This window comes from Chelmon rostratus, chromosome 13 (genome assembly GCF_017976325.1).
Source record: "Chelmon rostratus isolate fCheRos1 chromosome 13, fCheRos1.pri, whole genome shotgun sequence".
In the NCBI taxonomy this organism is placed as follows: domain Eukaryota; kingdom Metazoa; phylum Chordata; class Actinopteri; order Chaetodontiformes; family Chaetodontidae; genus Chelmon; species Chelmon rostratus.
In genome coordinates this window covers 22,451,329-22,519,077 of record NC_055670.1, presented here as the reverse complement: position 1 = coordinate 22,519,077, position 67,749 = coordinate 22,451,329, and the positions used below count along the sequence as shown (strand labels likewise).

Genomic DNA, 67,749 nt, shown 5'->3' with positions numbered 1-67,749 from the left:
GGCAGACGCACACGCACACAGAACTGTCAATAATCATAAATCACCTTTAAATTATATTAACTTTCAGTTTGCTCCACGCTTGGTTATCTTCTGTAGATTAAATACAAATTTCACTGGAAGTGAGGAACTTGTAACATCATCCACAGTGTATTCTAACATCTAACAGCAGTTAGCATGTAGAGTGCAGCCACACACAGCCGCTAGCATGGCTGCAGATTCTTACTGTGTGTTTAGACAAAGAGTGAAGTGAAGTTTTGTCTGCCATTAATGCAGTCTGTGATTATTGGCCCTGAACAGCCAATGTACTGGCTGTGCAGACATTAGCGGTGAGCTAATCCTGTTGTTCCCTCATCTCTGTGCATTTAAGCTCCAGGATAAGTATGAATTTCTCACTCAAGTCGAAACATTCTCAACTTGCGTGGACATAGATTTCATCAGTTCATGCTGCTATGGATGAATTCATGTCAGTTAAAGCCCACAGTTGTGCAGATTGTGGTTCAAAGCTGACAACAGTCATTATCAGTTGGTGTAGAAGTGATGTCCTATTAAGTCATGAAGTGATGGGAAATAACAGAGCATGAAAGATAATCAATGCAGAAATACATGCATGGACTCTTGTTACCTGCATTTCCTGTTTTATTTTGTAGTAGCCTCCTTATGAATTTCTGTATTTTTACTTCCTGTCTTTGTTCGGTTTCCTGCCAGTTGTAAGTACCACCTGTTCTCAATCATCCAATCAGTTCCACAGTATTTATAGCCCCAGTGATCCACTACCTGTTTGCCAGCTTATCTTTGTCTTCCAGCAGACTACAGTGCCGGCCTGTGTCGTCCCTGTTGGCTCTTGTTAGTGTTTTTGCCTCTATCTCATGCGTTTGGGGTTTGTCTGCCTCATCCTTTTGTTCTGATTCTTGGAATTTTATGTGCTCATTGAGTCTCTTGACAGTTTGAGTCATTACACATAAAAGTAATTTAAGAGATACTTTTTTGTGTGCACAAATCACACCCTGCTGTAAGACGCATCATAGCTTGTACCATACCACCAATCTTTCCCCATCCGCTCCCAGCAGCCACTGCCACAGCTCCCACGCTGCGCTGAGAATGGCGTTGGCAGGACAGGTACAGAGCTCGCCACTGAGGGGTTACAAAAGGAAGGACAGTATAATAAGTGCTTTTAATATTTCATGTGTAACTTTGCTCCATTAATTGAAACAGAAAAGTTGGGATTATAGGATTTGACTGTCAGTACTAATGAGGACCATAAGGACATGAATGGTGATTACGTAGTCACAGATGATGTAATGATGGACTAACACACAGTCATATGATGAGGCGTGTGTTGCACCTCTTGGAGACCGTGCACTAACAGGAAGCTTCTCGCCCATTACACAAGGAAGACATTTCCTCGTCTTTGACTGACCCCAGGATGCACGCTGGGGTTTCCAGCCTTGTAGTGCAGCTCCAGTGTGATGTCAGTGTAGCGCGCTGCATAGCGCGCTTCAATTTAGCTGGTCTGGGCATGAAGTAATGTCTGCCAGGTCCATCTATCCTCACTTTGCCTTCTGCCACTTGCATAACATTTCTGGACTGGAAAAAACAGAAGCTTGCTAGAGGACCAGAAAGGCTCTGAATGTTAGGTTTCATATTTTTGTGGCGTAAATTACCTACAAACAAGACTAAATTCTAATATTCAGATTTATGTTGAGTTCCTGAAAAATGCAACTAACAGCTATGAATGCATTGCTTAGTTAGTTGCCACTTTTATAAAAGTAAATTATTGGGAGAGAACTTAAGATCTGTTATAATCTTGCTTTGCTTAAAACCACATATATGTATGTAGAATTTGAAGATTTCTCACTTTGGCGCCTCCCAGTGGTAGTGAAACAAATTAGTGGCACACACTTATGCATGACTTTCCATTGTGAAATTTGCGTCTTTGTGGCCCAAACCCCAATTTGGACAAAAATTCCAACCCACTGACATTTTAAAGCACTTACAGTTTCCTTCCCACCCACGTGCTGTATGCAGCTGCATGTCGATGGAAGACACTTGTTCCGCTGAACAACTGGCGTATCGCAGCACACTTCATTCTGTAGTCTCTAAATGCTCGTGAGGCATTCTGTTCATTAGATGCATTTATTGGATCACTGTTTAAATCAGCCAGTGTTACTTTACTGGATTATCCCAGCAAACCATACCTGCATGTGGTGAGATGCATATGAGAGGGTGACAACAGCCAGTCAGTATTGTTGCACACTCTCAATTGAAGTGTTTAATCAACACGCCACAGACTTGTTGAATGTGTACTGAATTAGTTATTGATCAGTTTGAGTTCTATTCATTTCTAATCCACCCTAACCTCTGATGGCAGACGTCCTCCTCTACAGTGTCTCTATTTATAGCTATAGTGCATCATCCAGACATACAACCAGGCAAGCTGTTAATTACACAACTACATACAGTGCAATGCTGGTGGGTTTGGGTGGAAAAAGAGACCAAAAGAAGGATTTAACTTGTACCTTCGAAGGCAAATATCAAATTCACACCACCTGGCCTGTTTGTTCTACCTTTGTTCCTACCTGGGAAAATACTTTCCATTACTTCAGATGAGAGACGCTGTCCAAACAGCATGTGCATGTACCAAACCATGTCTATCTGCTGTGTTCTCTGTTTGCTCTGTCACTTACACTGTTATGCCTTCAATTTAGGGAAGTGGAAATGTTTTCTTATGACCACTCCTCAGTATTTCTCCACTCACAAATGCATTAGGATTGTATTATGTGTACCCGTTGCCTAGCGACTCCAAATGAATGGGCAATAATGTAGGAACGTTTAATTTTACACTTACGCAGAACAACCTGATAGTGCAGTGCTGAGAGATATTTTAACTGGGCTCCTGAAAGATCCATCTTTCAAAGAGTCATTTAGTTGAGACAAATGGAATACCACAGAAAGGTGGTCACATTTTCCACACTCAGTCATTTTCCTCAGTCATGGGTGTAATTCAAAGGAGTGTGGTGAAAAGGAGGCCTGTGGTTGGGAGGATTCTGATATCCAGCACTAAAGAAGACACTGATGAGGTTGTAGGATTGAGAATAAAAAGGTCAGGGGAGGATTTTTAATAAAATAGCAGGATTAGTTTGAGAAATGTTTCCTCTTGCTAGTCTTTTTTTCACAAAAATGTACAATTTGACTTGAGGGTAAATAGTTTTCTGTGTGTGTCAAAGAAAGAATGCAAGAGAGTGACAGAACGCCGTGTTGAGGAAACAGAAGGTATGCTGAATCACAATTAAATACATTTTTTTCCAAGTGAAGGTCTCACTGATAGCAGATGTTTTTTTTTTTTTCATAAAAGAAAATCCTTCCAACTAACTCTTGTAACACAACGACAGCAGTATTTATTAATAGTTTCCCCACAAGGGAACATTTGTCCCTTCTAATATTTGATCACACAAATAGTTTATCCATGTGAGATGAAAACATATCTCCAGTGTTCTCTGGGTGCTCGGGGGATCAGGATCAGTAGCAGATCCGTGGAAGCAGATTATCGTGTAATTACTCCAGAGAACCAAGCAGCCTTGCAGTGAGAGCTGTGTCCAGCTTTGTTTTATCAAACGGTGGCTGTTCGCGCAGAGCTACGGCTGACCAGTGGTCAGTACGTGATAAGACGTTTCACACCACAGTCATGCCTGTGGGAGCCTGGCTCCCTTCCCTGTGGTGCTCCAGTTATGGTCCTACTTTTTACTGTTTTCTTCTGAATCCTCGACTGGAGTTGAAGTTAGAGTAAAAATCAGTTGTGTTGATCCAGTAAAGTGAGATTAAAATTTAGTTTTTTTATGTAAACAATGGATCCAGTGAGAAAACTGCCACCAACAACTAGCTAGTGTATGTAGCACATATTTCTCTCAGGAGGAGACCAAAAGCGAGCTAAGAGAAGATTATAAGGTGATAATATGTAAATGTTGTGTTTCAGCGTGTTCTGCTGCCCCCAAGTGGCCAATTTATAAATAAGTTAATAGTTATAATATATTTACACTTTTTTAAGTTGCGAGGATCTCACCGAGTCTACTGGTTCCAGTAACATCTAGGGCAGGAAAATGCTGTCTGCTGTTCTGACTGACAAAAGTCATGGAATCAAAGTGTTTGTGTTTCTGTGGGGGTGAGTTTCTGCACTCCAGTGGTCCACAGTCTGCCACATTTGGGGATAAATGTTCCCAGTTTGATTTCACTCCAGCTGCATTCAGCATGGTTCGGTGGTTTCTAACTTAATTAGGGTTCAGGATTAGTATCAGCCAATGTTAAGCCAAGCCTCCGGGAGCTAATGTAATGAAATTTAGTTTCCCAAAATGCAATAAAACGACGTTTGTGCGCATGTGTATATGTTCATATCTGCGTGCGTGCATCTCTAGCCAGCAGTGCAGATGGGAACATTGAGGTTTGTGCCCCCCCCCCCCCCCCCCCCGAGCATGAGGCTCAGGTGAACTGGAAATTACTTCTGGTTGTGAATGTTTGACTTTCTGTTTGTGTGTCTGCCAGCTCCACATGAACAACCCGTCTGAGGCATTTCTCCACCTTTGGCTCTGTGGGTTAGCAGAAAGTAGACCACCCCCTTATCGCTAACACCTGCCCCTCTGACCTTGAATTAAAATAAGAATTGCCACAAGACATGAACATTGACATCAAATGTATCTGTGACATACAACCACGCAGGCTCGCGGACATTGAGGCCTCTTAGTTCAGGCGTCTCTGGGGGGCTGTGTGTGGAAAAAGTCTTTGGGTAGCATGGGAACTGCCGGGATCAGTCTGGGAAAGGAAGCAGGCTGTCCATTGCTGTTGCGCAATCCAATTAGCTCTGAGTTGCCCCGATAAGAAACTGGACCAGATCACACAGAGGCTTTTTGTGACCAGTTGTGCATCTGCTGGTTGGCTGGTAAACGATTTGAAGCATCTTCAGCACAGGTTCTAATCGAGGCTTTTCTCCTGGGATCCACAAGGGGAAAGAAAACAAAGATAAAAAGCTGGGGTATGTGCTTATACAACGTTTTCCCTTTCTATTTTAAAGCTTTTTAAGATGGCATTCATTTTATCTATCAGTTAATGAGTATTTTTTTGTTTTATGAAGTAAATTAAAGAGATTAAAATCCATTTATTTTATGTAATATTATCAGTCTTTGATTTCCCTTAGCGACCTGTAACTACAGTAACTTGCCAGTTTGAGAGTTCACAGCATTTACAATATATTTTTTTAATGAAAATAGAGACATTAGAGACATTACATGTGTGCATGTTAAAAAAAAATAAAACCTTCCTCTCGCTGCATTCCCTGATAACATCTGTTTTCAGTGTCTGCCTCCCACGAGATAAATTCATTAATTTGTGGGAATGTCCAGGAAGCAGATGGTCATCACGTCTGCTCCGTGCAGATCTTAGTTTTTTCGGCTCAAAACGTGTAGCTGGATAAAATATGAGGCTAGATGTTAAATTGAAGCAGTAGCGGATCCACTACCACAGAGGAAGCGGTTTCTTCTTCTCTCGCTCTAAATATTTGTGAGATTTTGAATCACCTCTGTGGGAATAAAATGTTTGTACAGACGTCATGCACTGCCTTTTAGATCTGGTTATGCATTTAATCAAAGAACTTTCTTGCACATTATCTCTCAAGTGTGGGGAAGGAAATGCAGAAAATTCATTTTCCAGCTGGAGAAAATGTCCCTGTGCGCGTGGAATTGACAGATATCACAAACTGAGACATCAGACACAAACATTTTGAAAATTAAGCTGTTGTTCTTTGCACAGAAGTTCATTTATCACATCTTTTTTATGTATGGTTGCAAAAAAAATCGATCACTTACCGTGCAGAACACTGTCAGACATCCTGCGGCTTGATTACATCATTATGATAATTAATTCATTTGAATAACATGGTTGTTTTTTTCAAATAGATGGTGTTGAGTGCATACTTGCTGGTACTTACCTTCGTCTGGACAGGTGAGCCAGAATTTAAATATAACCAGGTTGCTACACTCCAAATAGACAGACGCTGCCCTTGGGTTTTAATGTGAAAACTGACAACAAAAGTATGCTTTTGGCAAACGACAGCAGGTGCAGACTCAGACGCGTGCTGACTTTGTCAGACAACTTCAGAGTCATGAGGTAACGATTTGATCAAATTGCTGTTTTATGTTCATTCAACAGCCTTAATGCAGGAATGGAAGAAATATAAACTGATAGTTAGGATGTATAAACACAGTGTAGGTGGTCACAGAGATTCTGTGATGCAGAGTGTTGTTGCTTACTGACTTTTTCCAGGTATTTTAGTTATTTTATTGTGGACAAGATCTCTACTAAAACATGCATGTTCAGTAAGGGTGAGTCCAAATGGGCTGTAGTGTGCAGCACATACCTATACGGTATGCAGTATGTATGTATGTGCTTTTCTATGGTGTTATTACCATAAAAGATGTTAGTAGTACTTGGTTTTTTTTTTAGGATTGATTTGTTTACTGTCCACATATCCAACAGAGATTAAGCTTCAATGTCTGCGTCTATGATGTTAGCTGGTTGGCTTGAGCTCTGTGGAGAGTCTGGTCTGCTGCTCTCTCTTATTTTAAGTGTCTGCTTTCTCCAGGACAGGCTGCAAAATTTGTTGTTCCACCATGTGACTGGCACATGTTCGAGAGCAACGTCGACAACTGCCTGTCGGACTTCAACAAGAGCTTGGAGGCAAGTGGCTATCAGGACGGGTGCCCGTGGCCGGCTGTGAAAGGGTAGAGTTTCTGTTTGTCATCATTTAGGAAATGTAGTGTTCTTTCCCCGAACGCTTCATATGAATAACCTTCTGATATTGTAGGAGAAGAAGGTGAAAAACAACACAGAATATAAGATGGAAACATCCATATCCAATCACACAGATCTGATGCTATTCTTCATCTCTTCAGGCCTCAGCGCATGTTTAAGTCACATGCTTCGTATGCGTCATTGTTTATGACACGCAGGTCTGTTTCCGTTGCACTTTGCTTTTATCGATAGACCAACTTTTCCACCTCAGCCAAGCGGAAAATGCACAAATTGAAAAAGGAGTGGATGGAAGCCCAACTACAGACACAAATCAATCGTATTAATCCACAATGCTTATTTTTATTGAACTTTGCTGCGTTGTGATGGAGGAGGCTGCGGTTGTTAGGTCAGTGTGTCTGATGCGTATTTGAACAACATTTAGGTGGATCAGACTCAGAATGGGAGATATCAAAGGAGTCCCTACTTAATTGATAACTTGTGTTGGATAGCAAATGTGTGCTATTACAAATGCAAACGCCCGCTGCCATCTATGAGTCTGTGTTAACGCTGTTGCTGTTTGAGCCCTGGCGTGCATGTGTTGCAGGGAGTCGTCCCTGAGCTCAACATTGCCGAGTCCAGAGAGTGAAAACACAGGACGGCTGTATAAAGTGGCACATTACGCACTTTTTTGCGGCCTTTTGAGTAAAGATATATGACCTTTAGTCATGGGAAAGTCGGATACTTTCCTGTTTCCTGACTGCATTTGGTGCCGGTCAAAGTTTCAGCTAATTATTCAACTGCTGATGAAAAAGTGCGAGACGTTTGCGCCTGGGCTCATATTTCCAGACGGCAGTTGTTTGTGGAGACTTTCACTCTTGCCATGCTACTTCAGTACACTTTAATTATGGCTGTAGTAATCCATATTTTACAGCTAACATGGTTTGGAGCTGAGGTTCCATAGTCTTCAGATGGTGTTAGGGTGGGGTGTCCATCATCACAAGGAGCCCAGTTTGGTCATCGAGCTTCCAGCCGTCAGTCTCGATTCGATGTCAGTGGATGTTTTCCACACTAAAGTCCTGCAGTGACAACTGTTGGCATGATTTACGCCGCCTATGTGAGGCTTTGGTCACTTCTCCACCCAGAGGACGTGTCATATCAAACTTAACAGTGAAACGTAAGCTGCCTCCTAAACATCAGTGGGTGATTTCTCCACTTATATAAAGCTTGGGGCTCGATGTTTTTGGCTCACTTTGCATTATCTCAAACTGCTGAGTTTACATATTAAAATTGCAGCTTTAAAGGACCATGCCAGCCTCTTTTTTTTTTTAGCCAGTTAACTTTAAATCATATTGGTACATTAGTCACCACTTTCCAAACCGTGCTTTATTTAACTCTGTGGTTCCCAAAGATGTTTTTTCCTAAATTCCATAATTTTTGCTTTGACAGATGCTTTTTAATGCTGCCAGGCAACTGAAAAACTCGTGCAGGAACACGTGTCGCGTTTCTGTGACATCTGTTGACCTTGACCTGTCATGTGACCCAGCTTAGCCGTGGTGTATTTAGCATGCCGATGTTGATGTGTGTTTTCACTTTGATGCTTCATGTTTGTTTTCATGTCACGATGTTGGGACCTCATCCTCAAAAAGAGGCCGACATGTCAAACTGAAAGCATGAACGATAACCAGGTCATATGACCTTGTCTGAGTATAAGATTCGGTTTGAATCCTGCTTTTCCATTGGACGAGACCCACAGGAACTCATGGGAGTTCCTGGGACACGCCCCACTCCACATTGCCTTTCCACTGCGACATCAAATTACTGCAGGAGGTGTCTCGTCCCTAATCAAATGTTTGGACTCACCTCCAGGAGGATAACTTCAACAGCCTGCCCTCTTTCAATATTGCCAAATTTCGCTGTCTCCTCTGCTGCCATGCGAGGACCAGCTGTTAGATTAGTTGTACAACCCAATGAACAAGATTTTCATTCCCACCAAAAAAAATGTACTGTCGCCTGGTAATGCTGTAGCTGTAAGTGCCTATTAATATGAACTGTTTGCATTGTTTCACCATGCAGCTGTTATGTAATAAGAGAAAATTACATGCACCAAAATACACTTTACACTTAACTAAATGTACTTTTTCCAACAAACTGTCTGTGAAGAATCATCCAGGTCATGGTTTTCCAAGGAGGACTGGATCTCGGGCAGCTGGTCTTTGTTGTACAAACTTGTTATCAAGGCCATTGATACCACTGGGGTCATTAGCGCTCGTGGCTGTGTAACAGCAGTCATCAGAGTGGTTGGAGAAAGGATGAAAGAACAGCATCCCTAGCGGGGGCTAAGTGTTGTCGTAGACCTCCCCCTTTGTTCAGGGGTGGAGACATCTGATCCTCAGCTTACAATTAATGTCAAATCTCAAACTTCACAGTGTTAGCGGTGCAGTCCTCAGGTCTTCTCCAACCATCTTCATCCACATTAACGTTGTTGCTTTCGCTCTCTTCTTCTGCAGCAACTACAACAAGCTGAAGCACTGTGTGGACGACTGGGCCAATGAGTCTTGGTGTCGGGGTCACAGATCTCTGGTAGACAAGGTCTTCATGGCGGTCCATGACACGCACTTCTCGGCCTGTGGGCAGGTCCAGGACCCCCCACTCACCACTCTCATTATGCTAATAGCACCTGTTATCATAACCACACTACTCCTGCCGCTTCTGTGTGCTAAACTCACCACCTACAACATAGAGATGCCCAGCTCTTTGGGGCTCTGATGAGCTGAACAATCTTCCTATCCTATCTATCCTATGCATATACATATATAAAAAATGACACATGCATTCACAGATATACAAACAATGATCAACATATACCATTTATAGGCACTGTCTTTTTCTAATATTCATTATTCTCATTATATATGTGAAAACACTAGATTGCATGATATCAAAGGTGAACCCTATGACTGATATTTCTTCAAAAGCATCTTTAAAGCCATTCATCATTGTCATTTTCCCCCCTCACATGTTCTATACTACCTCTCAATGGCTGGGTGTGTCATGAGGTTCTGCAACTCAGCATGAATCAAGCATATCACACGTTCTCTAGACAGAAATTTATACTTGACTGTCTGAATTCTTTGCTGTGAATGTCTCAACTTTCTGGAACTCATTATTTTGTCATATATGGTGAACCCCACCCATCTGGCACCTATAGTGAGCAGAGGAAAAAAAAAGATTTACTGCACCGTTTCTCAGCTTCATTCCAGAGGTCTATGTGATACTTGAATAATCTGTATTGTACTGTAATTAGTTAAGATGACAAAAAAGAACGATTCTGTTTGTATTTGAAACACATAATAAATATTTATTTCAGACAAAAAAATAATGTTTTACAGTTGTTTGAAAACCTCTTTACAGCAATAGCAATGGACCTACTATTCAAGTATCCGCTCAGTCAGTAACAGTCAGTCTGTGTTACGAATGCAAACACACTGCATTTTCATCATTTGCCATCAGATCGTTGTGTTAGACCAGCTGTGTGTCAACGTAAAGCTCCATTTAGCAACGCTGTCTCAACTTCAGATCTAATGATGCTGCAACTGCTAATCTCACCGAGAATCAACACCCAGATCTGCAGCTCTGCGCTGTGCCGAGCATGGCAGAGAGGAGAAGTAAACAAGAGGGCAACCGAAGAGAGTCGAGCATGCGGCGATGCAATGAGGAGAACACCGCCATGTTGCTCGGTTTCATTACCAACACTTTAACCGTCACACCTCCACTTGGCTCGTTACTGCGAGTTGCTCTGAACTTGCTTCCTGTGCTCTAGAGGTTTAAAGAAAAGCAGCTCTGACAGTGCTTTGAGATAAATACTGAAGTTTTGTGGAAATCATGGCGTCAAATGAGCGCTCGGGTGGTGGCGTGGCTGCAGGAATCAGAGGTGCTCCTGAATGGACGTTCCTGTCACAACACTGAAGCAAAACCTTTAATGTGAAAGAGAGCATTTCACATTTCACCGTTTGATTTTTTTAATTTTAAATAATTGATTTAATTAACAACATAGGTGGCAAGAAAGACCCTTTGGTATGCAGCGCAGTCAGAGAACACAGCAGCATCCAAGAGACATTATCCAATATAACTCTGTAGCTCTTGAGGGAATATCAGCGTGAACAACCTTCCTTATTATAGTCAATCTAGTTTCACACACATCTGATTTATAGTTATGTGATGGTCGAACCTAATACACTATTCCATATGCTAGAACCCCGACACTGCCAGACGTCTCTACTCAAACCAGTGATGTTGAATTAAAAGAGGTTCAAAAATAACAGAGCCAAGTCTTAGATTTGGGTGGGTGGTCTGTCCTGCTACCACGGCGGTATAAGGCGACAAATTGTGGTGAACTCAGAACATTGACGCAGCAGAACTTTCTGCGGGTCAAAAAAAATTATTTTTCTTTTCATCTTGCGTGTTTCAACATTTAGCGCCCTGACAGCACCGAGTGGCAGCGCCACGCCTTTTATTATCTTAAATAATACCCTCGATTCCACTTTTTCTCTTGTGTAAACACTGAAAGGATGTTTTGCTAAGTATTCGCTTGCCGGCCCTCTTGGCTATGGCCTCGGCGCACACTCAGACACACCGAGAGCACGTGGATGTGTTGAACACACTTGTATTCTGCAAATACGTACGTCCACTGGAGTCAGAGGGCAAATGCCAACAACTCGGGCCAAAACGTTATTGGTCAAAAATCTGATGTTGACAAGCTAATTAGGTATTAATTGAGAAAAAATTATTCTAATGCTTATGTTTTGCTCTCAGCTTTGTCTTCATCTTTGTTTCTCACAGCATTGCACTGTTCTACCTATAACTAACTGAATATTAGCCTGTGCTAGTTATGTATGGAAGCTAACGAGGGACAAAACTATTCATCAAGCGCAAAACAAACTCAAAGCTTTAATGACGCCGACCGTCGGGAAGTTTGAGGTCTTGAGATTGTCAAACAGCTCGCCAGCAATTTTTGGCTGACGAGCTTCAGCAAGGCAGTCACAATTAAAATCTTGTAATCAGATGATACTGGCGGACAGCTGAACACACTGCTCTGCTTTCAGCTGGAGTTTACATGAACGGAATATAAACTGCCAAAACACAGAGCATGTGACTTTGAAGACAGAGAGCAGAGGAAGCCTCACTGCTCGCTCGCAGGGCCTCCGCCACTGCTCAAAGAGGTCGTGTCCTCCGTGTTATCCTTCCAGGATTTTGTGGACATTTTAAAGGATGATGCCAATACTTGTTTTATGCTTGGATCTTTTAAATTTGACACATTTTAGGCCAGGAAAAGTACTGGAATTGAATTCCTGGCAGGAGGGGAAAGCTTTTGGACATTCATGTGGGGATACTTTGCAATATATAATTGTTTTAAATGTATAGGAACCAAGCTAAATAAGAATAAGAAATAAAGCTGCTGATGAATTAAACAAGGGGAAATATCCATATTATTACAACAATTTACAAGTTTCGCTTTCGCTTTAATGTTATTTGTGGGGTCTGGCTAAACCTATAATATCAATCAATAGCTTTGGTGTTAATGAACCTCCTTAAACTGGATTTAGCTGACAAACAAAATGAAGTGCCTGAAAACACAAGCAGCCAAACATTTACATTCAATAATGTCATGAACACAGTGGGGCCAAGTGTAATGGAGAAACTTATCAGTGTGTTTGCCCTCAGTTTTCCAGCCCCCGGAACATAAACATGTGGCTGAAAAGGTCCATTAACAGCGCAGCCTGTTTGAAATGAAGCTGCTGCAGAGTCCTCGTGTCCATCTGACTCATTAACTGCAGAGTCAAATGCAGATAACAGCAGGCGTGCGCCTCACAACAAGCTCAACTTCAAGTGTAAAGAGAGCAATTACACTTACAGCTATAATTCCATGTCACCTCGCTGTGGTAAACACGTTATTCTCTTCTCTTGGCCTACTTCTCTCCATTGTGTAACACAAAAGCCTGGACTGTAAGCCATATATTTTTACATTGCAAGTGTTGGATTGCCTTGACCGCTTTATGTACACAAAAGAGACGACAAACTAAAGGCCGGGAAGCAATATTTACAGATCGAAGGTCAGTTTCCCCTGAGACAGAATTCTTGCATGGCTCGTAATGTGGGGCACGGTTACGTGAGATGAGATAAACTAATTCTTGTGGTTAGCATACAAAAACTATACTGCCAAACATAAAAAGTAAAGAATTATGTAGTTTTAGAACGTCATGATCTGTGCTTCACTTTTTAGGACTTTGGAGTTTTTTTAGTTGATTATAAGCCTGCAGCAATAATCTTTATTATCCAGTGAATACGAGCTATTTACATCTATTTACATAATCCTCCTCAGCTGCCATACAGTGTCTCTTTACCATTGACGGTTTAGTAAATGGACGCCACTTCTGGGTCTAAGCCTGCATTCTTTCCAATAGACTCCACTGGTTGCAAAAAAGAAGTCAGATTGTATTACAGCTTATGGGAAAATGACCCCACTTCTAACTTGATTTATTACCTCAGTAGACAGTTTCCTAACGAGTTTATGGTCTCAATCGCTCGTTTCAAGTCTTCCTCAATACACCAGGATGATCTTAGACATTATGGTCCCATTTACTGTAAAATAAACCGTGAAGCAGGGCATGCTTTACAGGCTACCCGTGATTGACACCTCACTACCACGATGTGTTCTTTGTCAGATCCAATCAAAATAGAGGTGTAGCCATGCGTATCCTCCCCAGCTCCACCCTCTCGTCCAAACACAGTCACTTCTGGCTCCAAAAAACTAAGATGGCGCCAGCGTGCCAAACTTCCACTATTCATCATGCAGTCTGCGTTCTTTACTCAGTCCACCATGAATTTCTTGATCCATTGCAGCAGATACAGTGTAGACGCAAACACACAGGAACAATGAAAGGTGTCAGGAGGGATTCTGCATAATATTTACTCTGATTACTGTGACACTGTGCAGGAAATGGTTAATCCTTTGCATCTAGCACCTTTCAGGGACACTCCATCCATTGCCCTTGAATGTGATCAGTGATCAAAGAGTTCAGTTGGGCCTTTTGCACTGCAGAGGTACTATCAGAGGATCAGTGGAATATTTCATTTCATCAATTAAGTCTAAGCGCATCTGCTGATTTCTGATTTTTCTTTTTTTCTTTTTCTTTCTTTCTTTCTTTTTTTTTTTTTTTTTTTTTACAAAACTTTATCTTACAAAACCATCATGTTTGAGAAAGCTAACACAGAACACCCCAGAATCACCAGGCCACACAACATTCATTAAATACCCCAAAATGAAGCATTCTGAGTGGAATATTTGTCAGCAACACACTGGCCTTTTACATAAATCCCATCAGTTCCCTCCTCTTCTTCTTTAAATAGGAGCGTCATACAAATCTGTTACTGAATAATTCACTCGTGAACTTTTGTGTCAACAACTGGTGTTTCTGTGTGACAGAAGTAAGGTTTCTCAAAGGTGTCGTGGCTGAGCGGTAATTAAAACTCTATAGTGGGCTCAAAATATAGGAGGTGAAAAATAAATCTCTGACTATTTCAAAGCAACTCTGAACACAGATGGTACATTATAATTCCAAGCTCGCAGTCTTACTGTACAATGCATCATTCATACCTTCTGCCAACACTCAACTGTTCCCCAGCGTTTTCTGCACTTGTGTGTTTGCTTGGTTTCTATGCTTTTTCAGTCGAGTGTGTTATTATATTATTCATGACATCAGTGAAAAATGCACCACGCGTTGGAAATATTGCAGAGAAGATGACTGGACGCATTAATAATGGCTTATTTTCTGAATTTTTGAGTTTTGAATGTGTTGATTTACACAATGCTCTTTTTTATTTTACACAAACTCTTATAGCAGTTCACGCTAGTTGGAGTCTAAACATCACTGAGAATCTGGCATTAAGTCCAAAGTTCACAAAATAAATAGTTACAACAAAGTAGAAAAATAAGGTTGAGACCATGTTAGCTATTTACTTATACATCCAAGGTCACAATAATGGGGTCAGCGGACTGGTATGTTGGGCATTAAACACCTAACAAAGTACAGTAACACCCCTTGAAGAGGCTTGCTCAGTCTCTGCAGAGAGTTTGGCTTCAAGGGGAGACTACATTTAGAGAGGAGGCTTTGTGCCAGGGAGCTCGGCTGGCAGCGACAAAAGTGAACTTTTGCCCAGTCAAAGTGCTCATTACTAAAAGTCTGTAGAGAAAGGAAAAGGACTACTTAACTCCTTGTTTGCACATCATTGCAACCTATAGGCAATGGCAGTGGTATAAAGGAAATCGGCAGCTAAACGACATAGGCAGTGGAATTCAGGGCTTTGAGATTTAGGGTCAATTCACCTGAACAGTTAGGAATTTTGACTAAAATCTGCTTCCTGAATGAAAACAAATGAAGGTAAAGTGACCCTATTTCCCACTTTCAGGACCAAAATAAATGGAAATCACCCAGCCCGCTGCTGTCCTAGAGGTCACCATCATCATTGCACGTACGCCCAGAACCTGCAGAGTAATTAAAGGGATAGACAGGACAAATGTCTTCTGCTTGATTTGCATCGTCCACTTTGTGGGGGAGGGGGGGTGCTTGCTCAGAGCTATTTTCTCTGATCGTCTGACACAATAACATCTTCAGGGAGTTTAACACAACACCACCACCACCACAGAGATCTAAGATTAGGTGTGCTCTTTAAAAAAAACTGGAATAAACAAAGGTAAGAAGTGATTATCCAGCTATAGCTTTTGAATATTTTTACAAACACCATTATGGCAGCTCCTCTCGCTTTGTCACCACTACCCACAGACACTGAGGTTTCCAAAGAGGCTTGCTCTGATCGGTCAGAGCTGGAGGACGGAGGAAGTCACATCGGCTGGGTTCCATTTAAATTTACACCAGCATGTGGATCTCGTTGTACTCGTCTCGTCCATCTTCATCAAAGTTGGGAGAATCCTCGTCGCAATCGAGCTGCGAACAGACAAATTATTTATAATTTAAACATTGCTAAAAGGTCTAAATAAGGCGACTAAGGATACTTTCACACTAAAGGTCACAGTCTGCTCCAGGTGGACTTTATGATACTAGATATGTGATTTTAGCATGAATTAAAGCAGAGAATGAAAATGTAGAAAAATGCATATAAAGAGAAGAGTCTGGCTGATTTAACAGTGATCATGGAGGTCCACTTCAGGTTTTAACTCTGTGATTTGAGGCAATTCCCCAGTACCTTGGGTTCATGAGACCTTTGGATGAACGCAGCTCGAGTGGTGGTCAAGTTGAGAACAAAGCTGTTTATTCTAGCTCCTGAAAAAGTTGACATTTTGGAAATGGAGGGTTTTAATATGACAGTGATGACATGTATGGGTTTGGGGGATCTAGCCAAGAAAACATGAAGGCCCGCTTCAGGAGAGACTGTGAATCTTTTTCTGGAGCAAAAAGAAATATTTGCATATCGTTTTGAAAATATTTGGATGAGAAAGCTCTCCATGATCACAGAAGAGGAAATCATTTGTAGTTCATGTGTTAGACAGATATAAAAACATGCCGACATCCATCTAATGTTAAATTTGCTGTAAAGTAAGTATCCCGAGGCCATGTGAGATCAGATTATTGTGGCAAAGAGTCGAGCATTCCTGGGATATCTCTGCTACCCAACGTACCGCCTGGAGCTCGCGTTCCTCGAAAATCCTGGAGAGGATGAGGCGGCGCAGCGGCACCGTCATGATGAGGACGAAGGGGAACGCCAGGGAGGCCACGGTGGACTTCACTACCCACAGAGCCACGATGCACAGCAGCTGCGTCATGGTGAACATGTTCATACGCCATGTCTTCACCTGAAGCAGCACACGTGTGGTGGTTAATGGGAAGAAATAGACCATAGACCACAGTACAGACACATTAAACACACTGAATCCCAAACTGTTCCTCTGCATGAAGAAAATCTCACATGTTTTTGGCTCCATCTAGTGGAAAATCCTCTAATGATGTGTGGAAAATATGCAGGAGAGAGTGAATTGTGCAAAGTTTTCCTGTCCTTTCCCTGTTTCCTGTTTCAATCCAAGTATTCTCAGCACCAGCATCACCTATTTTCATACAGATACTGTCAATGTCCAGCTGTACAACCCTGTGGGGGAGAGCCATGTGTCATTAACAGGCTGCTTCACCAGATCATGCTAAAACACTAAACCGTCTTTTATGAGAAACGATTATTGTGTGAATTCTCTGAACTAACGAGGTGATCGCTGAATTCACGCAACAGCGCCAGAGAAACAGCGCATGCTATAATATGACTGTGTGGATCCTTTACTTGGTATTTATTCCATTCAGGAAAGTAGTGATGCATTAGGTATCGATCCACTCCACTTCAGCGTGTGATCATTCTGCTCCAGCATGAGGCCAGAAAGAAGCCTGGGCCCTGTTTCTTTCTATTTGTCCATCATTGCACTCCCCTTTTTAAGAGCAAGCTGTGGCATCAGCTGTCTCCTGAGACTTGAAGTTAGATTAGCACTGCAGTGCTTCTTCTTTTCTATTTATTGTGTTGAAGATTGATTTTGTCTATTATTAAATTAAAATTATGATTATATTTAAATTTATCATGTTAGCCCTAGCTACCCTAAAGTGGAAGCACTGTTTGCTGTTTGCTTGAGAGAAAACCCGGTCTTTGGTTTTCTTTAATACAAGTATCCTACAGTACCTCCATCACAAGTATCCTTGCTGAAGAACTCCAATAGAAATGTGAATGCTGTCATATGTAAAGACTTTATCCAGATTTCTGATCATTCTCCGTTATCTATGCAGGCACATCCTGAGCTAGTGTTGCTTAGCAGTCAGTCAGTAAAACAAAAAAAATATGTCGATAAACAACCGAATCTACACATTGAAATGAAAATCTGACATCAGAGGATACATTAAGTGTATTCTTCCATTACTGATGATCAGCTGCAGAAGCTAAACCCAGCAGCGACTGTGCAGCCAGAAACCAAACTGTGTTTATCCTCAACAGTTGAGGTAACTCTCTGTTTGGGGTCAAAACTCCAGCAATGTTTTCCTTTCTCCAAGCATCTTGGAAGGCGGTGAAGTTGGGCCAGAAATCCCTCCGCTGCTTGTAACTCTCTGTCGGTAACGAAATGACAGCTTTCTGGATGTGGAGGAGTCCAAGACATGCATTGCTGTAAAAACCTGGATGATGTCGAATAAGATGGTTACCCTATCGAACCGAGATGAAACCCAAGACTGCAGAGAAACGGCTGCCTGGACTCTGCTGCAGTTACCGCTCTGCTGGGTTTGGCTTCTCCATCTCGCCACTAATAATAACAGACGAGGGCACGGCAGCAGTTATTGCGTGTGTTACCTTGGTGACGTAGATGTGGTCAGGGTGGTGCTTGGCCGGCGTGACCATAAGTGTGATGCGTTCATACAGTTGGATGCCTGTCAGAGAGGTGACCCCCATGTACAGGAAGATGCCAAAGAGCACAGCCAGAGGGATGAGTCGGAGCACATCTGTCATCACAATGGACATACCTGAGGGGTAGACAGGGGTCAAAGGTGAGGTTTTCAAAGGATATTGCTGCCTCTGGGACACTAAATGCTTGAACAAGAATTGTGGGGAGAATTATTCATGCAACAAGGGAACAACCCTCCTGCTGAACACACTGTTGATGCCATTTATTTGAAACACATTCACTGTTGAGCTGCCTTGGTTGAAACGCCATTTGGGCTAATCCAAAAAGCCTTATTCCTAATCCAAACAGCATTCCAATCAAACAAAAGCTCAACAATCATGATGACTCATTATGGTCGTATACCCAAACTGGATCAAACCACACTTAAGACGACTTTGGGAACCCTGCTTTAATTGAAACAAGAGATTCTGCTGGCAAAGCAGCACAAGTCAGCTGATAAAATCAGTGCTGCAATGTCACACGTTGCATTTTGACTTTCAATTTTCATTAGAAAATATGACTGTTTCGGTTAATTTTGAAGACAATCTGTAGACAGAATCTAAAATTATTTTGAGATGTTGCATTGGCTGATTCATACTTTGTGAATGTCTAGACATGCAGGAGCTGCAGAATTGCCACTCTGTACCTTTGAGCTCATGTTTTCCTTGGAGACAAATGAATGCCTGGAAATTCCAGCATGAAGATAATGCTGTATAAAAACCTAACCCCTACAGCCAGGCAATAAAATAGAATAATTAGTCTGGAATTGGTCTGTAGTTCAGATGCACTGTCGTCGTCAAATCTTTATTTTAAAGATAATTATTTTATTTCTTTCGATTTTCTTTCGCAAACGACTGACGACTCACTGAACTCCATCCTCATTTGATCACTGTTGCTTTACCTGTCAATCTTTTCTTCGTAGCGCGGCACAAACGACGTTAACAGTGATTAACGGTGGCAGATTTATTCTACAAAATTCACAGCAATTATTGAAACTGGCTCTTATGCAGAAGTAAACAAATCAGGCTTCTCTTTTCTAGCCAACAGCCATCAGTTTTGGCTGAAATTCAGTCTTTCAACTGTAGCTGTATTAGCTATCGCTAGCATGAGCTAATGCTACTGTAAAGCTTAAAAACAGCCTTCAGCTGATTTTAAATGTTTCCAGCTGACTCATTTTGAAACAAGAAAAGTGTCCTCAGTATGTTCATGTTGGCTGCATAGATGACTGAGGCTAAAACTACACGTCCCTGGCAAAAAGGTATATTCACCAGCTAATGAGCCATGTACAAGAATGGAAATAAAGGAGCAGCATTTGTTTTGTATTGCAGGGTTGAGCTAGTTAGCGCTGAGCTTAACTGTTATGTTAGCTAAACTCTGATATGAGTGGATGTGAATGTTTCAGTCCTGAACGTTACCTGTAACCCAACATAACAATGTAGTTACTAATGACCTGCCCCTCGGCTTTGGAAATAACGCTAAGGTACTATAGGTAGTACACTACTTAGCCACGCATGCTAACAAAATGCACCCTAAATGCATTGCTTCAAAATGTAATATTTTTGTTTTCGTAAAGGCTAAAAAAGACACCATTGATCTGGATTCTTAAGATGATGAGCGTCACTTTTATTACAGCTCCACACACTCCTTTTCGGCATGTGTACAAATTCAGTGCTTGACAGGCATGGGCGCCTTGCTATGGTTGCCATGTTACGATTGGATAATCACTGTTTGTGGGTGGAGTTTAGCAAACGGTCAACTGGCATCACGCACTCTCATCCTTCTCTTTCCTCTTACCAACGAGAACAGCCACGAGCAGCCCAGTCAGCCTCTGTTCTTTCACTTCCTGGATCATGGGCTTTTCGCCGGGCGCCGTCGCTTTGCTCATGACGGTGAGGGCGTTGACATGAGTGACGGAGCGCACGGTGGCGGCGGTGAGCCACGGCAGGCCGAAGAGAGGACAGATGGCCCCCAGAACGACAATGAGCAGGAGGTCCAGGTGGAAGCCTGAGCCTTTAACCAGGCGCCGCTCCTTCTTACTGACTATCAATCTGATGGATTGGAGGAAAATGTTTAAGAAGTGGGAATTCTGTTAAGCTTAGTCTTTCACAGACTGTACACCCAGAGCATTTCCACTGCAGATTATCACACTGTACGTACGAAGTGATCTGAGTTTCCATGAAAATGAGGATGAAGACAAGAAGGGCAGGCACAATGGACGCTCCCATCATCCAGGTGGGAAAGGGCTGCTTGTCACCAAAGGGACTGATGAACCAGCCTCTCTTGTCCGGGGAGGTGACTGAGAAGCCCGACGGCACATCCAGTTTCTGAAAGTCCGTAAAAATAATCAAATTCCGAGCAAACACAGTTGGAACTGTAATAAAAGCGTTCAGCTGCTGTGATATTAGTTACCTGGGTGTAGGTGTCAGTAATGTGGTAATCAACCAGTACTGAAAGTAAAATTGAGATGGGAATGCCAAAATCACCGATGATTCTTCTGGCCTGGAGATATTGAGAAACCAAACATAGATCAAGCCAACATTCAGCATGTTTGCTGCCTTTTAAACAAGCTGGAGCTTCACCAGAAACACGTCAAAGCAAGTCATCTTCACATGTGCTTTAAAGGGTTAACATCTGCTGGACGCATTAATATTATTGATTTAAACAATCAGAAACACAGGCTTTAAGTAGAAAAGTTCTATCAAGTTTCATTGAACCTGTGCTGGACACATCTTGTGATTGACTAAATTTTGACAATTATTAATTTCACAGGATATAATAAAACGCACAATCAGATCATAAAACATAAGGTTTAAAGGAGCCCTGTGGAGCTTTTAACCACTGGGAGTGCTATGGAGCAATGTTTTTAAAAGTGGGCTTCCTTTTTGTTTGTTTCTCGTTCATGTGAAGGACACACAAGCCAACGGTTTCATGTTATTCCACTGATCAACAGGAGGTGGCAGTAATGTGCCGAGACACACAACAACACGGAGAGATTTAGAAGATTATAAACCGGGGTTGAAAATACTGTAAAAATTAGCTTTGAAAGAAACATACGTCATTTGTTTGTTTACGAGAAAGCTCCACAGGGTGCCTTTAAATTCCCACGAGAACCCTGACAAGGAGAGACTCAGTGAAGCAGAATACCTTGCCACCTAAAAACCGACTGTTTCTGAATTTCCTGAGGAAGAAAGCGACAAAGAAAGTTCCCATCATGAGGACCAGAGACAGCAGAGCAGTGTTGGGCTGGTTGAAGATGGGGTCAACGACATCTTCAAGCCCAGTAGCTGGGGTGGAGTCACTGGGGTACATTGCCATCAGTGGATGTTCCTGAAACACCTGGAAACAAGAGGAGAGCTTCAATTTATCCCCTGTTGATTGGCTGTTGTGGATTTTTGCAGATGTGACAAGGCACTACAACGGTTACCTTGATGAGCTTAGAAAAAGTCTCATAGATGAAGATGAGGGAGATGAGGAAAGCAAAAATCTCCTGTGTAAAAGGTGAGATGTAGCGAACAAGGAAGCTGCCCTCTGCTGCCACAATCACCAGGACAATGAAGATGAGCCAGAAACCAATCCACACTCGACCAGTCAGGTACTCGTAGTTGTGGGCCTGACAGAACTGCGTGAAGAGACACAGACATGTCGTTACATGTTCAGGGAAAACAAAAAGGGACTCATGTCACACAAAAGCTGGAGTATGCGATGTGTGGCGGTTGAACATTTTCAGATGAAGCACCTTGTAGTAGGCTTCTTCAAACACCAGTAAGGGTCCGGAGAAGCCTATGATGAGGAGGGGCTGACCAGCAAGCAGCGAGAATATAACTCCAAGAGTTGCAGTTGACACAATCAGCTCTGTCACTCCCATCATGCCCTCTGTTTTCTCTCCTGTCAGTGAAAACGAACAACACATCTTCAGAGCACGAGTAAAATGACACGAAATCCACACTTCTTGTTTCTTGAAGATTCAGTTTACCCAGCAGGCCTCCGAAGGTAATGGTGGGCGACAGCGCAGCGAAATAGATGAAGATGACGGCGGCGATGCACTGCATGTCCAGGGCGTCTTTTAGGTCGCTGACGTAGTGTGGGTAGCGGCGGCGGATGTCGTGGATCAGGCCTCCAAAAGGGATCCCTGAGCGCTTCAGAGGGTCCACCTCCTGGTCTCCCTCCTCCTCCTCCTCTGGACTCACCTCTAGGGGGGTTTGTTACAAGATCCATTACATAAAATGAATGTCAACAATAGGCACACTCTGTAATGCAAACGTAAACATTACCACCAAATTGTAAAAGAGGCGACTCTCCATCACAAGGAAAACATAAAAAACTTTCCACATCCATGTTTTAACAATGCAAAAACAGGGAATGTTCTGCACACGATTTGTGTTTGCTTTGCTGGACTAACATTGTTTTGGAGGCTTCAAACCTGGCATTTGAAGACTTGTGTTGGAGGCTCATTAGGGACTTGACAGAGTACCTTTGTTGTTCTGCTCCATTCCAGATGAGGAGTGGTGCCGCTTGAGTTCTCTCTCCTTCCTCTTGCGCAGCATCTGCTTCTGGAAGTCCGCCACCGTCTTCAGGAGGTCTTTGCCCTCCACATCTGAGGGCGGAATGACGATGCTGCAGTCCAAAAATTCATTGATACCATTCAGAAGGTCCTGTCTGTCGTCAGCAAAGTAGGCCACCTCGTGGAAACTCTACAACAAAATACAATTGAATGTCATCACCGAAAGCTGAAGAAAGGCAACTCAAGCTCAAAGGACATCGTCTACAATTTATGACTGCAATAACTGCAGATACTAAAGTATCTGTTAGTCGTTAGAGGTGCTTCACTGTGAGTTACCATCACATTAGTGATTAGAAAATTACTCCAATCACTTATTCATCTTCTCTGTTGTGGCCATATACAGCAGAATACCACGAAGGCATCCAAAGGGCTGTTTCATGAATTATTCTGAGGGGATAATTAGCAGCAGCAAACAAACAGTAGGGTTGGGATGAAAAGACTCACTTTTTAATGTTTACTTCAACTTTTAAAATGTTTGCGTACAAAATGGCATAATTCTATCAATTCTAAATCGAATACTTAATGTTTAAGAGTAAGTAAATCACATTATTCATCTGTTCCCTTTGCTCTTTGTGACTCCTTTGTGAGTCCTTTTATCATCTGACAGAAATGTGCTTTTGCATCTTTTATAGTTGATATCTACCTTGTCAGACATGAGAGTGGAGAAGGAGCGTCCGATCTCGTGATAGTCCACGTTGGACTGACTGGGACCAAGCAGGACAAAAATAAAGCGAACAGGGACGGGGACCTCCAGCACCGACTCCAGAAGGACCGCCTCACTCAGCCTGACGAAAGCCATGGCTGGCTGCTCCAGAAACTCAACGCAGCCTGACAGGAAACGACAACAGACCACAACAGGTTTAGACTTCTGAGATTTTTAGACTGATGTAAATTAATTCCTCCATTTTTGTATTTGAGGCCTGACGGAAAATTTACAACAAGCAGATTCATCTCTTAGCAGTCTATAAAAACAGGAGAAAAGACATAATTCCTCGTACTGATCTACTTTGTCAAAGCTCCCAGAGCTTACCAACTAAAACAATGACAGCTTCAGCATCTTTGGGGATCTTGGCGAGGAGTTTCATCGATCTGGCTGCAGCCGGATGGCTCTCAGGAGGCAGAGGGTGGAGAGATTTCTTGGAGGAGCAACAGAACAAAAAATATCCACATTGTTGTTCCAACCAACGTGATGCGACACTATAACATAGCATGGGACCAATAATGTGAATATATTGTGGGGATAGCGATGTACATGAAGAATAATCTAATATCCGTGTGCAGTTCATTTTAAACTGGATGGCTGGTTCTTCACGTTTGAGCAGAATCTTTTTAATAGACTGTTTTTAATTTGCCAACATTTTAAGCCATGGGGAACATTAAGTTTTCACAGTTAATGCATCAAGAAGCTTTAACTAGAAGCACCTGTAAGCTGACTAAGAACATAATTCAACACATGTGGCACAGGGAGGCTTGCTCTCTCCGACTTCAAGAACTACCTACATGACTTCTGACCTCATGGAGGGGCGTTTCAAAGAACAATGCGAGAGCCACAGGCCTCACATCAGGAATTTAGTGTAATCATGCTTAAATCTGTGCTTACTGCTGATTCTTAGAACTTAATGCAAACCATAAACTAGAACTAGACAGCTCAACGTCGCTTTTATCTCTGTCCATTTAGATAGCTGAGTTCAATTATCCTCGTGGATTCCTGTCCAAACTAGTTAATCACTTACTTTGGCTTTGGTAAATTGTATTTACTGTGCTGTCTGCCTGCACTGTTTCAACTATATCACAGTCAAGATCTCATATCTCGAAGATCTCTGTCACCTCCTCATGTTCGTACAAAGAGTAAAGGAAGCGTGAAGAAACAGAATTGCTGTAGAGCCAAAGGAAACTCACAAACAGGCTGACAAACACGTCTTGTTTTGGGTCGTAAACCGGCCCTTTGTTGTCCTGGTGCTCGTCGTGCTCCTCCGCCACCAGCGGCAGATTGGTGTCCGGGACATGGTTGTGATTGAAGGTGCCATGAAGACTGCTGGTCGACTGGTGGCGGTGAAAACGATGCTTCAGATCGCTCGGGTGGCTGAAAAGAGCAAAAGAGAGAAAACGTGAGTAAGTCTGCGGGCGTGGCAGCAACTCTCAGAGGCTGTATGTAAACACAGCTAAATGCTGACACCATCGTGCTACTGCTAATGCTAATGTCAGGAGATTACATAATCCATCCTGTGGAGAACATAAAAACACTGCATTATTGTTATGTATTATCATCCATATCTTACTTGTGCAATTTTAATCCTTCCTTTTTCAATCTCAAGGCAATATTATTTTAATATTCTTCTGTATATAATCTTATTTTATTATGTTCTAATGTGGCCTTAGATTTAATTTATTTATTACAGATTGTTGAAATGACTTTAGTGTCAGTCATTCAAAGCAAAACTCAAACCGTCCAATCAGCACGGTGGAAGGCCGAGGAGGTGCTTCTGCAACAGATCACACGGGGCAGCATCATAACGCTGCACTCCATTTCCCTCCATACATACAAGATATGCTCTATACAGTATGTTTGACAAAATATTCTCAACGCAACGTCCACTTATTAGCTTTTGTTCAAAGCTTTCAGCCACATCTCATGGCCTTCATCAACAAATGGAGTTTGCTGTGTTGCTACGGAGTTCTTTAAGTTGCAAGTATTTAAGATTATTTTGCCCTATATATTCCTCCAGAGTATCCGAAACCTCAGCAGGAATGTGGATCTACTAATTATCTCTCCAGCCTGAGGGTAAATTAAATTAATCTCATTGTGATGAGATGACAACAGCACAGTTTTCACTCGTAAAAAAAAAGAAGGAAAAATCATCATTTTAGAGTATTTTAATTAAGCGTGCTGAGGGATAATTTGGATTACAGAAATGACCGGCGCAGCTGTGATTCGTCTTCGCCTAATCTACCTTCTGTTCATTTGACCTGTTGAACAGCTCCACCTCAGGCAGCTGCAACGAAGGTCATAAATCTAGAAAAGTCATCAGCAAAATCCTTCCAAATCCAAACCATTTTTCCAGTTCAAGCTGATTAGAAAGCTCTTACGAGAAGGTCTTCAGAATGTGACATTTGCATTAGAGCATCAGTAAAAGGGCCAGAGGCTAATCTGTGCAGCCTTATTAGCTACGCCTTAGTGCATGTGAGAGTAAGCATGTTTCTGTCCCTCTTAAAGAGAATTATTTAGAGTCACACCAGCCAAGTTTTTTAACACTGCTTCATTACATCACTGCTCAGTCCACTGGTGACATCACCTCAGTCATTAGGCCCACGAGGTCCAATAAGACGGCGCCCAAATTGGACACGACAGCGCCGCGAGACAAAAGAACGAGGTGTGACACTGAAGCGAATTGTGCTCAAGACGTTTCCAGAGGATTTTTAAAGCGGTCTGAGTAAGCGATGAGCTACATTTTAGCAGCACCTCGATGTGTTTCTTTCCACGTCGTAAATCTGATATCTCAGATTGATGATGACTCTAATGACATGAGTGTTTTTTTCCCCTGTGGAAGCAGCCAGTGACATGCTGGGAATTTATGTGGAAAGGCTGTAAAAGATGGAATGAACGTATGATGGCTCAGAATGTCCGCTGGCCGGCTTACTTTGTCTTCATCTGTTGTGTCGCTTTGTGTGTGCAAAATCCATCCCGGGCACGTTTTCGTGAAAGGTCACAGCAGAGTTTGTAATATTTAATTATTTGCTATAATCCACCTTCACAAACATTTGAAGTGTCATCACACCAAAGCATCCAGGCAAGGTTGCTGTAACTAATCCAACCCGGACTGTACCATTGTGGCTTGACAGAGGGGGAGCCAGACAGGGAATGCTGGATCAGTCGCTCAGGAGAGCCGTTGCAGCAGAAATAAGGACGAGTTATTGGAAACTCGTATGAGTGAAAGTTTTTCAACAGCAGTCCATTTAGTAGGTGTTGTGCAAGTTTTGATCGTATCATACAAAAAGGGTTGAGAACTTTTAAGGCAACATGGACCAGAAGTCAGAAGACTGCTCAGAAAAAAATACAAATTTTAACACCTACAATTCTGTGACAACTGACCAAACTTCATCTACTCACGGAGCATTTGTGACATGATTAAAAGCACCAAAAAGCTAATAAATGGACCTACTGTCAGCAAGTGTGTATATACAATATACATATATGTATGCAAGTGGGCACCGTATGCATGTCAGCTCACAGAAAAGATTAAAGGTCTGCAGCCCTGGTAGGGCCTCTGTGAGTGCTAAATGCTAATGTAAGCATGCTAACATGCTGATGATGAAAATGGTGATGATGCTAAGCAGGTATGATGTGTACATGTTTATTAACTTAGTTAGCATTTGCTGATTAGAGCTAAACACAAAGTACGGCTGAGGCTGATGGGGGTGTTTGAAGGTATTTTGGCCACAAATTAATGCACTGGACAATTTAACCTCATGATGGCACGAGATAAAAAAACAAGAAAATCACCTGGTGTCCAAAGAATCAATATAATTTTGTGTCATGATGAAACTTGTGATCAACACCCAAAATGACAAATCCAGCCAATGTCAAACTGCTGGTAGCATCAGAGGAAAAGTCATGAAAGTTAACAGGATGCCACGAATATATCTGCCACTTTTTTTTTACTCTACCACAATTAATCCAATACCTGTCGAGACATTGCACTAAAGAACAAACATGTCAACCTCATGGTGGCGCCAGAGGAGAAGACAGGGGAGCACTTGAGTCAGTATCTTCATCTGGGACCTTTAATGTCCAGTCATGGTTGACCGGCCCACCAACAGACTGACACACAGTGCACTTAGAGACGCTTGATAAACGACATTTCTGCCAGTCATTGGATGCAAAATAGCATTAAAGTGATCCCTAAAAAGTCAGAAAAACAAATAAACTGGAGCATGACGACAACATCTGATTTCTGACAGGCATGGCTTGCTTTCCTTTCGCTAATTCAATGTGACAGCCGACATTTAGTTAGCTTGTTTTTTTTTTATTATGTAACAGCGAAAAATCAATAATCCAGTACGTGTGGCGCACTGTTCCATTGACCACATGTGTCATGTCAGTTTGGCTGTCAATGGGAGTGCCAGTCAATAAGTGGGGGGGCATTTGAGAGCGCTAGAGAGAGCAGATGACATGTCACATGCATTCCCTGATAGCATTGGTTTTTGGGCCACATGTGGCATCTAGGTGGCACCTCTGGCTGAGTTGTGATGAGGCAAAACAGGCGAGGGCCATATCATAACCACATTAGTTTGGCCATACCTTCAAAATTGGAGGGAATTTCTCCTCTGGCACACTTCTGTAATTGAAGCACTTGGCCCAGATAATAGATTTTTCTTTTGGGCCGCATGTGATTTGTAACTGGCAAATGTAATGTGGCAAAACACATGAGGGCCACATTGTAACCACTTAGGTTTGGCCATACATTCAAAAATGGAGGGAATCTCTTCTGGGAGAGTTCTGGGCAACAGTTGGCAGAGTCAGGAGTGTTGCAGCAGTGATCGACCGAATTCCCTCATTTTTCAACTGGCTTGGTAAGTGAATTTTAAACCCTCTACATTTTGTTGAACTAATGACAGTAAATGTCGGTTTTATTTACACTAAGTTATGGTTCTAGATAGGTAGATACTTTATTCATCTCCAAAGAGAAATTCTACTACTACAACCTAGATTATTTTGAGGAGAAAATGATCAGCCACACAGAAGTCTGTGGAGGGCTGCTAACACAGCACCTGCCTATAGATATTAGCTGCTAACGCAGCTACCGTGTGATACCTGTTTAAATGATATTAGCGGCTAACGGTAGCAGCTAACGTTAACTGCGTTAGCAGCTCCCGTGTGGTATTTAAATGATGTTAGCGGCTAACGTTGGGTGCTAACGCAGCTCCCGTGTCAATGGCCCATACATGGGATTAACTGCTAACGTTGGCAGCTAACGTTAACTGCGTTAGCAGCTCCCGTGTGGTATTTAGATGTTGTTAGCGTCTAACGCAGCTCCCGTGTCAATGGCCCATACATGGGATTTGCTGCTAACGTCAGCAGTTAACGTTAACTGCGTTAGCAGCTCCCGTGTAGTATTTAAATGATGTTAGCGGCTAACGTTGGGTGCTAACGCAGCTCCCGTGTCAATGGCCCATACATGGGATTAGCTGCTAACGTTAGCAAGTAACGAAGCTAGCAATCTATGCGCGGCGGCAGCGCACACACCTATCCGTCGAATATGAATGGTCGAACGGCCAGCCGTCTTTCACAATTTGTAAGTGCTTCTCTGACAGTGCAAACATTTCACTCGCATTTTGCCCCTAAAATGTGCGGACCGGAGAGTGGTTTAGCGACCTTACTTATCTGCGACCGTTAAAAAACTACAAATCCGACAATTCCTTGCTGTTAAATGATTGGCTGTTTGCCTGTCACCCGTAGGGTCATGATAGGCTGAGGCAAGAAGGGAGCACACGTGGGACTGTAGATGATTGGCTGTCAGCACACCCAGTTGTCACGGCAACGTTTTGTAAACAATGCGTGTGTGCACGTATTACTCACTGAAGTAACGATATGCCATCAAAATTCAGCTGCAGTTTTAATGTATGAGCATTGCATGATTTACTTACGTGCACACAGGGTTGAAAGTAGGCTGGTATGGTCCCCTACAACATAGTTAGGCTACTATTAAAACATATTATTATTATTGTTAGTGTTGCATTAGGCTGAAGGTTGTTGTAGTTGTAAAGAATGTAATACAAGTTTCACTCATGTAAGCAAATGTTGTTTACCACATTAATTATATTTTTCTATTTTTATCTTTTTGCAGGCTGTGGTGATTCAAAATCAGAGGACACTGGTGAGGAATTTTCCCTTAATAATGGAAATTAGGAAGACCTCAGAACGAAATAGCCTCAGAAGAAGAGCAGTTAAGAGGGCAAAGGCTGTATTTGATTTACTTGTGAGTCAATGTGATGGTGACCAGGAGCAGGAAAGGCAGCATGTAGGACAGGGTGCAGAGTCAGTATTTGAAGAGTGTGAACCTGAATTTTTTTATGATGCAATGAGCCATGATGATGATGATGATGATGATGATGATGACACCCATGACAATGATGATTCAAGGGAGGGTGATTTGGTTTCGGGTCTGGCAGGGTGGGCAGTCAGTTATGGGATTTCCTTAATTGCTTTGTCTGCCCTTCTGGCTCTGCTGAGAATTCATTTCCCCTCCCTCCCCAAAGATGCTAGAACCCTTCTTAGGACCAGTGGTTCTAAAAGGCCACACATGGTAGCTGGGGGCCAATTTTATTACTTTGGTGTGCAAAGTTTTTTGATGAAGACCTGCAAGAAAGTCTGGTCCAAAATCCCTGACCTTCATACACTAAAACTGCAGCTGAATTTTGATGGCATACCATTATTTCACAGTAATGCAGAGCAGCTTTGGCCAATACTTGGCATTATTCAAGATTTTAAAGGGAGGAAGCCATTTGTTATTGCTTTGTTCTGTGGCCGGTCAAAACCCAAATGTCTGAATGAATATTTGAAAGACCTTGTGGCAGAAATGCGCAGCCTGAGCAGTGGTTTCAACATTAATGGCAAACAGGTTTTTTTGAAAGTTACATCTGTCATATGTGATGCACCTGCCAGAGCTTTTATCAAAGCCATAAAGATGCACACGGGGTACTCTGGCTGTGGAAAATGTACCCAAACTGGCCTTTACATGAAAAACCGCATGACCTTCCCTGAGAACAATGCCCCTCTTAGGACAGACCTGTCTTTCAGACAAATGACAGATGAAGACCATCACACTGGAACATCCCCTTTAACTGATACAGCTATTGATATGGTTGGAGCTTTTCCGCATGACTACATGCATCTTGTGTGTCTTGGGGTAACACGGAGACTTTTAGATCTTTGGTTAAGCACAGGGCCACTCTGTGTTCGCCTCTCTTCTCAACAGACTCAAAAAGTGTCAGATTTGCTGGTTGGATTGAAGACTTTTGTTCCCTTTGATTTTGCACGGAAGCCAAGATCACTAGATGAAAGACTTAGGTGGAAAGCCACTGAGTTACGTCAATTTTTGTTATATACTGGTCCTGTGGTACTCTATAATGTACTGGCTTCACCGGTGTATAGTAATTTCATGCTGTTGTCAGTTGCTATGTATATTCTTCTCAGTCCACAGTACTGTAATGTGTTGAATGAGTTTGCTCATACATGTCTCTTGTCCTTTGTTGATCACTTCAGTCGATTGTATGGTCCTGAGTTTGTGTCTTATAATGTACATGGGTTAGTGCATATCTCTGATGATGTTAAGCAGCATGGGAATTTAGATGAATTTTCTGCTTTTCCTTTTGAAAATTATTTGGGTAAGCTTAAAAAGCTTGTCAGGAAACCTGACAATCCTCTGGCCCAAATAATTCGGCGCCTGTCTGAAATGGACAACTCCACTGTAAGACAGGATTGTCTGAGAAGAGTCCTCAGAAAGGAACATCAAAATGGCCCCGTCCCACCAGTGTTTTCTGGAGTTTTTAATCAGTTTAAAGAAGTTCTGCTTAGTGGCACAATCATCAGGACATCAGAAGGAGACAACTGTGTGAAGATACATAACAGTATTGCTATTGTTGTTAACATAATTCTTTGTGGAGGCAAAATACACTTGGTCTACAAAGAATATAGAAACAGAAGTTCATTCTTCCACTATCCAATGGATTCAAGTGATTTGGGAATTTTTATTGTCAGTGATCCCTCTGATGAGCTGAACACCACAGTTTTAGGTGACAGTGTTAAGAAGTATGTCAGGTTGCCATTTCATGGCAAGTTTGTTGTTATACCATTATTACACACAACACCAGTGCATGATGATGACATGGAATGAATGAAGGAATGAATGTAGGAGAGATTGTACTAAGCAGTTTCAGCTGGTAAGTATAACTTCTCACTATTACTCACTTTCTTTTCACAATATATGTCCAAATTAGATATCTCAAGAGCCTGCATGGTTACAGTATCAGAGGAGGACAAGAGGAAAGAGATCAGAAGGTAGGTACACTGCATGTCAGACCGGAGACCTTTGGACAGACAGGTGCTATGATAAAAGTCTTGATGTCTAATGGAGAGGGTGAGAAAATTACAGTGATTTTACCAAAGTTATTACTGTTTTTTATTATAAATAATAACAAAAGAAAGTAAGACACAGAAATAAGAAGCCTGACATACTTTTGAGAGCTGCAACAATTAATTGATTAATCGAACAATAATCCACCAAATAGTACAGATACTCCCATTTTACAATAATTCTGGTGTTACAGTGTGATCTGTAACATTTTGGCTGTGTCCGCCTCTCGCAGTGGCAAAGGGACACCAAGGTTATGGACAGATTCTCGACAGAGCGTTGTTGTAATGAAAGTTGAAGGCTGCCATAAGCTACAATGAAGCTGCCTTCTATTAACTTTGTTACCAACATGTCTCTTTCAGTTGTTGTAAAGTCATGCTGTTGTCTTTGTTTTTTTGTTAGATGTTCCATTTGGTCTCATTTCTACAAACAAATGAAGTAGCAGTGGTGCCAGACCTCTGGGTGAATGGGGGGCAATGTGCTTGGCCTAAACTAAAAGGCGAGCATTTTACCAAGGCTGTGAAAACAAAACTGCAACCACAGAAGGAGTGGAAAAAATATAGGATTAGGATTCTCTATACAGCAGGTAGGAGTTGTATAAAGGTTTACCCACTATGTCCCGATTTTCTACTTTTAGGCTCAGTTATATGGTTTTGTAATTTAATTTTTCCAGAAAAGTACGATGATGCCAGAAAAAAACTCCCTGAGGCCGAATTATACTCAGACATTCAGTCCGATACAGAGGTGGTCAAAATGCCTAGGCGAATTTTGTAAGTCAGTTGTTTCACTGCTTCTCCATTATTATTTTTTTATAATGCTAATATAAACAAAAATGATGTATGAATATGCAAATTCACATATCATATTTAAATAAATGAAGATACATTATGTTTTTTCCCAGGAAAAACCGTAGGTTTCAGGATTATGACCATGGGACTGATAGTGAAGATGATGGTCATACTGTCAGGGGCCTGGTACCGCCACCTGTTTTAAAACCACCACAACCAGCTGTTGTAGCCCAAGACATTCAACATTCTTCTTCCTACCACGCTGCCAAAGAGCCACTTACTGCCTTCTCTCAAGAAAGTTACCAGCAGGTAGGTGATCTTTTTTTTTTTCTTGACCAATCATGATTTTATCTCCTTGTACTCACTATATTTTCTCAAATCTCTGTAACAGTCATTATTCAGCCACCCTGCCAGTCAGCCTTCTACTGACCACTCATCAGGAAGTTACCAGCAGGTAGGGGGTCCTTCTTTTTTTGCATCAGTCTAGATTTGTTAATATTTCTGTTTGTCTTACGAAGCACATCAAAGACATCTCTCTGCAGTCATCATTTTTCCAGCTCACTGATCAGCCTATCCACTCATCAGAAAATTACCAGCAGGTATGGTGTTTTTTTTTCTTTTTTAATATCGACTTTAGTTGATTAATAGGGCACTATTTTCTCACTATATTTTGTTGCTTTTTTGCTTTTCAAAAGTCATCGCTGTGCCCCCCTGCCAGTCGACCACCTCCCATCCACTCATCAGAAAATTTCCAGCAGGTAGGTGATCGTCTTCTCCTTCTTCTTCTTCTTCTTCTTATTATTATTATTAAAAATGTACTCAGTGTCTCTACCGGGTTTTTGTCTTTGCAAAATGCATTTCTGTAACAGTTGTCTTCCTACCAGTCAGCCAGCCAGCCATCTACATCATGCTCATCGGGAAGTCTACAGCAGGTAAGTGAGTCTTTAAAACGTGACGCCATTGAAATTTGTTATGAAGTCACTAATTTATGCACAGCATGCTTTCCTGCTTTCTTGTATTCTGCCATTCATCTTTTTCTACACCATCAAATTACCAGCCTCAGACACTTTACACATCAGGAAGATTCTTGCCAGAAATATACGAGTGCCCAATTCAGTCTCCAGCAGTGCAAACAAAGAGTGATAACTCAGTGATGAATGACGATCTCTCCCCACAAAGGAACCAGCCTCTACAAAGTATGTCCTTACTTTTTGTGTTAATGGTGATGGTTCAAATGTAATGGGTCGTTAAATTTTAGATGTATTATTTCATTTCATTTTCATTAAAACCTCTGTTACTACTTGTTGGTGGGTGCAGCTGTCAGCAGCATGAGAGTCATTATTGCTTGGGACTGGGCAAGCTTCAGTCAGCTAGCATCTTCTCAACTGGTTTATGTTGGATAGAACAGGTTGGATGGAGTCAGAGTTCTAACAAATAAAATAATATATTATTCTTTTGGGGCCAGTTGCCCATCTTAAGAATTAAGGAAGCAATTTTACACGTGGTATGATGACTTTGTCAACCTGTCTCACCTCGACATCGCTCTGTGAGCAAGGGAGTGTGAAACACAGCTAAGTCACCCCTTCAACAGAAACATGCGAGAAAATCTAGGCATAGACACTTGCATAGGACACCAAAAGGCTTATAACAGGCTAATGTTCTGATGAAATAAAACAAGTACAAATTTAAGTCAAGTAAATGCCTTGTTAACATATTTTTGCCTTGCCCTTTTGAAGAGGGTTAAAAGGCTGAATTTTCCCTCCACATAAAATGGAAGGAGAAAGTCTGTGTCGTAATCAGTCGTAATTTCAGAAACTGTGTTTTAGTAGATTGAGTTAGTAGTTACTTACACTGTTATTTTATGTGTTTCTTGCAGCTGTACTACTAAAAGAATTGTTGGCAAAACAAGAAATGATCCTTGACCAGCAAAACAGGATTCTTGGAATTCTGCAGACATTTCACCATCCAAATAATATAAGCAACGAGAGCACCATTCCTAAAGGCAAAGTCCCTGTTGAAACGATTGAGGCTCTCAAGTGCCTGGAGGCAGAGTTGCACACAGACCCTGGCCTCAAGTCTAACCTGGTAAATATGATTATCATGATTTTGTGCAAATATGAATTAAAATGTACAGTATGTTTTGAGTTCAGAATATTTACTGAGACTGATTTAATGATACAGTTTAAACATTATATAAGACAGTGTGTGCAGCAGTCACTACATGGAACACTCATTCACTCTCAAAAAAATGTGGTTTCAGTAACAGTTTAATGACTGATGCAGCACTGCAGAGCACTGGTAACAACCATCTGACTGTTTAAATGTTCTTGTTGCATACAAAATTTGTAAACTGATAGTTGGGGTTTTTTGTTGTTTTTTTCTGCTGTGTACTGCATTTTCCTTTAAGAGAAAAGTAAATCCCTCTATATGTCATCATCCATCTTGTCTGTCTTTCTCCATCAGTGACAGTGTGACTTGGTCATTTTATCAATACATACTTATTAACTTATACATATATGTTTAGATTTCCTACCTGGGATTGATCGGGGGTCTCAATTTGAAGGACACCGTCTGGAGAGTCATGAAGTCAACAATTTCAACCCAAGTTGCAAGACAGATGAACTGGAGGGGTGTCAATGACAAAATCTCTCTCCAGCGGCTGGTTTTGAAGACCATCATCATTGGTAAGAAATATGAATTTAAAAGTTTTATATTTCTGTCTGTATACTGTATTTCTTCTTGTTCTCATCCTGTATGTGACTTCATTATCTCCTCCTTTTTTTATGTCTTTCTTTTCCATCTATTCTCCTTTTCCTGTCTTCTCCCCCTCTATGCATCTGACAAGTGATTGACTGATTCAACTGAAAGTCATGCATACAATTTATGAAATATAAAAAAAGTTTTTGAAAATTTGCAGTGCATTACATAATATCAATAGCTACACTAACTCTTTCTAATGTTTTGCGTTCTGAAGATGCTGTTAGACGAAACCCAGTGACTGCCTCAGTCTCAGATAAAGATGTTGAAGTCATGATGGTTAAATGGCTTCATTTGGCTGGTGACAGGGATGGTGGAAGAAAACAACGACAAAAAAATGCTGATGAAAAGAAAAGAGCTGAAGCTGACAGTTAAGCCAAATTTAAACTCTTCATTTCTGACAGTTACATGACATACTGTTCACATGTTTTCGTACTGTTCACATGTTTTTACACAGAAGTATTTTGCAAACACACACACACACACACACACACACACACTGAACAGCATTTGAATGGTTGCATATTTTTGTACTGTGATATTCTTACACTGAGCATGAACTGCATGCTTATTTTTGTACTGTTCTTATGTTTTTGTACTGTTCACATATTTTTACAACGAAGTATTCTGCACACAAACACTGAACAGCATTTGATTGGTTGCATATTTGCATACTGTTGTACTTTTACACTAAGTAGTATGAACTGTTTCAGAATTGCATTTGATTGACAGCTTATTTTTGTACTGTTATATTTTTACACACTGCATTTGATTTTGAAATATAACTTGGAAGGAAAACTTGTGTGTTTCTTTTTCATATATATTATGGATGGTTAAATTTATCCATATACAGGGCAACTTAACCACTGCTCATATTGCACTAAAATTATTATTATTATTTGGTGCCAGATTTCACCTCTGTCAACCATACATGGGCCACAGTGATTCAACAGAACTGAGCCACACATGTATTCCGTACCTAGCCCAGCTATAAGCCACATAATTATTTATATTTAGTTTACTCCTGGTAGAAATCTGGTATTGTTATGGTTCAGTTAAGGCTACTGTACCCTAGGGCCAGATGTGGCCCATCATTCACTCCAAAAGTAGGCCAGGTAAAAGGTTTGGCGTAAATTAGTTTAGCTTCTGGGTAAAATCTGGATTTTGGTCTGTCAGCCACATGTGGGCCACATAAGAGCCATTAGGCTTTACCAGAACTCAGCCATACAGGCATGCCCTATGAGGCCCAGCTATAAGCCATATTAACTCCTTTGCAGTTGGTACAGCTGTGGTAGAGGTCTGGCTATGTTATGGTTCAACACAGCTTTCATATACTTGGGCCAGATGTGGGCCGTCATTCACTTCCGTAAATGGACCACATCTTTGCTGTTCATCTGGGCCACATCCAATCCAAAGGAAATTTGCTATTAGGGTTACATCCACATGTTAGCAGCATGCAGGATCTGATGTAACTGACCCCTCCGGTGCTTTGTGGACACGCAGCTGAGACAGCTTGTGTCTTTAAGGTCTTCTAGTGGGCAAGTCCTGCTCGCTAATGCCTTCTGAATGGAGATGCTGACCTCTGAAAGGGACCCCCCCCTCCAAATCTACTCACACACGCTTCTGCTGGCTTAACAGCATCATACCCAATAATTTCCACCAATACCGTCGACTTGGATGGCTGGAAAGAACCTGCTCATGCAGAAACCACGAAGCACCACAAACTGAAAGGATAAAATAACTGGTGAGAAACAGCAAAGCTTTGCAGTGAAGACACCCGAATAGCTGCATGTTTAGTCAGTCTCCTTTCATCTTAAATCCTGGGTTTCAAGTCTTTCTCACCTCAAAACAAACACGTTAGAGACATGATGAAACTGGAGTTATGGAAAGTAACAAAATAGTTTGAAAAGCTGGTTTCAAGCGTGGAAGTTTGTGTTTTTACCGAAGCTGTAGCACTTTTTATGAGCCCAAGATTGAAACACGCAGAAGAAGGTGAGACATGACAGAGATCAAAGGGCCAGGGTGGTTCACACAATGAAGAATCAAACTCGTAACTTCACGGTCGAGGCTTTCAGACGCAGTGCAGCTACAGTGCAGCCTTGACATTTGAAACTTCGTCAATGCCGGGGAAGTCCACCACATGATGAGCCAAGCGTTGTTAAATGTCACAACTTGGAAATTCCCTGTTCAGCGCCCCGGAGTTCGCCTTTTTGTAACCTTCACTGCAGGATGATGATTAATGAGAAGAGGAAGGGGGCTTGGATTTTATTCTCCGTGCTGCCATACGTAAAACCCATGACCCGGACGAAAATGTAAACAAAGCAGCATCCACAGTTCTACGTTAATACACAGACAAAGAAACGACTAAATCTGAGATAACAACGTCCCACGGAGCAGACTCATCTAACTTTGGTATTAAATGGGATTGGGACTGTTTGAGACTAAATCTGTTGCCATAGAAACTAACACCACTCACCAAAACTGGAACTAGGAGTTCTTGTTCAGGCTTTCAGATTAAACATATAAAAGCTTGATCAATCATCAATCAGCCATACGTCAAAAATACTGTTTCCACATTAAAGTGAGAAGTACTAGTAATGTTTTTCTTTAAAAATAAGTCATGAACATATAGTTTAACTATCTAAAAAGTCTAAATCATTTTCTCAAACAGCACTCAACACTCAAACAGGTGTACATAGGGCATTGCTTGAGGACTATTTCCACCGGCGGACTAATACACATTTGGTTCTTTAGTGAGTATTTTCAGCAGCAGCGTTTGTGGGGTTGACTTTAAATAAACCACAGTATGTTTGTGTGTTCATGGTAATGAAGGAACAATTCATCCAGTGCAACAGTGTGGCTCACTGATGTATTTTTAATCATTTTTGGAAAACAATGGAGCTCAGAGGAATAATATTTCAGGCTTTGGATGAACAGAAAATGCTTGTTAATAAGATAAAATTAATTTTCCTTTTTGGCCTTAAATGAGATTTATTCCACATTCATTTATTATATTAGATGTGTAGTAAATGTTTACACTCTATAAAACAGGATGGAGCTAGTTGTCAGTGTTAGCCATGATTAAAATGTAATGTTGGATATTAACTGTAGCCTCTTCAACATGCTCATATTCCATTAGTGGAGCCCTGAAGAATCTAATTGATTCCTGTCACATACACCTTCACTAATTTTCTCCAGGAATTTGTATTTATGCATTTCATACTGCTGCAATTCTTCCTTAATAGTCTGATCTATGACCAGCTTCATGACACTGGCTACTGTTAATGTTAGTTTAAGTGAAGCTGAGAATAAGTCAAAGAGAGCCTGTCTACGGTGATCGGGCAGCCTTAGTTTGGTTTATGTTGGAAATCAGGGGTAAAGGCCTGTGTTTTTAATTCTGGCTGCATTAGAACTACACAAAATGCTCATTTTCCGCCTATTCCAAATAATTATTTGGTACAATAGTTCACAGATGAGGCCCTTAAAGCCTCTGTACTGAAAGCAGATGATAAAAATGCAAGCGTTATCCTTGCGACTGGCCTGTGTTTGAGAAGCAGAGCCCGGAGAACACTGGGTCTGTCCTCAGCTCTGATCTGATCAGAGATGATCATCGTCTCCACCACCAGATGGGCGATGCCGGGCAGAGAGTTCTGCTCGAGATCCAGAAGGATGGCACCTGGGGAAGGAAGGTGGAGGAAGACAAGGAGCCAAACTGGCTGTTAAAACCAGATTGGTTAAAGTTAACAAGCAGAAAAAAATGCCTACATGTTGTTATTTTGACATATTTCTTTTCTACAAAGTTGAGCTGCTTCTTTTTGTGCATCCTCCTGGGTGTTATTTAAACCGGTGCTGGGAGCTCCTGCTTTGCCGTACGCATGCGGGGGCCGTTTACCATGTGTGATGGTGCGGCGAAGCTCCAGCAAACTGCGGAAGGACAGCGAGGCCACATGAGGCTTGCCCCAGCGGTCGGTCTCCTCCTCCACATCCTCCTCAAACTTGATCCAGCGAGCGCGCTCCTTCCAACGCATTTCATGGTCCTTCTCCACAATCAGCTCGTTGAGCTCCACAAACAGCTGAAGATGAGGCAGAGCAGACATATGAGCAAAAACAAGCAGAAGCGTTGCTTAACAATTCACAGGTAACTACTGTTGGAATATGATGAAGAGTGTCATTAACATACAGTGGAACAGGAATAATGTGCATCTGTCCAGCTGTTGATACTGGATGATGCACAAGGAACAGCTTTACAGAGTGTTTGGCCTCTTTGAGCGTTGCGTTTTTGGCCACAACTTGACTTTTTGTTTCACTCTTTCTGCTCTCGTTGATCTAAAAAGCCACTAAAGAGCCAAATATTTTAGTTCAGGAGGTGGTGGAGACCCAACTAGAGCTACAAGGAGAGACGCTACTCAAAGTGCTAGCACATTGACCATAATGACAACACCATGATACGATGTAAGTGTTGTATTTGTGGCCGGTAAGTGAATGTGATGCTATGCTTTCACTGTGATGAGGTAAACTTTGTGTTTTTACGTTGCCTGCAGGTTACAGTATTCCCCCTGCGGTCTATATTCAGATTAGAGTGTGCTGCAAACCTCATGAGTCTTCTTATCTGCTGCCCTCTTCTTCTTCTTCAGGCTGCACAGCGGTGTGGAGCTGTTGCTGGCTCGGGTCATCTGACATCGTGACGACTTCTTCACCAGGTGGCGTCTCACCCCGGGGTTGTCCTCAAATCTGTGACCTGAACAGCCGCAAGCATCTCACGTCAAAATGCAAAAGGTCAATGTCGCTCAGTTACGATGTCTTTATTATTGGAGGAGTGATTCAGACACCAACCTCGCCAGGTGCACTCTAAGCTGTAGCCTGAAATTGTCTTTTTAGGACTGTGAACAAATAAAACATCCTGCCTAAATGTGCTCCGTGCCGGAAAAGGAGAAATCAAATTCATATGACTGTTTAAGTTTCCAGCTGACAGGAGAGCTCACATAGGTGAGTGAACACCATGGGAAACTGCTACAGAGGAGGTGGATTTGAGTTCAACTCTAATTTCATTTCCAATTTCCTTGACCCACAAATCATATTTTATTGAGTTCAGCATAATGAGGAGGTCTTTTCTTTTCAGTGAGGACCCACCCGTCATTCGCCATGTACAAGTGTGGGAAGTCACTTCATTTGGATGAAGGAACTGGGAAATGAAAAAGAAAAGGCAAACCACCTGTGTGGAAAACATGATCTTTTGCTGAACCTAAACAAGAAACTGCAACCATTCCACAACGTTAATGACCTAATGATGAAGACCTTGTATGAAGAAGGCCTAGTTCAACCTAAACTTAAGCAAACTGCATCCGTTTCTCAGTGCTAATCACATTACGATGAACTTCCGTTACAATGAAGGCCCGGTACGTCTGTCGCTGGTACAGAGCTTGTTGGATTTTCCACTTTCCAGGCAGCAATTAGTTCATATTCATCTTACTTACTTAAATCAACTTGCACATGGATGTTAGGTAATCCCCTGTAATAAACACTTTATTTGTCAAAGCTGGTAGTGCAGCAGGGGCTATTCGGAAATCTTTGCCTGCTGATGAGTCAAATAATTTTAAAATGTGCAGCAGAACCTGATCTCTAATAATGAGGCCATGACAAGCACAATCACCAGCAGAGCAGTTGATATTCAAGATTTATGGGTAATCACTGGGCCATATGTGGATATGTTATGACATGACGTTGGTGCATTTGAGGTCAGGGTAAAGAGATTTTAGAAACTGACATTTGCATTCAGTCTGACAGGTCAGACGGGCCAATGGCTGAATATAATTTCTTACTAAATAAACACAGTCTTTTTTAATCTTTAACATTAGCAGCCGGAGGTAACCAAAGTGGAGGTGAGAGAGAGTGTGTGTGTGCATAAACTAAAGTGAGTGTTCCATTCTGCTGCGTCATGCCTTCCTCGGGGAAACAGACAGAAATGGAAATCAAAATGAAGTTAGGCTGTATTTCATTCTGTTGAGCCTCCCCGGGGGAAACGCTCTGAAGGCTGCCCTTGTATGAACTGCTCCAGCTGATCTGGATGAATGATTATAGGCATCACAGATACAGCCTTAAAAAGGCAATGTCAAGTCCACCCAGAAGTCACACACAATTTGTCTTTAATATTAGACATTTCTGAGTGTGGAGCCATGTGGCACGTTCATAGGCCTTTGATTATCATTTCTTTTGAGGCGGGAGTCAAACCGCTTTTCTCTGCACGGGGGCTTTACATGGGCAACATGAGCAGCCTCATGACTGGTGCTGACTGTTCACACGGTTCACTGATAAGACACACATGTTCTAGATTATAGTTATGCTGTGCAGAACAACTCGGCTAAACTATCCTGTTTAACCAACCATCTCATTTTGATAATACTGCATTTTAGAAATAAAATAAATCCCAAGAATAACCACAAACAAAATCCCTTCAGTATCAATAATCATTAGGCAATTTATTTGCTTACCAAGCACCATGCTGTCCACATACTGTATCTGATTTTCTGTTGCTTTGTGCTCTTGGGCACGAGTGAAATCCAATTGCCGGACAAACTTGATTTGCAGCATATTTATAACAAAATAATGTAAAATCTAGATTTGTTTTAGTCTGAAAACATAAGAGACCCAGCCATTCTTTTTTTTTACTTTACTCTGTTTCTGCAATCTGCAAGAGCCTAAAGCCCAAAGAAACTGTTAAATAAATAAACCTTGTTGTTAAAAAGGACTCAGCATGTGTACAAGACAAGACCTGGCTTCATAAAAAAAGAGACTGAGACACTTGGTTTAGAAATGATGCCATGAACCTTAAGTGCTTGAAAGACTGTTTGTATATTAGGAGCATTGCTGAATTAAATACCTCAATGGAAAGCATCATTTCTGAATAAGTGCATTTAATATAAAACAGATGTTACAATCTTATCGAAAAACTAACTAAACTAAGAAGCCATTGTGGTTCAAAGCTTGGCCACCTGTCATTTCTTATGAGTGTTTTCAGTCGTGTCTTAAAAGTGGGCAAACGTGTGTAATACACCTGCCGATCCGACAGGGGGCAGCGTCAGTGTCACGGTTTGCTTTGCTGAGGCATGAAAAGCATTTCTGCTTCATTTAGAAAGTGACAGCTGGAAGAAAGACAGGGGAGACAGAGAGGAGATAACAACCAAAGGGTCCAGGCTGGAATCGAACCTGGGCCCATACTTTATACATGGAGTACATCCCAAGTCTTATTTTTCACATTATATGATTTTCCCACTCCTTAATTCTTACTTGAATCAATTGTTCCAGTCCCAAAGCTCTTATTCCTGCTCTGAGGAGCGAGGAGAGATGTCTGAGGAGCCATGAGTGAGGAGACACAAGAGCAGCCTTCATGGAAGTCTTTCACCAGCCAACACGGCCCCTTACTGGATATAAGTCATTGAAGTGAAGGAAAAAAAATCAGGCTAAACTCCAGTGCATCATTCACCAATTTTATATTCTGTTTGTTTTCCGATGCACCATCGAGTCCCAAATCAGTGTTAATTGTAGTCCTGAACAACTAGAGGACCACAAACAGCTTTTTTCATTTACGAGAAAAAAATCCTTTTCGTGATATATTATTTTCCCCATTAGCTTTTATTATGGATACAATGAAAGTTAGACTAATTTCCAATCAGTCACATGTGAGGCTGATGAGCTTTGGGGATATCCGTCGCATAATTTCAATTTCCCTTAAACGTTTGCCCTAATAAGTGATTTCCAGTGTTCTGAAGACACCATAATCATTTTCTGGTTGATTAAATAATGATTTCGCATTCAGAATATCATTAAATACACATGCAAATAATGACTAAATAATATAAACACATTCTGCCCGTAGAAGCTGTTCCTGTTCCTCTGAGCGAGTACAGAGAGAGAGAGGTAACAGGATACAAAACCCTGCTGCTCTGACACCGATAACTGTGGGCGTTTACTCGCATTAACATTTACCACAGTGCACACGTGCAGACGCAAATTCATCGAAAGTCTCCAGAGCTGTGATCAGCTGCCATCGTCATCAGACGTTGCTTCACGTGACGCTTCAGAGGAAAGGAAGTCTCGTTTCTCTAAATACATATCTCCTTGTTTCTTCTCTCCTCGCAGGCATACATGAGGGAAACATGGATGTATTTTGAGAGACTTGGGATGTACCCATGATGTGAGCTCTACGAGAAGAGCTGTGAAGGGTTATTTTAAGCAAAACCAAAATCGCTTCCAAGTAGTTTTGGTGCCTAAAGCTAATCAAACTGCACCCATCATACAAAATGTATCTCAGCAAGCTTTATTTTGAAAGCCTAAGCAGATGTTGCATGTTTATTACTGCTAACTTGACCACAAGCCAAAACAAGACACTGTCACGGTGGACTGGCGGGCCCAGATGCTTTGGACTGAAATTAGGTTGGATAAAGTTAACATGGGAACTTTTATTTGACTAAATGTCCTTTGAACCCCGGCTAAGAATGGATGTTTTGATTCAATCTTCTCACATTCTTTCACTGTTGGTGAAATAAAGCCAGAACGGGATGTTGCCTCCAGGCCAGGAGACAAAACGATGATGACGGCCTGTTAAACCAACTATACTTAAGTTCTCTCTTAACGTTAATCACCAAACAACAGCAAAAGGAAAAGGCATTATGATTACATGATAACTATATAACCTTAATCTACAGCTAATGCAAAGTAACAACAGTGACATCAAGTGGTGAAACCGTCAACTACAACAAGAGTAGAATATAACAATATCCTGTTAACGGGAAGATACCCATTAACAAATCGTGATGTCATAGCAAACACATAATGATCTACACAAACTGTTATAAGTTAGTAGTTGTTAATTAGAAAGTTATCTAATCGTATATATTTACTTGCCAACAATAACATAAGTGTCAAATGTCAGATTTAGTCGAGTTACCAGCTTTGCTAGCCTACAATATAAGGTAATGCAATGCTGACGTTAGACTGTGTGCTGTTACGCGAGCAGTTTGTGTACTATCCTGGATGATGTGTTGCAAATGCAAAACAGATGGTATAATTTGCTTCTCCTCATCCTCCAAGTTATCTCACCGTTCAAAGCGATGCCATTTTAAGGAGGACTTTACACCTCCTGAGGGCTGTGTGTAAGATTTAAGATGTAACTTATGCGTACGCTAGCACTATTTCAGCTGGTGCAAACTTTAAATGCTAGTAGCACATAAACTCCGTCCTAAGTTAGAAATTATGTTCATTTTAATACTAGCATAAGCATGCTAACATGTTCAAAATGCCATTGTTAACATGCTAATGTCTAGCAAGTAATGTTCACCATCTTAGTTTAGCTTGTTAGGATGCTAACATCTATTAAGACTGGCTAAACTCAAAGTACAGCTGAGGATTTATAGGTATTTGATCACCTTAATTTCTTTTGCATGTGCTGCAACAAGTCTTTATCACAGTCCTGATGTGGCATGTTTCTCAGTCTGAACAAGCTTAAAATAGCTGAACAACACAGTGCTGGTCAATGAAATGTCTTTCCGCTCCAGCTGTGGCTGACCCCAAAACCAAATGAGTGCCACTGGATCAATAGGAAAGCAGGAAACAGCAGCAGTCGAGCACCGTGTCAATTCGCTCAATACCATGCACAACTTTGTTCTGTGAGTGGCCATGAATGAGCCACACATTGCCATTAACAGTGCAAGCAGCAAGCTACATAGCCAGTGCAAACAAGTGAGCTCCAATCCATTGATTATCTATGTAAAAATAGAAGAAAATGCTCGTCCCTGTTAGTTTCCCAATGTGTTACGATTACATCAGATCTTCCGTTTTCGGAAGCTTGACGTAACTTTCACTACCGTCACACTCTCATGACTTAAAACTTGCACTGGATGGACAGAAGTCTAATGCTGCCCAACACGAGCATAGCTGAATCACCACAGAAACACAACTTCACAGGACTTACGGACAGGCTCGAGCGGAGACCCCAGCTGAGTGTGGATTGACTCAAGCAGGTCATAGTCATCAAAATCCAAAACAAACTCTTCAAAGTCCTCAGACCCCTCTACATTGGACAATGAGCTGTGGTGCTCATGTAGGTGTTGCTTTGGGGTGCCAAAGCCTCGTTGGGCACTGTACCGACGTTCGGGACCATGGTGGTCAGTGCAAAGCTTCTTGTCAGAGCTCCCTTGCCCCTGGTTCTCCTGTTCCTCAATGTCTGTCATCTCCACGGTCGGTACCTCCTCCTATCCTCCTCTCTCCAAGCGGACACACTGCTCATCCAGGGCTTTGAACGCCGTCGCTCGCCCTGGGTCACTGTTCTGACGAGGCTGGGTCTTTGCAGGGGCCACTACCTCTGCTGTGTTGCTCTGGTTGTGCAAAAGAACCAACGTGTAAACTCTGGAAACCGACTCCAAAATCAGGTGGTTTTTTTTAAAAGGCTTTTGCTTCCAACCAAGAAAAAAACAGCTTGTGTTCAGGGAGTCCGAAGTCTGACGAAGAAGAAGTGTGAAGCAAGAAGCAAGCACAAAAAAGGAAAAAGTCAGAAAAGTCAGAATAATCACCTTTCTGTGCAAAAATACATATCATAACACACAAGATCCTCAATCCTTCTTTTGTTTTAAATCCACAAAGAAAATGCAAAGTTAGAGGTACTCCCTCATGCAGAAGCCCCCCTGCCAGATCCACAATCAGAGAGATGCATAAATGGTAGCAGCTTCAGCTGTGACTCCAAAAGGAAGTATTGATAAGGGCTGGTCTACTTTGTGAGACCTGCCTGTCAGCTGAAAGGTAGTGCCGCCCTTTTTTAACGATGTCCCCGGCCCATTGATCTTCATGGCTGTTGGAAAACCAACATAATGCGGATCCGAGCTGAAGAAGTGATGTCTCTTTTTTCCGTAGCGCCGCCATCACTGTCCAACCATTTGATGTGTAGGAGGGTAAGGGTCAAGCTCCAAAGGTTGGCGTCTCCACCCAAATTGAATTAAACTGAAAAAACACACATTCACCAAAGAAGACACATGCAGAAAGATATGCTGAGAACTCTAATCAAACAGTTCCAGTAGAAAAACAGAATAACACCTAGAGAGGACCAGCTCCAGCACTCTGCTTAGTGAGATATCACGGTGCTAATTATGAGAGCGAGCTGCACCGTCCCTGTCCCTGGGTCTCCATGGAAACCACGCGTCCCCTGAGGTGTCGTGGTCTGACTTGTCTATAACAGGTGCACCAGTGTGAGCTCAGCAGGACCCTCTCTAAAACATGCTCGGCGTGCATGAATAAAGTGTGTGTTACTGTCTGCATGTGCATGCAAGTGTGTACTGTACTGTACGGTGCAGACATTTGTGAGACAGCATGTAGTATTTCCATTTTTCCTGTATTTTTTCTGTTTTTGAAGTGGCATGAAAGCGTGATTAAATGTTGTGTTCAGCATTTAATCATAGAAGTGTGATTAAGTGTTGGATGCAATGTGAGACCATGCTTTCTCCAGGCAGGAAGTGTGTTTTAGTTAGCTGCCTTGACGACAAAACAGTCACGACTCAAACCAGACAAATATCAAGACAGCGTATAAACTACGACTGCTACTTTGACATTTTTCTGACCTAAATTGTGTTTGAAATTCAAAGTACATGTGACATATCATACATTGATTTGTACCAATCATAAGCTCTGTGTGTCTTGATCTGATGAAGTGATGCAGCTGTTGATGATGGCCGCCAGCTCGCCCAGCTGCTCTGCTGAACCGCTCGTATAAGACAGCCGTCACAGGTTGATCTGTGATTGTCTGCGGTGGAGCCCCATACACTTCACCACACCACAGACTCACGCTGAAGTACACCGCACCAATACACCGTTCAGTTTCACAATTAGCTTCACAGCCATTCAACTCAGCTCTGACTCAGAAGCTTTAAATAATGATATTTAAAAGCTTAACAGACTATATGACTGTCTCATAGTTAAGCCACAGAGTAAAGCTCATCCCTCAACACTAATCAAGGTCTTCTCTAATAAATGACCATCCGTAATCACAGGACTCAGGTCCCACACTTGGGTCAGGTGGCGACAACCGAGCAAACAACACTGATGAGGACCATGAGATACTGTTGAAAGCCCCAGAAAAAGCTAGCATGATCCCATAGCTCATCTCACTGCCCTCAAGCTAGCTACCAGCTAGTTCATTAGCAAACTTAAAATGACATGATGCGGGGGTGCAGGGTGGTTTCACCGGGAGAATCACTCCTCTGCAGGCCCAATCCTTCACTCTGCTTTTCATCGTGACAGTGCAGAGTGTTTCGCAGAGTGATGAATGTCGACCGTCACGATCGGAGCAGGTGAGCGTGATGGTCGCTGGCTGAAACTCTCACTTCCGTCAACTTGTGGCTTGAACTCGCGGCTGATGTGATTTGAATTTGAACAAATTCTTCAGCCAACATGAATTATCAATAAAACCAACCAGATTACAGATGACCAGAGTGGGACAGAGGGACATACAGTGGTGGTATACATGGCCTGTCAATGTCGAGCATCGCTCCCCACAAATCCGATGAGTGACTCTGGGCGCCCTGTTTCCTCTTTCCAGATGCTTCCTAAACAGTCAATGATTACTCTGCTCTGTTAAAGCAGGAAAGGCCAGGGGCAGGGTCGCTGCTAACGGGGAATCGACTGCAGCCTCTTGTTAATTAATGTCCCTGGATGCTGTGAGAGAGTTTTTCTCTGGCCAGGCGAGCTTTTGCTTCCCCATCTCTCTCTCCTCCTTCTCTTCTGCAGTGGGAATGTATTTTCAGTGCAACTAACGATCGTGGAATAGTGGCTGCTGCTCTGTGCACACTGGAGGACACAGAGACTCAGACTAAGTTACAAGCCCGAGCCAAAAAAAGTTTGAAACACAAAGAAAACAGACTGTGATCATTTGTTAATCCTTTTTAACTCTACTCAAGCTGTTACCATGATTGGTAACAGGTGAGGACAAACATTATCATGGATGGTAACAGGTGATAGCATCATGATTGGGTATGAAAGGAGCATCCTGGAAAGGCTGAGTCGCTCATAAGTGAGGATGGAGCGAGGTTCACCACTTTGTGAACACATGATTGGATAAAGGATGTTAGTACACGGGCTCAGGAACACTTCAGAAAACTGCTGTCAGTGAACACAGTTTGTTTGCTAATGATTGCAGTCTATTCTTCTTCATGTTTTACGCAGAGTTCCAACTTCTTTGCACACAGGGTTATAAGAATTAGATTTGCAGGCAAAAAACAGCACAAACTCTGCATGCATGTGCCTGCGGATGTTGGGAAAACCTGCAGCCTCTCTCTAACTGCTGCACACTGCGTCCCTTTTTTCCACACAGCCCAGTTTTTAGCCGTTTTGGACTATTTAAACTGAAGTGAACTGTGCTATTTGAGGTTATTTTCTGCGCTGTTAATTTGCTGTGGCCAGGTACGTTCAGCAGCTCCTCTGAACTTTGAGCCGAGGTGAAGTCGAGCAGTCATGTCGGGATATTTAAGTAGAAAAGCAGATACTGGACACTCCAAGTTTATCCTTCAGATTGACCATATTTTTCCACAAGCAATTGAGGGGTAATTATTTCAGAAATGATTGTAAAAGTTTAATATTTCCATTGTGTTTCACTGTGGCCTGTGGGGATGGGGCGGGGGGTTCATTTATCTGTATTTGTTCCCCCCAGCAGATCAACCTCTACCCTGTAATAACACCATACTTTGGGCAGCCATTTGGTAAGATAAAGTCTGCCAGCAATGGGACTTTATGTGAAGAATCTGTTTTTGCGAAGAGGAGATGAGGATATGAGCTAAATGTTATTTTCTGCCCTAATTGTTCCTAATTTCCTCATAAACATTCTCAACCCCAGTGGGTTTCAGATTGAAATGGGCGGCAGGTCGCTGTTTTGATGCATTTGAGGACACACTGTAATTTATCTGCCCTCCATCCTTAGTGTTATTCCGTTGGAAGCTTATAACAGTGTGTGTGTGTGTGGGGGCAGGAGCTGTGTGGGTTGTTTTCATCAGACAGAATGTGTGGGACGCCCACAGTGGAGCCACGTCATTGGCAGCAGAAAGAAAACCTGTCAATGGTCATCACCAGAGAGGCAAGAGAGTCAATAACTGTTTAATGGACTTTCCAGGGTGGACAGTTTTTCAAAGATGTGGGAATAATAACAGTAAAATTTCTAAATCGCGCATATCATCAAAACTAAGGTTCCAGTATTGTTGACATAAAACAGGCTAGAAGGTTAAAGCATTCTTGGTTTTAATCGACCTGATTCAAGTGGATGAAGAACAATTCTTAGAGAATGTGTTTTTCCCATATGCTGCAGTAAGTAGGCAGTCTGCAGCGTGAACGTTTTGATTTCTATGGTTAGAAAGATTTGTATAGAGGTGTTTTGATATATAACCACAGTTTGGAATATGCTGTTTGAAACTACTCGATGGCTCGATTAACAGGACAAAGTAAAGGACAGATAATACACAGCATGCACAAAAAAACATAAGAAAAAAAAACATATTTAAGTTTTCCCCGATTGAAGCTTTTAATGCTCAGAAGCTTCAGATGTTTTAATGTTTTGGAGGTTTACAAAAAAAAAAAAGCAGCAGCTGTGCAGTCAAAAAGACACCACACAAAGACCCCCCCACAGAGTTTCTGTGGCGTGGGTGAAAAGTAATCCTGAGTCATCTCAGAAGACACATTTAGCATCCGAGCAGGTCATCTCTCATTCGCCTGCTCCAAGGCTTTCATTTCTCAGTAGATACAGAAAATACAAAGACAGTTTCTCAGCTTTTCAGCCTATTAATCACTTACTGGCACAAAACAGGCCACAAGAAAGCAGCTGATTCATATTTAAACCCCCGCAGAAGGAAAAAAAACTACTGTAAAGTCCCTGAAAAGAACACCTTTGTTCAATGCAGGATGAGCTGATTATTCTCACACATGCACTCCACTGAAAGGTGTTCAGATGATTAAAAGGCACCTGTGAATATAATGACACCTGTAACCTAAAATAGCCTAAAAACAACCTCAGAGTTAAATGAGTGCTGCTGTGACACACTGTAAGGTTTACTTTAAGAATTACCTAGCAGGTGTGTGTCTAAATTGCATTAAAAATATTAATTGACAGTGCACGGTTTAGAGTAACCATAGCGACAGTGCAATTACTTTCTGTTGTGTTACATTGTAGCTTGAGAGGAATAGCAGCCCTGTTGCAGGAAAACACACTTGTCTTGGTGTGTTAGCTAGTTATCTACCTGTGTGGGGGTTTTTTCAACATTTAAAAAATGTCTGGTTGGAAAAACGGCCGAGCCAATCAGAACGCTCAGTTATAGCTCCCTTACTTTTCATGTCATCCAGGTCGGCGCTGGCCAGCATCTGGGCCTCAGCCTCGTCAGTGGGCACCTGCTGGTAGACGGCCGTCTCCAGGGCGGTCATGCTGCCGATGCAGATCCGCTCCCGCAGGTCATAGTTGCTCCGCTGGGCGGCCGCCAGACGATGGTGGACGGGCTTCCTGCGGAACCAGCCGCGGGTCGTGGTTGAACTGGAGGGATCTGATCCTGGGGGAACACTGACAAAAAGGAAAAATAACGTATAGATTTTCAAAAATGAGCTTTACATCATTCGACATCAGGAAATAATGTCACCCAGTGTGTTGAAATGTTTAAATGTTCGATTATGGATAAAAGATTCAAATGAAATTGAAAAGCTGCTGCTGACTGAAATGCTCTGTGTTGTGCCTCCCGGCTGCATTGTCGTCTCTTGACCAGTAGAGGGCTTCACAACACAGCAGCAGGCCAGAAACTCCTCAACAACCCTCTGAGTCATCCTCGGCTGCAGTCACTCAAGCACGGCCACACGATCCCGCCTGGCGCAGGCGCAATGCTGTGCTTTTATTCAACCAGGAATTAGCAGGGACAAACAGCAGAATCACCACGGGGCCCCAGACATGAAAACTCCACACATACGTTTAGAATTATGAAAAAAAACCCACTGATAATATTCTAGTTCTGCTTGTTTGCTAGCCAGATGGCTCATCTACAGTGATATCATCAGCTGGGGCCATTAGTGAACCATCACAGCCTTAAGAACTGCACATATGGATTATTAGTCTTGATGTGTTTGATGTCTATATTCCTAATGAAACATTTAAGTTGCTAATGTAAAGCCTCTGCATGCAATTAGAGCAGAAGCATCTCTGCTCTGTTCTGACCAGTGCTGCTTGGAAAAGAAGCTGCTTTGTTAAAAGTGTTAAATAGATATATTTGATGCACAGGGTCCAAATTTAGAAGCAAAATTAAAGCTCTGAATATTAATCAGTTCATCTTTAATCCAGCTTTGTATTCCTCTCTTACACCACGGCCGGCAAAATACGCATTTCCAGCCAGCTGGCAGGAGGCCGCTAAATCTGAGAAACAACACACCACAAACACCGTCAAACCAGTCCGCAGTAAACCAGCCCACCAGGCATATTAAACTTTAGGTAACCATAGCAACATACTTCTGCGTAACGTACGTTTCATTTTACATTGCCAGTAAAGCCTCCCCGGTGAAACCGGCGTATAAAGCGACTAGAAACAAACAAAAGCTGCATAATGAATATTTTTATGTCAATCAACCACAGCGGACCAAAAGGCAGCGTGTAATGTGAAAGGAGCTGCTCGCAGAGATGGACCCACAGAGAATTATCACCCATCTCTGCAGTTCCCCTCAGCTCGGAGTGTTTTCGCGTCTTCAAGACGACTGTTTTAGTTTTATGTCCCACAGCTTTGCTTAAATCTCATCGCTATAATCAATCTCGTTTACAGCCGCAGCAGGCGGCTGTGACGGAGCCGCTGTGCACCACCTGCCCTGCAACACACGGCCGAGAGACAGCGTGGAGAATTCAGCAGCTAAAGACGCAGATAATTGACAGATTTATACATCCAGCAGACACACGGCAAAGTTAGCATTCAGAGTCAGGTGATGTTATACACAATTATTTGATTTGTTTACATAAAAATGTTGATAATGTTGCTGTGCACCAAAAAAAACTCTTTTAACTGAGTCAGTATCACCGTACCTACCTGTGACTCTACTCAGATAAAAGCCCATGCAGACAGCTGTCTTCAGTAGAGATGTTGTAATAGCCCACCTGCTGCATGCAGCTTCCTCTCCGTCCACCTCCTCATTCTGTGAGAGAACAGCAATTCCCCCATTATGAGTCTCCCCCTTTATCAGAGTGGACGAGGCTTTCCTCGACAGAGGTTGTCCTTCGCTTTCCGTGTGGAAGGTGGTGAGCGGGAGGGGTTCCTCCAAGTCCTCTTGGCTCCCCAAACTAAACTGAGAGGAAGAGGAAGATCAGTGAGAGGGGAGGAATATTCCAACATGTGGTTATAACTAACCGGCTGTCAGAGCCGCAGGTGGCTGTATAATAGTTAGCCAAGCACCAACAGAGCAACACCTGTTCACGCCTTGGCCGCTCAGCAGCAGAGACGAGCCATCTTCACACCGAAGAGGTCACTCGGTTCCTCAATCTTATTTTACCTGTGGTTGGATGTCAGGTGGGTCTGTGGGTGTGGCGGCCACGCCCTGTCCGTCTGGTTCAGACTCCGCCTCTTCCTCGTCTACCTCGTGGATGGTGGGCGTGACATCAGAGGGGGGCAGCGAGGTCTTTTTTTTCTTCCGTTTCTTCTTGCGCTTTCTGTCCGTGCTGTGGACCCTCTTGCGTAAACGCTGGGGCAGGGGCAGGTGGGTGGATAAGGGGTGGTGCGTATGGTGAAATGTGTGTCTGTGATCTGTGTTAAAGAAAATGAGGAAGAGAATCAAAAGCGCATCATGGCAGCGAATGTGGAGCTTCCGTCTACTGACTGCAGATAGAGCCATGCAGTGTGGTCTGTCACTGACATTTCCGTGAACCGACTCTATTGTTATTGTGATTTTGATACGAACCTAAACTGACGCTGACAACGATCGCTCTTGAGCTCTCCTCAGGATGAGAGCTGCATCATTATGAGCGTTTATCACTTCACACATTTCAGCCTGTCTGAGCAGCTCCTCAGAACATAACAGATGTTTCCCCAAACCGACTTTTCCAATTAATCTGTGCAATCTGAGCTTTAACACTGACGCATTTGCATCACTACATGCATTAAAACCAAGACAAACATTAACCTTTAAAACAACATAACTTGCACAGCTACAGCACACTGTGCAAACACATTCTCGAGTGCTAAATACAAACTCTCATAGGAACAAACACTGTTTCTTGGCTGCAGGCTTTTGATTCCAGTAAATAAAACATGCAAAGGGGAAAAAATTGGTGCTGCTCTCAGAGGAGATCCTCTCTCTTACTCCCAGTAATTCCCTATTAAACACTTGAAAGACACAACACAAACAAAGGCTTTAGATTTTAATTAACATGCAATAATGGAGATATGCACTGTTTAATAAACATCAAAAGAAAGCAGCTCCATCTAATCTTAGCCACTATTATCTCCCAGCAGAGCATGTGGTATTCATCTGCTAATCTCTCTAACACTAATCCACAGATATACTTACATGCATGCAATGTGGTGCCCTGCTCTGAACCTGATCTCATAATATAACAAACTAGTCAAACTATGATAGACAAGGTCAGGATCGGATGTTATACATGTGTATTTATATGCAAAAGCCCACTTACATTTAAAGGGATTACGGTATTACAAAATAGTGTGTTTTTGTGTAAATGCATCATTAATAGAATTTTTCAACAATGTTCAGACATGTGTCTATTAACCATGCTAGTTAGTGGCTCTGTCAGGCTGTGGTGCTAAATGCTAACATGGTCAAAGTAACAGAGTTGATATTCTGATATACAGCAGGTATAATATTGACCATGTTTACCATCTTAGCTTGGTGTGCTAGCATGCAAACTTCTGCTAATTAGCACAAAAGAGGTACAGCTGAAGATGATTAGAAAGTGATTAGCTGCATATTAGTCGTTTGTCACAAATCAAATTATTGGTCAATGTAAACTGCTGGCCTGTGCTAAACAAAACCAGAATAGCTCAAATTTATCCTGAGGGGAACATGAATCTCTGTGCCGAATTTCAGCTACGTCATAAGAAAAGTACGTCACCCTCTGGAGACCATGATGAATATTTTTAGAACATTTCCTAAACGTAGAGACATTTGACTGGAAAAGTGGAAACTCTGAGCTGCTGATGATGCTGGAGGAAAAGTCTGGGAACCACAAAATTCCTTAGGATTCAACCTCTGGGCACCAGTTATCATTACACCACATTTCAAGGTAATCAATCCAATAAATGTTGATTAAATGTTTCACTAAAAACCTAAACTGACCCCATGTTGGTGATGGGGAAGAAACTTCAGGGCATCATCAAAGTCAGTGGGATTCATCCTCTGGGGACCACGAATGTCAGATTTCATGGTAATCAGCAACAATTTAATAACGCGTTCTTATCCTGAGTCGCCTGCTTTTTGATAATAATGTGGATCAATACTTTCCACTGGTCTGTAACAGTTTGTAAGTGACACTTATTGTATAACTGCAGGTGTGATGTGTACACAGCACTGGCAAACTTACATTCAAAGTCTTTCTCCGTGTAGTGTCGGCCCATCCTGTCTCCACTGGTGGAGGCAGAGTCACTGATGATGTCTCCAAAGCGCTCCACAGACAGCGCTTTCTCCCAACTCTCCTCCTCCTCCTCCTCCTCCTCTTCCTCCACCGATCCCTCCTCATCTTCCTCCTCCACCTTCACCTGGAGCAGGATGCAGAGAGAGGGGGAACTTTCACTTGAAAAGCATGCACATGGAGGAAGTGTGACAGAGGCAGCTTTGGAGGCAGGATAAAAACACTGATATCTTCATATATGTGCTGTCCTGTCTCAATCATGATCGTTCAGGATTAATCTGTGATGAATGAGCATCTATACATGCAGAAAGCAATCACTGATTGTATGATGATTACATGAATTGTGCTACTCTGATTACTGTATTATATGTACTAGCCAAGAGGGCAATGCAATCAGACATTCTTTGAGCATAACACACATGGCTCTGACATCATGAACAACAGCCACTCAGGCAGCAGAATGAGGCTAAATGAAAAATCCTAATGCAGGATGAACATAGAACAACTACAGGACATGGAGTTACATCACCACTTCCATAAGATGTCAATATTATTGTGAAAGTGTCTCAACACACTGCACAAAGGTAACATTATATTTTCGCTGTGTCTGCCCCAAATTAAAGCCAAAACCCACCACGGCTGACCCCAAACCCTGCATTTTGCTTGTATCCATGATATGAGAAACCTCAAATAATTCTGTTTCCGCACAATAGGCACATAGTGTCTGTACATCCTCCACTTCACATATAGAGGACATCAAATCAATACAACAGAGTGCTAAGCAGCAAAGAACTAATGCACTAGACAGCCCCTGGAGACAGTGGAGGCCGGAGGGAGGGCCCTGCCAGAGCCGTTTGGTGCCTCCGATAGGTCAGAATCACTGGGACAGGCCGCTTCCTCTGCCGCAGATTGGCGCTGGCATGGCGAGCACTCTGGCTACTGTTCTGTGGTCTCAGATTTCTCTGTGCCAAGGCTCCATTACTTCCTAATTACCAGTGGGATGAAGGGACAGGATACGTTTAATGATCCGAGCTACCTGCCTACACGAGGCCGAAGCAGATGACGCCAGACGGAGAATAAAAGGAGAATTTTAAATTGAGTGAGCTGTAAAAGCCTTGTTTTCACCGGACGGCCAGCTTCATTTTGTTCATTACTTAAAGTGATGAACCAATTCTAGTTTAATTTCAGCCTCTCCTCCAACATCCACCCCTCCTTACCTGGCTCTGGTAGGCACTGATTATCAAAGACCCTGAATTTAACAGTCCTATTGTAATGCAAGAGGAATAATACTCTCAGCTAAGGCAGATATTACAGTAAAGGGACTTTCTGTAAACCTGATCTCGCTTTGCTCCAGCCCCGTTGGTGCAAATGACTCAAAACTCTTTCATGTCAGCTTTGAAGTCAGTCAGGGTGGAGGGACACGGGAGGAGGGCAACCCCAGCCCAGGTGGTGGAGGCACTATGCGAATAGGATTTGGCTGACAGACAATGGAGTACATTTACAGACCCTATAATTACAGTGTTTGGATTGTACTGGATCTTTGCATTCACTCACACACACACACATACACACACACACACACACACATACGCTCACATGAACATTTATTCTGTCCGATGAGAATTTCTGCTGTGAGATGAAAAATCTTGCACCAAAATCACAATAAGTCACAGTGAAGGGAAGTTGAAGCGATTCTTTCTGCTGAAGTGTTCAATATTTCTGAGTTATGGAGCTGTAGTTGGAGTGGGAGGCTATGGGAGAAATTAAAAAAAAATGAGCACGCAATCACTTTCTTTTAGGAACGTGAACAAAGTTTTTAACATCCAGACACACTCTCTCCCTATGATTCTGCTCTGCTAGCGACCCACAAACTGACGGTCACGTTAGCGTTCACGTGATGGGCGATTGGGTGATTTCATTAGATAAACATGTGTGCGGCCCCCGGAGGTCCAGATGAGTCATCAAAAGCACGATAACTGACAAAAGCAACTGACAACGTCTTCCCTGTTTGCTAGCGTGTTGCTTGCCACATTAACCCCTTGACACCTGAATTTATTTAGAATTATATTAAAAAATTAATTCTTTGTGTTTTTGCTTTCAAATTGATCCTAAATTAAGAGGAGTTTGCTAATTTTTCTGTAGGGCATATTTAGGTATGATGCAAATTAGCGGCAACAGGCGTTACACGTAGTTTTCACTTTTCGCTTTGTCCGACGAGAAACCGGTGCTTGCAAAAGGTTTTTAGGTGTGTGTTGAATATGCACAAACCGGCATTAGAGGAATGCATGCGGATTCGGCTGCAATGTGGATTAAAGCATTATGATGCGAATTGGCGACAATCGGCGTTAAGGGGTTAACACCATCATCAGTAGAGTACCACAAAATCGTCAGCAGGAATGAGCATCAGGTAACCTGCATCTGTCGAAAGAAATTCACTTTCTTCCTTGCAAATATGAATATTAGCTGTTTTGTACATAGTTTTTTTGGTAGAACACATGTTTAGGTTTTGGACTGCAGGTGGGATAAAACAAGGCACTGGCATTATAGATTAATCAAATAATTGGGGAAAAGCAACAGAGGGGATGCTTTGACATCAACCGGTTAGACCACAGAGGATTTAAATCATCCATTTTTAGTCAGCTGTGTTGCCAACATGGAGACGGAAATCTCCAAATATTAATATTGCTATAATGAATTCTGGGTGAGAGCTCTTGTCTCATCTCAGCCTGTTTGCTGTGAGTGTTAACACTGTGGGTTACCATCCACATCAAACACAACGATATCTGATACATGAAAATTCTTTGTGGCTGGTTTGGCCACTCCTAATCAATTATGAGGAGGGAGGGGGGGGCTTCCATTAAAACAGCCTGATCTCTGAGCCGAGCCGCCGCTCAGTTAAAAACATGCTTACCTTTTCTCGTGAACTGCCCAACTTCTACTGCAGCATTAATATTTCATATTTAATGTAATGCTGAGCCAGAGAGGCGCCGTAAAATATTTATCAGCTGCTGACTAATTTGAGGGAGGTTGTGCGTGTCTGTGTTATGTGTTTGCTTTGTTTGTCAGGATCAAATACCCTCACATTAGTGATCAGGAGAGCCCTCTGGAGTGAGTTAACTTGAGTTATTTCTGTCCACGACATTAGGTGCAGAGCTAAAGGTGGGTTAGGGTAACTGTTAGGTCTAATATTAAGGTTGGGGATCATAATTAGGCTCAAGCTTAATGCAGTTGGCAATTCAAACAGTTTGGTTCACAACTGAACATACTACTACTATACATATATACCCACAAACCTGCAGACCGCCTGACCAATAAATCTGTTCCACTCTGCCAAACCCACATGAGGTCTATCATTAATAAACACATGCTGAGCAAATGCGCACAAAACTTCATGCATTGTTCTACTTAAAATTCCTAATATTAAATATCCATGCTGGAAAATGGGAGAAATGTAAGTAAATAATGTCCAAGACACCCAGAATATTAAACCTGATGTGATGGTGCACACATAAAAATGTGCTTTAGATATTAAATAGCTTACATGAGATACTAGAACAGTCAGATACACAGTTTTATTTATTTTCCTTAATTCCCCAGGTAAAAGTCCCTTAAGGATTAAAGGTCTTTTTCAAGCTAAATCTGGAAAAAAAAAAAAAAAAGCAACACAAAATAAAATCCACGTTACACTGTCGGCTGATTTGTTTTCCTGTTTTCAACAAAAAAGGATATAAGCACCTGGTGGAGACCAAGGTTTAACACGCAGTGTAGGTACAGAGGTGCAGGGGGAGCAGCCTGTGGATTAATTTTGTTGTTATCGTCATTATGACTCAGCACTATCATGCAAAGTAAAATGGTGTGCAAGATACCTGCAGGTGCATCCATGAAAAGTGGATCAGCATCATTTAATGAAGGTGACACAGTTACAGATATCAGGTGAATCCAGGTGTCATCAGTTATGCTGCCGTGATGAATGTAAAATCTGGAATATCTTCAAATCGAAGGTGACTGTCTCTGTGTTTATGCTGAGCCAGTCATGCCATGTGTGTCACTGTATGTTTGTTGTTCTTCAGTCAGATAATGTAGATATTAAAATCCAGCGGCATGTAAACAGTACTAGGAAACCAATTAAAAATATGAAACACCTTCTTCGCTGATCATCTCGCTTATTCAGATTCATGCAGATAAAAATATGCTATCGGTGAAGTTTGTTTTCCTCTGCAGATCACCCTGCTTTCTGCTGCTTCCTGCTCTTTTTAGCAGCGCTGAAACCGCTTCCCACTCCCTTCATCCCTTCATCTTGGCCTCTTTGATTGAAGGAGCTGGCACGCTTCCCAGACAAACAAATCGCAACTAACATAAATATCAGCGTCAGTGTTTCGCTTTTCTTTTTGCTGTGCAGCTGGTGTTTAGGAGCAACAATGCTTTCCTTATTACTGCATGTGCTTTTTTAATGAGAGATGAGCATGTTTTCCGTAAATATGGTCCAATCATTTACACGCTGCTACGGCCTTAGATAGATAGATAGATAGATATACTTTATTTATCCCAAGCTGGGAAATTGCTTGGCCGTATTGTTCTGTTCTTTGTTGCTGTCCCTGTGTTGTCCTTTTTGTTTGGTCCCTGTTTTTGTGTCAGAGTGAGTGTTCTCTCTTTTTGTAGCAGCTGTGCTGGTCCTGCCTCCTCCGAACACCGATTGATGGCGTAATCTGATTGGTCCCTGCAGCTGCCTCCAGCTTTTAAACCAGAGTCTTCCCCAGTTGCCAGTGGAACCTCGAGTTGGCAGCAGTGGTGTTTGATTCTGGCATTGACTACTACAAGCCTTGTCCCCACATCTCGTTTTGTAGCTTTGTGTGTTGCATAGCTCTTTGTGGTGTTGTTTTTCGGAAAGACTAACTTGAACTTTACTTTACTAACTTCATTGCACTGTAAATATATTTGCACTATTGTGTTTCTTTTTCTTTTCTTTATTGTAGCTGTTCACCTGTACATCAGGCCTCTTTTTGTTCAGTAGATAATAAATTTGTGGTTGATTTTTGGTACCTCTTGAGAGTGATTTTGATTTGGAGACAAAGTTTGGTCTTTTTTTCGTACTCTTTTATGTTGCATCCCTGCTCCCCTAGGCTGGGTCGTAACACACGCACTAAAACATTTGACCCAGTTATTTCTGTCGCCTTGTCTACACTTCTAATCTGCCACAATCAAGCAGCAGCAGCAATAAAGACAAGTCAGATTCATAATAATTACATTATTAAACAAGCAGTCTATTCTATTCGCTCATATTTGTTTTTATATTTGAGCCACTGTAACTGCTTTATATTTGAAGGAGTGAAGTGAGAAGTCATGCTTCCTCACTACTTTGACACACCAAATGAACATTTTTAATATACTTCAAGTAGATAAAACACACATTGAATACAGAAACACTGCATTTCCTGATGCATTACAACCACCTGCAGCAGGAGCGGGTTTTGCGTAGCCCACGCAAATCATCAAGCAACAAAAAACACGGCTCCACAGCACTACTAGTGGTCAAAAACGTCTTTGCAGTGCACTTAATGAATAAATTAAAGAACATCTTCGTCTTAACGAGCAAACGGGTTGGCCAAAACCGCCGACGCCCGAAAGAGGATCTCTTCAAAATCTGCAGCTGACGTGAGTTAACAGCAGCTGGCGATGTTTCTGTGGCAACCAAGACTCAGCTGGGCCAGAGGAGGTTGCATTCATAGCCTCAAACACACATACCCTCACACCAAACCACCTCAAACAAAAAAAACGATAAGTCAGCTATAGTTCAGAGCGGCATCAATCAACCAAAGGAGGCAATGGTGCGAAGAAGCAGCTCTGTCTCTCTGTGGATGCTGTGTGTGTGTGTGTGCGTGTGTGTGTAAGCGTGTGTGTGTGTGAGCGTGTGTGTGTGTGTGTGTGTGTGTTTTAAGTACAGAGTGCACAAGTAATTGAGGGTAGAGAATTGAAGGGTCCACATATGTAGCCAAGCATTCAGCCCATTATTTCCTTCAAATCAGTGTCACAATATGCTTTGCACACTGTGGATGACGCGGCCCCCACAGCGCATATTAACACATCACCTACTTAGCCAGCAGAGCTGTTTCTCCCCGAGAACACAGGCTAATCTGTTTCACTTGAATAACAGCTAGAAAACATTCTGCTTTGATGGACAGGAGTATTTTCCCAGAACCATGTGTGACTCATCCCTGTGTTGAGACGTTGGAGGGAGCAACTCAGTCTCAGTGCTCCTTTCTTCCCGGATGCTCATGACACTGTTGTACGATGAAATCATATTCCTTAATCTTTGATCTTTTTGCTCATTTAATTGCATTATGGGTTTATTGTGTTTGATCATTTGTGCAAAAAAACCAAACTAAGCTAAGTTTATTAGCAGTGTTGCACAATCTGTGGCCATATTTCACCCTTGTATTAAACTGTTTTGCAACATCTGGAAAATCTGAATGCCTCACTGTCAATAAATGTCATCGGTCACACAAATTAGACGGATCTTGAGTTCAAACTGTCGTTTTCACAGAATTGCAACAATATGAAAGGCGCCATTTTAGAGAACTGAAACAGGCCCTTTGTTTTTGACATTCACGATACACAAGCTGTTTCAAAGGGCAGCGCTGGCCTGAGGGTTGGAGAAAAAACAGCTACAGCCAAACACTTCTTTTTGAAATACCAGATCCAGCTGAGAAGATGCACGATTTGGGAAACACAACATCTTGTGTTTCGGCACATACATTTGACCTGATCCGCTGGCGCTGCTCACTGGCCGATAGCAAACAAGCTATTTGGCAGCAGACTGGTGTGAAAATGTGGAATGGGTGTTAGAGATTTTGCAGCTAAGGAATGAGTTAACACAGGCGCGAAGCATTTTCTCATTGCTTCCCGTCAAACAGGCTTATGAAGTCTCCTTTTCTCACTTCTTTTCAGTTTAAAGCTTGCAGCCACTCTGCCAGCATCACTGTTCCTGCTAAACCTACTGTCTGTCCTACAAAGGACTCTTGTACTGTCTCACTGGGCATGCCTTCATTGCACGAGCTGACATAGTAACATCTCCAACTGTCCAGATTTCTCTCTTCAGACATTTGGCTTAGTAGTTTTTATCCTGCAAAGTCAAACCTCCTCCATTTCTCAGCGGTCCATTATTTCATATATATCATCACACATCGTTGAGGCGGCAGTCACTTTTTCAAAATGAACCTCCTTTAACCAGCACTGCCATTTGAAAAAGACTATTTTCTTGCATTCAGCGGCTCTGCGTTCTGCAAACGGCCTTGCAGGATGAACGCGGTCCAAATTTCAAAAGTATGCTTTGTTTGTTTTCTTAGCCAAGACAGAATAACCACATTCTTCTATTCTTCTTGAATTTTCTGTTTAAGCAATAGTGAGAGAATGAGAAGATCGATGCCTCATGTGCATATGTTAGGTATGGAGCTGAAGGTGATTATCTTAGCTTAGCATAAAGACTGGAGAGGGCCGACAGTTAGCCTAACTGTCTCAAAAGTTCAAAAATATTCTCATCAGCACCTCTTTTCAGGGTAGTTACATGCTGTATCTGTTTCTTAAACTGGAACTACAGCCTCAGATGTGTATGCCTCCACCAACCAATCAGTTCTCCAGTTGAGGTCACACTGACCTTGACCTTTGACCCTCGACCCCCCAAACCAAATTAATTAATATTTGAATCCAAGTGGACATTTGTGCCAATTTTTCTGAAGAAATTCCATCGAGGCATTCCTGAGATATTGCTTTCACGAGAATGAGACATTCATGCAGACGGACAGACAACCCAAAAACGTAAAGTCGGACCACAGACCCCGGGAAGACGATGCACACGACCAGCGTTCAAGGCGAGGAAAAACTGCAGCAACTGACTCCACTTCAAAAAACAACAAAAACAAATGAGACACAAAGTGTTAATGAGTAAGCTTCGGTGATGCTGGGAGGTCGGTACAGCAGGTATTTTTCTTCGCTGCTTCCAGTCTTTATGCTAAACTAAGCTCATCATGACATGAATCTTCAAACCCAACTCTCAGCAAGAAAATGAATAAGCGTATTTCCCAAAATGCCAATTTATGCTTTCAAATACGCACATGTTCACTGATTTTAAGAATCTGAAAGGAATACACAACTGCACCGGGAATACATTTCCATTTTGTGTCTTTTGTGTCAGAAAATCCATAAATGAAATCAACCAAAACAAAACCCACACACAGAGAGCACGGCTGCAGGCGTCCGCGTTACCGTTCCAGCCACAGGACTGTTATTAATCACTCAGCTGCTTGGAAGAGCTCTTGTTTCTAATTAGAGCAATTCAAACCAAACTGAAAGCTGCTGGCTGCGTCACAAGGTTATGCCATTCACAGCACTGGGCTGTATGGCCAAAAGGCAACAGAATCTCCCCCGCATGAGATCCACAGCTCCAGATGAAACAAAAGAGGCGTTTGTGCTTTGTCTTTGTTTAAAAAATTCTGAATTTCTTCAAAAAGTCGATTTTAATGCTTGGTTTTATTTAACGATTTTTAACGTTTACTAAAATCACGTTTTCATGGTTGTACCAGACACACACCTTACAGTAATTCTTACCTGCTGTAGGTTGATCAACACATCTATCTCTGGGGCATGACCTCCTGTAGCCATGGGGCCTGGCGCGCAGCCAGTGGGTGAAGAACAGCTCTATGACGAAGACGCCTGCAGAAAAGACGGCTAGTGTGGCTGGAAGAGCGCTAAACCGAGAGGCTGGGTCCGGAGCTGCGGCGGGGAAGGATTTTATGGGGGAAAGATGTGACCGGACGGACGGTCCCTGAGGTAAAGGCTGATGGGGTGGCAGGGTCAGGCGGGGGAGTCGGGTGGGGTTAGCGCAGTTGGGAGAGGGGAATAAGCAGGAGAGGGAAGGAGGGAAAGATGGGGTGCAGAGCAGCAGGAACCTGGGGGAGGACGGGGATCAGCCTTTCTCTTTCACGGTTAGGGATCCAGGAAGCCTTTGGGGTGGCATAACCTGCAAGAGAGCAGACGGGGGACACTAAGTTACTGGTCTGATATCAGCTACATACAGTAAACTGTCAATATACAGTTAGGATATGTAAATGATCCCTAAACACACACCTGCCCACACACAGTCTGAAATACATTCAGCAAATTTAAACGTCAGTGTTTCACCTTTGTGTGATCTAATTAATCATTAATCAGTGCATCTAACCCTGATTTATCATAGTGTTTCATTGCTGCGTCCCACCCAAATGACAATATTTAAAAAATTAATCTCCCATCATCCACGTTTCCTGCAGTGTTTTTATCAGCTGCCATGGTGACAGAGCCCCCGTCTCAAAGTGAGGCCGCTGTGGTCACACCCCTCTCACCCCTGCTCTATTTATTCTTTCGTCTGTCAGTGGGGTAAAGGTGAACACGGCACTGAGCTGAATAACACTTGTTTTGCCACATTACATTCACAAGCGTAATAAATGTAACACGGCATCTTTTAAGAATGTGTCACATTTCATCGAGTTCCCGAAGCCTCTCCTGTGATGCTTTCCCTCTCAGGGTTTAGTGTTCGGGGCTCTACTGAGGACCCCTGACCTCCTTTCATATGGCTATGAATCATCATCTAGAAGAAAGTTGCTGGATTGAAATGAAGACATGAAGCAAGTCTCATTATACACATTTCTTATCCAAACTCAAAAAACTATTTATTGTTCTTAATCGCAAAGTCATTTGTTTGCTGGGCATGTAGCAAACAGAACCAGCATCAAAACTCATCAATGAATGAGCTGTCTTGGTAATCTGCCCACCAAAAATTAATTAAGCACACTTTTTATCTGACTGGTGTCACCAAACCTTGGAAAACTCCCCGTGAACTCCACTAGGGCATGATCTTATAACTGTGTCATAATTATCAGCTTATACCAGTATACCAGCCCAGCCACCAGAATAAAATGTTGGCATCGTCCATTTCTGCAAAGCACCGAGGAGGAGGAGACGGCGGGAGCGTGAAAGCCAGGCGAGACGACTGCCAGGCGACTGTTCAAGTTTTCCTGTGCCTAAAGCTAACCAGACCTTAGACACAGCATACAGAACTGAGTTTTAAAAATAAGCACCATAAAAAACTGAAACATAAATTTTCAACATATCCGAAAGTTTCATCATATGTAGTTTTGCACAAATGTGTGATCATTTATTCTGACTGGGTTGAGTTCAAAGCAGCATTATTAGCATGTTAGAAAACATCTGCTTAAAGATCCAGCTGTCGCTTTTATAAAAGTCCACATCTTTACCTCAGCTTTTACAGTCCAGCAACATAAACTGCTGCAGTCTTTACTAAACTCATCTTAATTCTAAGCCTAATGTGAAAGCCAGTATAGCACGCACACATAAACAAACAGGAGGAGGCACCTTGGGGCCGCTCGATTATCCCAAAGATGCCGAAATAAGACGCAGTTGATTATTTTGGTTTTAACGTGGAGGAGAACAGGTGCCTCTCGCCCATGCAAACATGCCAAGGATTGTTGGTCCGTAATTATTCTGGGCAGTGTGGGAGAGGGCAAGCCAGACAATTGCCACTAACCATAGCCTCCAGCAAAGATCGAGTCACTCAGAGTTAGCCTCCAGCAGTATTGCAGAACGTGCTGCTCCTCTGAAGAGCAGCCATCACTCTGTCTTTGCGCTATTCATATTGTTGTACTGTTCCATTAATTGCATCGCTTGTGGTCAAGTGATAATCACCCAGCGTAAAGTTAGGAGCAGTGTTATTTCGTGAATCATGTGTGTGTCGAAGGTTTTGTGAAGGCTTTTACGAGGCTGATGATTGAGTCAGAACAGTGCACGCCATGAAAAAATATTAGACCTAATTAAGCACACATTATGTGACTATTAGACGCTGTGGACGAATGGGAGTCGTGGGAATTGAGGGACTATAGCTGATAATTCCCCAGTGACCCACCCTGTTTGGGGCTGCTGTTTTCCCACTGTCACAATAAGAAGCTCTACATCTGTCACAGTTTTATTCAGCTGACTCATTCGCTCCCTCTGAGACTCTTGCAGCTGGCTCATGGCTCACATTATGCACAAGGCGCTGCACAAATAAAAGTACGCTGTTGATGTGAGCATGCAGAGCAGTTTGGGGTTATCTCGAGCTACTTCGTGCATCTCCAAGAACAACCTACAGGGGTGTTCTTTAATCAACAACACCTGAAATGTTTTAGGATTTCTTGCAAAAAGCAGGTTTTGTGTTAAGTTATCTTGTAAAATCCAGATAATCAAAGTGCAGCTGTTGTGCATGATTTCATTTCATTGCCGTTAAGAGCATAAACACAACTGTAGCCAACGGACAACTGGACATGCAACGATGGTGCTTCTGTATTGGCATTTTTCTTGAAGTTGCAGAAGAAAGCCGAGTGTTTTCTTAATATTCAGTCCATTAATACGTCAAAAAAATAAGCAGCTGCAGTTTTGAATTGTGCAGAATGATCTAAACAGCTTGATGGATAACATGTATTTGCTAATAAACAGCCTGCATGTGTACCTAACCCTGCATAGCCATGGAGCTCACGCCTTATCACTAACTGCAGATCAATATGATCTGTGCTGTTTAAAAGCGCTGTGGGGAAACCGACCCCCCACACATGTTCCTTCCTACCTTCAGATGTGTCTGAAAGGCCAGCGTGTCACCCTGATTGGCCACCGGTGGCGTGTGTAGTCACTTTGGCCGAAGCTGACCCCGCTCCTGCCCGGCCCACCGCCACCGAACTCACTGCTGCAGCGCTATCAAATGTCCCACCCCCCCAACATACCGGCTGTGTAATCAGAGAGCTCTGAATGGCTGGCCCTTTGAATGTGTGAAGCGGACACACGGCACATAAGTGACAGACATCGATAGTGCTGTGGTCGGGGGGGGGGGGCCGAGGAATGCCAACAGACAAAAACAGGAAAAGCAAAACCTCCAGTGAGTGACAGCTCTGCGGTGTGAATGATGAGGGTGACTGAGGACAAGCCCCCTTCAGGCCCCCTTCAGGCAATCAACAGTGAATCCGTGGTTGAAATCCTGTCAGTAATTCTACATATGAGGATACAGTGATGACATCAATGACGGCTAAAGGATGTGATATTTTTATGATATATCAGCTCGAAGGTGACTGGCTGCCGTATAAAGACGTGTTTGTAGTCGGACTGGTTTGATCAGATTATCACGTGAACTCTAAGAAAAGCAGCTGACTTCATAAGAACCCTCATTCAGCCTTTTTTTGCATGCTGACGACGTGCTGCTCTGACCACGTCAGCAAGGGTTAGAGAGGTGAAGAGGAATGATGGATGAAGATAATTCAGTGGGATGGAAAGTATATTTACTCACACGCTTGTACCCTACTGGACTGTTTCCATTTACAGCATAAAAAAAACATATAAAATATTGTTATAGTTTTAGAAGCAACTTTAAGTTTTAGTGCTGAATTTCATAATGAATATTTTCATTCATATTAATCTGTCCATTATTTATCTACTCGTTTATTAATGGTCCATAAAACGTCAAAAAAATGTTTGAATTTCATGTAAGGTCTTGTTTTGTTGACCATCAGTCAAAAAACCTCTAAAAAATCTGCAAATCCTCACAAATGAGACGCTAGAACCTGGAAAAT

General features: G+C 42.3%; 3 protein-coding genes across 3 annotated transcripts; 2 read left to right on the top strand and 1 right to left on the bottom strand.

The window, feature by feature from the left end:
- Positions 1–4,889: 4,889 nt before the first annotated feature.
- Positions 4,890–10,084, top strand: LOC121616561 (receptor activity-modifying protein 1-like). Its single transcript, XM_041951380.1, has 4 exons — positions 4,890–5,020; positions 5,940–5,985; positions 6,626–6,764; positions 9,282–10,084. Exons 2-4 carry the CDS (start codon positions 5,940–5,942, stop codon positions 9,538–9,540), a joined length of 444 nt encoding a protein of 147 aa, XP_041807314.1. The 5' UTR covers positions 4,890–5,020; the 3' UTR covers positions 9,541–10,084.
- A 5,562-nt stretch (positions 10,085–15,646) lies between these two features.
- On the bottom strand, positions 15,647–63,763 carry slc4a3 (solute carrier family 4 member 3). Its single transcript, XM_041951378.1, has 22 exons — positions 63,710–63,763; positions 55,061–55,235; positions 53,017–53,267; positions 52,625–52,812; positions 50,835–51,061; positions 40,080–40,225; positions 39,380–39,560; positions 39,028–39,163; positions 24,711–24,894; positions 23,842–23,947; positions 23,455–23,639; positions 22,722–22,941; positions 22,224–22,439; positions 21,987–22,135; positions 21,675–21,869; positions 21,395–21,586; positions 20,660–20,749; positions 20,408–20,574; positions 20,045–20,298; positions 18,160–18,329; positions 16,469–16,642; positions 15,647–15,776 (listed from the first exon to the last, which is right to left on the bottom strand). The coding sequence occupies exons 1-22, from the start codon at positions 63,761–63,763 to the stop codon at positions 15,699–15,701; spliced, it is 3,738 nt and encodes a 1,245-aa protein (XP_041807312.1). The 3' UTR covers positions 15,647–15,698.
- Positions 31,814–33,926, top strand: LOC121616560. The gene is made up of 9 exons (XM_041951379.1): positions 31,814–31,869; positions 32,345–32,528; positions 32,616–32,712; positions 32,844–33,039; positions 33,122–33,184; positions 33,259–33,329; positions 33,426–33,488; positions 33,615–33,662; positions 33,788–33,926. The coding sequence occupies exons 2-9, from the start codon at positions 32,345–32,347 to the stop codon at positions 33,882–33,884; spliced, it is 819 nt and encodes a 272-aa protein (XP_041807313.1). The 5' UTR covers positions 31,814–31,869; the 3' UTR covers positions 33,885–33,926.
- Positions 63,764–67,749: the final 3,986 nt, after the last annotated feature.

Coding starts and splice junctions, on each gene's coding strand:
- LOC121616561 (XM_041951380.1), top strand. CDS start 5,940: ATGGTGTTGAGTGCATACTTGCTGGTACTTACCTTCGTCTGGACAG. Junction 5,986..6,625: donor ACTTACCTTCGTCTGGACAG/GTGAGCCAGAAT, acceptor TGCTTTCTCCAG/GACAGGCTGCAAAATTTGTT. Junction 6,765..9,281: donor CCGTGGCCGGCTGTGAAAGG/GTAGAGTTTCTG, acceptor CTTCTTCTGCAG/CAACTACAACAAGCTGAAGC.
- slc4a3 (XM_041951378.1), bottom strand. CDS start 63,763: ATGGCTACAGGAGGTCATGCCCCAGAGATAGATGTGTTGATCAACCTA. Junction 22,440..22,721: donor AATGGAGCAGAACAACAAAG/GTACTCTGTCAA, acceptor AAACCCCCCTAG/AGGTGAGTCCAGAGGAGGAG. Junction 20,750..21,394: donor GTCGGTTTTTAGGTGGCAAG/GTATTCTGCTTC, acceptor CAATATCTCCAG/GCCAGAAGAATCATCGGTGA.
- LOC121616560 (XM_041951379.1), top strand. CDS start 32,345: ATGTTCCATTTGGTCTCATTTCTACAAACAAATGAAGTAGCAGTGGTG. Junction 33,040..33,121: donor CTCAAGAAAGTTACCAGCAG/GTAGGTGATCTT, acceptor TCTCTGTAACAG/TCATTATTCAGCCACCCTGC. Junction 33,330..33,425: donor CATCAGAAAATTACCAGCAG/GTATGGTGTTTT, acceptor GCTTTTCAAAAG/TCATCGCTGTGCCCCCCTGC.